Below are 72,089 nucleotides of genomic sequence, written 5' to 3' on the forward strand. Positions count from 1 at the left end.
ACATTGTGGTACAGGTGGTTATGAGACTGTTGATTCTGGTTATGACTATGATGCTGGTAAGTGGTATTCTTTCCGTTTGGAAAGGGTACATCGGGTTAATAACTTGGGTTAATGCTAAAACTTGGCTTTCTACTAGTAAATAATAATCTGACCAACTAAAAGCAACTGCTTGACTTATCCCCACATAAAGCTAGTCCACTACAGCCAAACAGGATACTTGCTGAGTATGTTGATGTGTACTCACCCTTGCTCTACACACCAAACCCCCCCCCCCAGGTTGTCAGCATTGCAACCACTGCTCAGGCGAAGATGAAGCTGTGGAAGGAGACTTCCAGGAGTTCCAAGATTACGACGAGTTCTAGGTGTGGGTTAGCGGCAACCCCCAGTCGGCTGCCTGTGAAGGCCGCGTTATCTACGTTTCTTTTCCGCACTTTGATTTATTGTAAGAACCATATGGACGTCTCAGACGTATGATGTAATCGACTATTTCCCTTATTAATACTATTTTGAGCACTGTGTGATGATGTCCATATTATGTAACTGCTGTGTACGTGAATAACTGATCCTGGCACGTACATGGTTCGCATTCGGTTTGCCTTCTAAAACCGGGTGTGACAATAGCCTCATGTGTTTTGCAAGATAAGAGTTCATTTTCAACAAGAAGATTGTCATGATCAAATTTAATTTGAGTATAGTCTTCCTTGATCTTTACTTGTCTATTTTGCAACTCCCTATTAGCTTCATTTAATTTGTCATATTTTTCCTTAGCATCTTTTAGGGAGTTTGTGAGCTCATTTACAGTTGATGACATAGTTTTATTTTCTTCCTTTATTTCATCACTAGCCTTTATAACTATGTCATACTTGGCATTTAAGGATTCATTTTCATTCTTCAACCTATCACATTTAGCTTTTGACTTTCTAATGATTTGAGTATATTCTTTAAGTAAGTCAGCTAACTCATCATATGAAGGTGAAGCAAATTCTTCATCACTATCACTATCACTAGCATCATCAATATTAATATCATTTTGTACCTTTCGTTCACCCCTAGCCATAAGGCACAGGTGAGAAGTGGATGATGGCGATGGTGGTGGTGAAGAGAAGTCCCCGGCGATGGCCGCAACTTTTTCATCATCCTCTTCTTCACTTGAAGAAGATCCACTTGATGATTCGACGTCGGTGAGCCAGTCGCCAACAATATAAGCCTTTCCATTCTTCTTTTTGTGGAACCTCTTTTGCTTCCCATCCCTTCTTTTGAAGAATTTCTTTTCTTTCTTTTCATCATCGCTGTCATCTTCTTTCTTGCCCTTGAACTTGTTCTTCTTGAGCTTGTTGCATTGATGAGCAAGATGACCAAGCTCACCACAGTTGTAGCAGTCCATCTCAGAAATGGGCTTTCTTTTGTTGGAAAAGAACTTCTTCTTTCTTGAATCAAATTTGATGCCTTCTCTATTTAGCTTCTTCAACATCTTGGTGGTCTTCCTTACCATCAAGGCAATGTTTGCATCAAGGTCATCATCACTTGAGGATTCTTCCTCAACTTGCATTTTCGCTTTTCCCTTTCTTTCATGATTTGCTTTGAGAGCCAAATCCTTTCTTTTGGAGGATGATTCTTCTTTGTTGATGTGCATGTACATCTCATGAGCATTGATCTTTCCCAAAATTTGTGTAGGTGTTGTAACTGAAAGATCCATTTGATGTAGCACAGTGACAATGTGTCCATATTTGTCTATTGGGAGGACACTGAGAATCTTCCTCACAACATCCGGTTGTGAGATTTGAGTAAGCCCCAATCCATTGACTTCCTCTACAAGAATATTGAGTCGTGAGTACATAGCGTTTGCATTTTCATTAGTAAGCATTTCAAAAGAATTTAACTTTCGCATAGCTATGTGATATCTTTCCTCACGTTCACTTCTAGTTCCTTCGTGTAGAGCACAAATATCTATCCACAAATCATGAGCATTTTTATGATTCCGAACTCTATTGAACACATCTTTGCAAAGGCCTCTAAAAAGGGTGTTTTTGGCCTTCGCATTCCATTTCTCATAATTGAACTCATCACCTACAAGATTTGTGGGATCTCTAGGTTGGGGAAACCCTTGTGTGGCGGCTTTATAGACACCAATGTCTATAGCCTCTAAGTATGCTTCCATACGAATTTTCCAATAAGGAAAATCGTCACCATCAAAAACGGGAGGAGGTCCATCCCCACCGGACATCGTAACTCTAGCGGTTAAGCTAATCTATGAGCAACAAGGCTTTGATACCAATTGAAAGGATCACGATGCCCAAGAGGGGGGGTGAATTGGGCTTTTCTAAAAATCAACACTAATTAAAACCTAAGCAAGAGCTAAACAAGAGCCCAACTTCACCCCAACAACTAGCACTAAGAATATAATACTAGAAATGTAACAAAGCTAAGATAATACTTCAAATACTAGCTAAACAAATACACAATGTAAAGTGCTTGAATTAAGTGCGGAATGTAAAGCACAGTTTAGAAGACTCCTCCAATTTTTTCCGAGGTATCGAAGAGTCGGCACTCTCCACTAGTCCTCATTGGAGCACCCGCGCAAGGGTATCGCTCCCCCTTGGTCCTCGCAAGAACCAAGTGCTCACTACGAGATGATCCTTTGCCACTCCGGCGCGGTGGATCCCTCGAGACCGCTTACAAACTTGAGTCGGGTCACCAACAAGATCTTCACGGTGATCACCGAGCTCCCAACTCCACCAAGCCGTCTAGGTGATGCCGATCACCAAGAGTAACAAGCCATAGACTTTCGCTTGACCAAGAGAAGCCTAATGCAAGTGGTGTGTGCTCTAGGTGGCTCTCACTAGCGCTAATGAGGAACAAGCGCGGATTATGATTCTCTAATCTCCTCACTAGGCTTTTGGTGCTTGCAATGCTCTACCAAAGTGCTGGAATAAATGTGGAGTGCAAGACATTGAATATGGTGGGTGGAGGGGGTATAAATAGCCCTCACCCACCAACTAGCCGTTACAGGCAATGTGCTGCGCGATGGCGCACCGGACAGTCCGGTGCGCCACCGGTGCGCCAACGGTCACTTCCAACGGCTAGTTCTGACAGCTAGCCGTTGGACTCATGGCGCACCGGACAGTGAACAGTCCACTGTCCGGTGCACACCGGACAGTCCGGTGCGGTGTCCGGTGTGCCACTAAAATTCATCTCCGAAGACTGCGCTCTCGGGTTTCTGCGACTGGGAAGACTCTGCTGTGGACCAGGCAGGCCCCACCTGGCAGAGGGTGCACCGGACAGTCCGGTGCACACCGGACAGTCCGGTGCCCCAAAGCCAGAAACCCTAAGTCTTGTTTTTCAGCTGATTTTCAAATCGGTTTTCGCTCTAACTTGTGTGTGAGTTCTAGAGTGACACCTAGCACTGTGTATGAGTGTGATTGTGCACCAACACTACACTAGAACTCTCTTGGTCAAACTACTCATCGACAACCCCTCTTTATAGTACGGCTAAAAGAGAATAAAAGACCTAACTAAATCGCGAGTGTCCACATCTCCTTGACACTCGGACTCCGTAGACCTTCACCTTTTGTTCCGTCGTTTTAGCCGTCGCTTCGAATTCTTATCTCCGGGATTGCTTTCTCATTGTATTGCTTTTACCTGTCATGCGACCTAACTTACCATTTGACTCTGCAAAACACACGTTAGTCACATATAATATTACGTTGTCATTAATCACTAAAACCAACCAGGGGCCTAGATGCTTTCAACTAGGAAGAACGGCGTGAAGCCCGTGGCTCGGCTCGGTGTCGTTCTCAGGCTCCAGACCACCGAGGGGAGTTCCTTCATCCATCGCTTGCCGAACTTGTTGAGGTCGTTGTAAATCTGAGGCTTGAGTCCTTGTAGAATCATGCCATTGGCACGCTCTACTTGCCCATTCGTCATGGGATGAGCCACGGCGGCCCAGTCCACCCGGATGTGGTGATCCTCGCAGAAGTCCAGGAACTTTCTGCCGGTGAACTGTGTGCCGTTGTCGGTGATGATGGAGTTCGGGACCCCGAAACGATGGATGATGTTGGTGAAGAACGCCACCGCCTGCTCGGACCTGATGCTGTTCAGGGGTCGGACCTCGATCCACTTGGAAAATTTGTCGATGGCGACCAATAGGTGCGTGTAGCCCCCGGGTGCCTTCTGCAAGGGGCCGACGAGGTCCAGACCCCACATAGCAAAAGGCCATGTGATGGGTATCGTCTGCAGAGCCTGAGCGGGCAGGTGGGTCTGCCTTGCATAGAACTGACACCCTTCGCAGGCGCGAACAATTCTAGTGGCGTCGGCCAGTAGAAACCTTGTCGGAAAGCATTTCCGACAAGGGCTCGAGGTGCTGCATGGTGGCCGCAAGCCCCCGAGTGTATTTCTCGGAGGAGTTCCTGACCTTCGGTGGTGGAGATGCATCGCTGGAGGATGCCTGAAGGGCTGCGGTGGTAGAGCTCCTTCCCTTCTCCCAGCAAGACGAACGACTTGGCGCGCCGCGCCAACCGCCGAGCTTCGGCTCGGTCAAGGGGTAGCTCTCCTCGGTGGAGATATTGCAGGTACGGGGTCTGCCAGTTTTGATCAGGCATGACCCCACTTTGCTCTCCCTCGACACGCAGTGTTTCGCCCTCGGGGGCCGAGGGTGCCTCGGGCCGAACCGAGGGTGCCCCGGGCCGAGCCGAGGGTGTCTCGGACGGTGCCGAGGGTACCTCGGGCTGGGCCGAGGGTGCCTCAGGCTCGGGCGCGTCGTCGATCTTGACGGAGGGTTGATGCAGATCTCAGGAGAAGACGTCCGGGGGAACCGTTGTTCGTCCCGAGGCTATTTTAGCCAGCTCGTCCGCAGTCTCGTTGTAGCGCCGAGCGATGTGGTTGAGCTCGAGCCCATAGAACTTGTCTTCCAGGCGCCGAACCTCATCGCAGTAGGCCTCCATCTTCGGGTCGTGGCAGTGGGAGTTCTTCATGACTTGGTCGATGACGAGTTGCGAGTCACCGCGAGCGTCGAGGCGTCGGACCCCTAGCTCGACGGTGATCCGCAACCCGTTGACCAGAGCCTCGTACTCAGCTACATTGTTGGACGCCGGGAAGTGGAGGCGTAGCACGTAGCGTAGGTGCTTCCCGAGGGGCGAGATAAAGAGTAGGCCTGCGTCGGCTCCTGTCTTCATCAGCGACCCATCGAAGAACATGGTCCAGAGCTCCGGTTGGATCGGAGCTGTTGGTAGCTGGGTGTCGACCCATTCAGCCACGAAGTCCGCCAAGACCTGGGATTTGATGGCCTTCCGAGGGGCGAACGAGATTGTTTCGCCCATGATTTCTACCGCCCACTTTGCAATCCTACCCGAGGCCTCTCGGTAATGGATGATCTCCCCCAGGGGGAAGGATGACACCACAGTCACCGGATGAGACTCGAAGTAGTGTCGCAACTTCCGCCGTGTCAGGATCACCGCGTACAGCAGCTTCTGAACTTGTGGGTAGCGGATTTTGGTTTCGGACAGTACCTCGCTGATGAAGTAGACTGGCCTCTGAACGGGCAATGCATGCCCCTCTTCTTGCCTCTCGACCACAATCGCGGCGCTAACCACCTGAGTGGTCGCGACGACGTAGACCAAGAGGGCTTCTCCGGCAGCTGGGGGCACCAAAATAGGCGCCTTCATGAGGAGCGCCTTCAGGTTCCCGAGGGCTTCCTCGGCCACAGGGGTCCAAGTGAAGCGCTCGGCCTTTCTTAAGAGGCGGTACAGGGGTAGACCTCTTTCGCCGAGGCGTGAGATGAAGCGGCTCAGAGCCGCGAGACATCCCATGACCCTCTGTACGCCTTTCAAGTCCTGGATGGGCCCCATGCTGGTGATGGCTGCGATCTTCTCCGGGTTGGCTTCGATGCCCCGCTCGGAGACGATGAACCCCAAGAGCATGCCTCGGGGCACCCTGAAGACACACTTTTCGGGATTGAGCTTGACACCTTTCGCCTTGAGACATCGGAATGTCACTTCAAGGTCGGAAAGGAGGTCAGAGGCTTTCCTCGTCTTGACTACGATGTCATCGACGTAGGCCTCGACCGTGCGGCCAATGTGCTCGCCGAACACATGGTTCATGCACCGCTGGTACGTCGCGCCCGCATTCCTCAAGCCGAACGGCATGGTGACATAGCAGTTCATGCTGAAGGGCGTGATGAAAGAAGTCGCGAGCTAGTCGGACACTTTCATCCTGATTTGGTGATACCCTGAGTAGGCATCGAGGAAAGACAGGGTTTCGCACCCAGCAGTGGAATCCACGATCTGATCGATGCGAGGCAGAGGGTAGGGAACCTTCGGACATGCTTTGTTCAGACCAGTGTAGTCCACACACATCCGCCATTTCCCCCCTTTCTTTTTCACGAGTACAGGGTTGGCAAGCCATTCGGGATGGAATACCTCTTTGATGAACCCTGCCGCCATTAGCTTGTGGATCTCCTCGCCTATGGCTCTGCGCTTCTCCTCGTCGAATCGGCGCAGAGGCTGCTTGACGGGTCGGGCTCCGGCTCGGATGTCCAGCGAGTGCTAGGCGACATCCCTCGGTATGCCGGGCATGTCCGAGGGACTCCACGCGAAGACGTCGACGTTCGCACGGAGGAAGTCGACGAGCACTGCTTCCTATTTGGGATCGAGCCCGGAGCCGATCCGGACTTGCTTGGAGGCGTCGCTGCTGGGGTCGAGGGGGACGGACTTAACCATCTCCGCTGGCTCGAAGTTGCCGGCATGACGCTTCACGTCTGGCACCTCCTTAGAGAGGCTCTCCAGGTCGGCGATGAGGGCCTCGGACTTGGCGAGGGCCTCGGCGTACTCCACGCACTCCACGTCGCATTCGAACGCGTGTTTGTACGTGGGGCCGATGGTGATGACCCCGTTGGGGCCCGACATCTTGAGCTTGAGGTAGGTGTAGTTGGGGACGACCATGAACTTCGCGTAGCAGGGCCTCCCCAATACCGCGTGGTAGGTTCCTCGGAACCTGACCACCTCGAACGTCAGGGTCTCCCTTCGGAAGTTGGAGGGTGTTCCGAAGCAGACTGGAAGATCGAGTTGTCCGAGGGGCTGGACGCGCTTCCTAGGGATGATCCCATGGAAAGGCGCAGCGCCCGCCCGGACCGAGGACAGATCGATACGCAGAAGCCCGGCGTAGATGATGTTGAGGCTGCTGCCTCCGTCCATGAGGACCTTGGTGAGCCTGACGTCGCCGATGACGGGGTCGACGACGAGCGGGTATTTCCCCGGGCTCGGCACATGGTCGGGGTGGTCGGCCTGGTCGAAGGTGATGGGCTTGTCGGACCAGTCTAGGTAGACTGACGCCGCCACCTTCACCGAACAGACCTCCCGACGCTCTTGCTTGCGGTGCCGAGCCGAGGCGTTCGCCGCTTGCCCGCCGTAGATCATGAAGCAGTCGCGGACCTCGGGGAACTCTCCTGCCTGGTGATCTTCCTTCTTGTCGTCGTCGCGGGCCCTGCCACCCTCCGCGGGTGGCCCGGTCCTGTGGAAGTGGCGCCGAAGCATGACGCACTCCTCAAGGGTGTGCTTGACGGGCCCCTGATGATAGGGGCACGGCTCCTTGAGCATCTTGTCGAAGAGGTTGGGACCTCCTGGGGGTTTTCGAGGGTTCTTGTACTCGACGGCGGCGACAAGGTCCGCGTCGGCGGCGTCGCGTTTCGCTTGCGACTTCTTCTTGCCCTTCTTCTTGGTGCCGCGCTGAGTTGACGCCTCGGGAGCATCTTCCGGTGGGCGGCCTTGGGGCTGCTTGTCCTTCCGGAAGATAGCCTCGACCGCTTCCTGGCCGGAGGCGAACTTGGTGGCGATGTCCATCAGCTCGCTCGCCCTGGTGGGGGTCTTGCGACCCAGCTTGCTCACCAGGTCGCGGCAGGTGGTGCCGGCGAGGAACGCGCCGATGACGTCCGAGTCGGTGATGTTGGGCAGCTCGGTGCGCTGCTTCGAGAATCGCCGGATGTGGTCCCGGAGAGACTCTCCTGGCTGCTGTGGGCAGCTTCAGAGGTCCCAGGAATTCCCGAGGCGCACGTACGTGCCCTGGAAATTGCCGGCGAAAGCTTGGACTAGGTCGTCCCAGTTGGAGATCTGCCCCGGAGGCAGGTGCTCCAACCAGGCGCGAGCGGTGTCGGAGAGGAACAGGGGGAGGTTGCGGATGATGAGGTTGTCATCGTCCGTTCCACCCAGTTGGCAGGCCAGACGGTAGTCCGCGAGCCACAATTCCGGTCTCGTCTCCCCCGAGTACTTTGTGATAGTAGTCGGGGGTCAGAACCGGGTCGGGAACGGCGCCCGTCGTATGGCCCGGCTGAAGGCCTGCGGACCAGGTGGTTCGGGCGAGGGACTCCGATCCTCCCCGCTGTCGTAGCGTCCCCCACGCCTGGGGTGGTAGCCTCGGCGCGCCCTCTCGTCGAGGTGGGCCCGACGATCGCGGTGATGGTGCTCGTTGCCGAGGCGACCCGGGGCCGCAGGCGCCGTGTTGCGCGTGCGCCCGGTGCAGACCGAGGCTTCCCGCATGAATCGGGAAGTCGCGACATGATGTTCCGAGGGGTACCCCTGCCTTCGGGAGGCGGAGCTCTCGGCCCGCCAGACCGTGGCGCCTTCCAAGAGATCCTTGAGCTCTCCCTGGATTCGCCGCCCCTCGGTGGTTGATGGCTCCGGCATCGCGCGGAGGAGCATTGCTGCTGCAGCCAGGTTCTGGCCGACCCCACTGGATGCGGGTGGCGGCCTGACCCTGACATTGTCGGTGATGCGGTGCTGGAAGCCCTGGGGTAGATGACGTATTTCTCCAGCCGGAGGTTGGCCCGCCCATGCCTGCCCGACGTCCCGGCGGATTGGCTCAAGCGCTCCTGCTCCCTCGTCGAGCCTGGCCTACACCCCGCGGATTTGCTCGAGTTGTGGGTCGTGACCCCCCGCCGGAACGGGGACCACGGCTAGCTCCCGCGGGATGTCAACGCGAGGCACCGACCTAAGGAGATCACCGTCCTCCGGCATGCCGAGATGGTTGCCTTCGGAGGGACCCCCTAGATCGACGTGGAAACAATCGCGGCTCGGGCCATAGTCCTCGTCGCCGAGGCTACGGCTACCGTCGGAGCAGTCGGAAAGGCAGTAGTCGCATGCGGTCATGAGGTCCCGCATGGCACCGGGGTTGCCAAGTCCGGAGAAATCCCAATGGAAGCTGGGCTCGTCGTCTTCCTCGGATCCGGAGGGCCCGTAGGTCGAGACATCCGTCAGCCAGTCCCAAGGTGACCGCATGCGAAACCCCAGAGGGTTCAGATTCGCCTCTACGAGAGCGTCCGCCAAAGCGAAGCCGCTAGGCGGGTCGAGGCTAAATCTGAAAGGCGTGGGATGGGAATCGGTCGGTACCTCTTGGTCAACGGGCGGTGATGAGGTCACGTCGGGGGCTGACTACACCGTCGTCTCAGGTACGAGGGCGACACCCAGCAAGCCTTTCGCGAGCGTGCTGGCGTCGACCGTTTGCTCGGGATTGACGTGTCGCGGGGAGACAGCGCTCGTCTTCGTCTCAAGCGCGAGGCCGACGCCCCGCGCGCCCCCCGTTGGAGTGCTGGCGTTGTCGACTCGCTTGTCGGCCAACGAGGCGTCGCCTCCTGCTTGGCCTTGGTTGCCCCGCCTCCTCCTCCTCCGTCGACGAGGAAGAGGACAGGGCGAGCTCGAAGGTTGTTCTTCCACCACGCGGGGAAGGCGTCGTCGATCCCGTCGCCGGCGGGCGGACTGTCGGCCGCCATTGTCGCTGTCGCCCGGCAGTGGGTAGAGTATCATGTCGTAGCTGTCGTCGAGGGACATGAACTCAGGGCTCCCGAAACGGAGCACCGTCCCGGGCCGGAGAGGTTGCTGGAGACTACCCATCTGGAGCTTGACGGGAAGCTGTTCGTCAACACGCAGCAGGCCCCTACCTGGCGTGCCAACTGTCGGCGTTTCGAGACAGGGGGGTCCCTGAGCCGACGAGTGAAGTGTCGCCGCGTGCCCCAGCCCAGATGGGTCGACGCGAGGCCGAGCGCGAAGGGGGGAGAGCGAGGAGGCCGGAGATGGGAGAGAGAGAGGTGGAAATCCCGCCGCCTTCGTGTTCGTCCCGCGCCCAGGTCGGGTGCGCTTGCAGTAGGGGGTTACAAGCGTCCGCACGGGGGAAGGAGCGAGCGGCCTTATGCGAGCGCCCGTCTCGTCCTCGTCCCCGAGCGGCCAACCCTCTCTAAGAGGGCCCTGGCCCTTCCTTTTATAAGCGTAAGGAGAGGGTCCAGGTGTACAATGGGGGCGTGTTAGAAATATGCCCTAGAGATAATCATAGAGATGAGCATATTTCTTTGTATCCATGATATATATATTGCTTAATTGAATATCCATGGAAGGCACCTTGTATTGATTAGCAATTATGTGAATTGTTTGTGAGATTCTTTACTTATATGGTTATTCTAAATGATGTCCCTAGTCAGAGTCGATGACTAGCACATGTATTAGTTGATGACTACATTTCACAAGTCATGAACATGGAGATGTTAAACTAATAATGTGGGCGCATGTATGACATGAGGCTGGACCGACCCAACGTGAGATATTGTAATATAGTTCTCTTCTTGCAACATGAATACTGTATCCTTAGACCTGAGATTGTCGCATGTTCTCAAGATGTGAATTGACTTACTTAGGGACTATCAAACGCTATCCCGTAACTGGGTAGTTATAAAGGTAGTTTTGGGTTTGTCAGGAAGCATGCTATGAGGCATGGTCAGTCAAGATGGAATTTGTCCCTCTCTTTGTGAGAGAGATATCTCTGGGCCCCTCGAGTGATTGGATCAAGAAATGCATGGCCGTGCTAGGGTTAAGAGTTAACCATTGAAAGGATTCCAATTCACAGTATCGAGAAAGAGAGGTCAGCTTAGAGCCAGACCAAATATCGTGAGACAAAGGGAACAACATGTACGTAATGTCGCAATGGTTCGTCTGATATGATCTTTACGTACACATAGGAGTTGACATGTCTTGCTAGAGGCCGCTGTCAATTATTGGGCCAAGTAAGAGTACTCGGCCTATGTCTATTTGTACGTGAACCTATAGGATCACACACTTAAGGGGAAGGAAGCCTAATTCGGATTAGATCCGAAATTAGACTGGGCTTTAGGGTTAATGATGGGCCTCGGCGTCAGAAGCCCACCATAACGCCTATATAATGAGGGGCGGGGGCGCGGTTAAGGATAACCTAATTCGCCACCAGCGGACTAACAGCCGCCGCCCACCTCTCGCCCTCGCCAAGCCGCCGTCGTGAACCTAGCAGTTCGGTACGCGGCGCTTCCTCCCTGTACGTGTGGATACCTCGGAGGTGCTACATCTGGAGCACTTGGACGAACCGTGCGAGGACGTGAAGGACGCCGGCGACTGCACGGCACTGCTCGACGCGTTCGTCTACATCGAGACGTCTTCCGCTGCTCTGCGCGTCTAGTGGTAATTCCATGACCTATAACCGCAGTAGTTCTTGGTATTATGGGGATGAAAATTTTGTTTTGCGCTAGCGTAGCCTCCCCGTAATCCTACAGTGGTATCAGAGCCAGGTTCTGCGTAAGTTTTAGGTCTGGATCTAGGTTCATGTGATGGATCTACTTGATGCACGGTTTGATTAGATCAATTGGTAATAAAGGGTTGAAGTAGATTACATCGGATATGACTGGAGAGATCAGTTCGTCCTTCTCTGTTGTATGCGCGACTTGCCCCTACCGGCTGGAATCACCATCGGGGCTAACTGCGTACACAACCAGCAGATTGACGCAACAGATCGACGTCATGAGTGTAATCTTCTTCGGGTCGAAAGTCTCGGATTTGGGTTGATTTGATCAACCGCATGAGATTTCCAGTGGAATTTCCATACATACGATGCATGGGACCGCCGTGGCTATCTGCTGTAGTGGCGAACGTATAGAAACGTGTTTGTCTAACCTGTTTTTGCAGGACATGTGATCGGTATGGCTATTATGTGTATGTGATGCATGTTAACAAATTATTCATGACCTGCGTGTCGTGACCAGGGCAATACGGCTGGAGCCACATGTATTGTCCAAATTTAATGTAATGACCTGCGTGTCAACATGTGATGATCCAAAGCGTATATGTAATTTGTTTACCAGCATACGTTAGATAGGTCTTGAAGGACTCATCACCTGGAGGATGGCATACCTATATCATGGAGATGGAGATCATCGTGATGGACAGATTATTGGAGATGGAGATCACCATGTGAAAACAAGCCATACCGAATCACAACTGTTGTGTGAATGCCATTCTTATTGTTCTACTTGTTTATATTGCATATAATTCCTTGCGTGCGATGTTATAAGTAGGACGATCCCTCATAAATGTTTAAGCTTTAATGCCTCTCCAAATCTTGCACTATCATAAGTCTTGTACAATTGGTGGTGGGTCTATGAAATTAGGGTGCCACCAGTTTTCCTTGACTAGATAGGTTTGTATCGGATACGAACTGCAGAAAGGGTTGGTTAACTTAAACAAAGTCAGCTTAATGGTTAAGGACTTTGAGGCATAAGGTTGGGAGCCGAGACATAGAGATGTCACCCAACAACAGGAGTCATATATATGATATGATTAGCAAGGAGTTGCTTACCGATCTACCTTGTCTTCTAGCGGTGATGCTAAAGCTCACTAGTAGACTTGTTAGTTGTGGGTTCTGAATCACTAAGTATCAATCGAGGGATATTGATTTTAGTGGGAGTAGATTATTAAATGTTTAATATGATTTACTCTGTCATGGATATTTTTGTCTTAGTATTTTGCATTATTTTGTTGTAGATGGCACCTAGCACACCAACATTTACTTTGCGATCAATTCTTGAAAAGGATAAGTTAAATGGAACAAACTATACGGATTGGATCCGTAACCTGAGAATTGTTCTCAGGGCTGAAAAAAAGGAAGACGTTCTAGACACCCCACTGCCAGAGGATCCTGGTGAAAATGCAACTGCTGCAGCTAAAACCGCTTACAAGAAAGCAATGGATGCTAATCTTGAAGTGAGTTGCCTAATGCTTGCTTGCATGGAGCCTGAGCTCCAGATGCAGTTTGAGACAAACCATGAGGTGTACGATATGATCGTGGCACTCAAGGATATGTTCCAGACTCAGGCTAGGACTGAAAGGTTCAATGTGTCCAAAGCCTTTCTGGAATGCAAGCTAGCAGAAGGCGCAACAGTTGGGCCACATGTAATCAAAATGGTTGGTTACAGTCAGAGGTTGGAGAAGCTAGGCTTCCCAATAAGCCAAGAGTTGGCCACTGACTTCATTTTGGCATCTCTTCCGCCCAGCTATGGAAACTTCATCACGAACTACCATATGCATGGGGCGGAGAGGGGCCTCAATGAACTATGTGGCATGCTGAAAACTGCAAAGGGGGACATAAAGAAAAGTGCTGGCAGCAGCGGCCATGTGATGGCGGTCCAAAACAAACCCAACTTTAAGAAGAAGGGTAAGTCTCAAAAGAAGAAGGGCAAGGGAAAGGATACAGTATCCAAGCCCAATCAAAAGCCCAAGGCTGGACCAGCTGCAGATGCAGAGTGCTTTTATTGCAAAGAACTTGGTCACTGGAAAAGGAATTGCAAGCAGTACTTGGCCTCTATTAAGGATCGCGGCGGTAAGGGTACAGCCACAGCAGGTACACTTGCTATTCACATTACAGAAATTTTTCTTGCTGATTCTTATATTAATTCTTGGGTATTTGATACCGGATCGGTTGCCCATATTTGCAATTCGATGCAGGGAATGATAAGAAGTAGAAGCGTGAAAAGAGGAGAAGTTGATTTCCGGGTAGGCAATAATGCAAGAGTTGCTGCGTTGACCGTCGGGACGATGCAACTCCACCTCCCATCAGGATTTATTTTGGAGTTAAATAATTGTTATCTAGTTCCTAGTATGAGTCGAAACATTATGTCTCCTTCATGTTTGATGAAGGATGGTTATTCATTTGCGAGTGAAAACAATGGTTGTGTGATCTCCAAGAATGGCATGTTTGTGGCTTTTGCATCCATTATGAATGGGTTATTCATTTTAAATCTTGATGATGCACCTATCTGTAATATTAGTGCTAAAAGGCCTCGGCCTAATGATTTAAGTCCTACCTACATGTGGCACTGTCGTTTGGGTCATATAAGTGAGAATCGCATGAAGAAGCTTCATTCTGATGGGCTTTTAACTTCGTTTGATTTTGAATCATACGAGACATGTGAAGCTTGCTTACTTGGTAAGATGACCAAGGCGCCCTTCACGGGTTTACCGGAGAGGACGTTAGATTTATTGGAACTCATACATACTGATGTGTGCGGACCAATGAGTACGACAGCTAGGGGAGGATTCCAATACTTCATAACCTTCACTGATGATTTTAGTAGATATGGGTATGTCTACTTAATGAAACACAAGTCTGAATCCTTAGAAAAGTTCAAAGAGTTTCAGAATGAAGTAGAAAATCAGCGTGGCAAGAAAATTAAAGCACTGCGATCAGATCGTGGTGGTGAATATTTGAGTCATGAGTTTAGCAATCATCTAAAGAGTTGTGGAATTGTTCCACAGCTTACGCCGCCTGGAACGCCTCAGAGGAATGGCGTGTCTGAGCGACGTAATCGGACTTTATTGGATATGGTTCGATCAATGATGAGCCAGTCGGACCTACCTTTGTCGTTTTGGGGATACGCTCTAGAAACAGCAGCTTTCACACTAAATAGGGTACCGTCTAAGTCCGTAGTTAAGACACCATATGAGATGTGGACTGGGAAGACTCCCAGTTTGTCTTTTCTAAAGATTTGGGGTTGTGAGGTTTACGTCAAGCGACTACAGTCGGATAAACTCACTCCAAAATCGGACAAGTGCATGTTCATGGGATATCCAAAGGAAACTTTAGGATATTACTTTTACCACCGGTCAGAGGGCAAAGTGTTTGTCGCCCGGAACGGTGTGTTCTTAGAGAAAGAGTTTCTCAAAAGAGAGAAAAGTAAACAAAAGGTGTATCTTGAAGAAGTCCAGGATGAGCCAGTGGGACAAGATTCAACAAGTGATGCTAATGTAGCAGAACAAGTTGAGACGTCTATGGCAAGAGAATCACCACCACAACCACGAAGGTCAGCAAGGCTTCGCGAGGCACGAGGAGAAGTGCTATTGTTGGGCAATGGGGAAGTGTTGTTGTTAGACAACGACGAACCTGCAACATATTCAGAAGCGATGATGGACCCAGATTCCGAGAAATGGCATGTCGCCATGAGATCCAAGATAGATTCCACGGGAGAAAATCAAGTTTGGAACTTGGTTGACCCGCCTGATGGTGTTAGACCTATAGAATGCAAATGGATCTATAAGAAGAAGAAAGACATGGATGGAAATGTTCACATCTATAAGGCTCGACTTGTTGCAAAGGGTTTTCGACAAGTTCAAGGAGTTGACTATGACGAGACATTCTCGCTAGTAGCGATGCTTAAATCTATTCGGATCATTCTAGCTATTGCCGCATATTTCGATTATGAGATTTGGCAGATGGATGTCAAAACAGCTTTCCTTAATGGAAACCTAGATGAGGACGTGTATATGATACAGCCCGAGGGTTTTGTCGATCCGATCAATGCTGGAAAGATATGCAAACTTCAGAAATCCATTTATGGGTTGAAGCAAGCATCTCGGAGTTGGAACATTCGTTTTGATGAAGTGATCAAAGGGCTTGGTTTTCATCAGAATGAAGAAGAAGCTTGTGTTTACAAGAAGGAAAGTGGGAGCGCTGTTGTATTTCTAATCTTGTATGTGGATGACATATTATTGATTGGGAATGACATTCCTATGCTGGAGTCCGTCAAGGCTTCACTGAAAAAGAGTTTTTCTATGAAGGACTTAGAGGAAGCAGCATATATTTTGGGCATAAGGATCTATAGAGATAGGTCGAAGAGGCTTATAGGATTAAGTCAAGATACGTACATTGACAAGGTTTTGAAACAGTTCAACATGGAACAGTCCAAGAAAGGGTTCATACCTATGTCACATGGTAAACACCTTAGCCAGATGCAATGTCCTGCAACGGCTAATGAGCGGGAGCGCATGAGTAAGGTACCATACGCCTCAGCAATTGGTTCAATCATGTATGCCATGATAAGTACACGCCCAGATGTTTCATACGCTATAAGTGCTACAAGTAGATACCAGGCTGATCCAGGTGAGGATCACTGGACAGCGGTAAAAGGCATTCTTAAGTACTTAAGAAGGACTAAAGATATGTTCCTGGTATATGGGGGTAAGGAGGAGCTCGTTGTAACTGGTTACACCGATGCTAGTTTCCAAACTGACCCAGACGAGTTAAAATCGCAATCAGGTTTTGTGTTCACAATAAATGGTGGTGCTGTTAGTTGGAAGAGTTCCAAACAGGAGACTGTGACTGATTCTACAACAGAAGCCGAGTACATTGCAGCTTCTGAATCTGCGAAGGAAGGTCTTTGGATAAGGAAGTTCCTCATCGAGCTTGGTGTGTTTCCTAATGCATCTAGCCCATTGAACCTCTACTGTGACAACAATGGGGCTATTGCGCAAGCTAAGGAGCCAAGGAACCACCAGAAAAACAAACACGTACTGCGGAAGTTTCACCTCATACGGGAATTCATTAGGCGGGGTGAGATAAAGATATGCAAAATACATACGGATTTGAATGTTGCTGATCCTTTGACAAAACCTCTTCCACAACCTAAGCATGAGGCACACGTGAGATCTATGGGTATTAGATATCTTCTAGATTAACTCTAGTGCAAGTGGGAGACTGTTAGAAATATGCCCTAGAGATAATCATAGAGATGAGCATATTTCTTTGTATCCATGATATATATATTGCTTAATTGAATATCCATGGAAGGCACCTTGTATTGATTAGCAATTATGTGAATTGTTTGTGAGATTCTTTACTTATATGGTTATTCTAAATGATGTCCCTAGTCAGAGTCGATGACTAGCACATGTATTAGTTGATGACTACATTTCACAAGTCATGAACATGGAGATGTTAAACTAATAATGTGGGCGCATGTATGACATGAGGCTGGACCGACCCAACGTGAGATATTGTAATATAGTTCTCTTCTTGCAACATGAATACTGTATCCTTAGACCTGAGATTGTCGCATGTTCTCAAGATGTGAATTGACTTACTTAGGGACTATCAAACGCTATCCCGTAACTGGGTAGTTATAAAGGTAGTTTTGGGTTTGTCAGGAAGCATGCTATGAGGCATGGTCAGTCAAGATGGAATTTGTCCCTCTCTTTGTGAGAGAGATATCTCTGGGCCCCTCGAGTGATTGGATCAAGAAATGCATGGTCGTGCTAGGGTTAAGAGTTAACCATTGAAAGGATTCCAATTCACAGTATCGAGAAAGAGAGGTCAGCTTAGAGCCAGACCAAATATCGTGAGACAAAGGGAACAGCATGTACGTAATGTCGCAATGGTTCGTCTGATATGATCTTTACGTACACATAGGAGTTGACATGTCTTGCTAGAGGCCGCTGTCAATTATTGGGCCAAGTAAGAGTACTCGGCCTATGTCTATTTGTACGTGAACCTATAGGGTCACACACTTAAGGGGAAGGAAGCCTAATTCGGATTAGATCCGAAATTAGACTGGGCTTTAGGGTTAATGATGGGCCTCGGCGTCAGAAGCCCACCATAACGCCTATATAATGAGGGGCGGGGGCGCGGTTAAGGATAACCTAATTCGCCACCAGCGGACTAACAGCCGCCGCCCACCTCTCGCCCTCGCCAAGCCGCCGTCACGAACCTAGCAGTTCGGTACGCGGCGCTTCCTCCCTGTACGTGTGGATACCTCGGAGGTGCTACATCTGGAGCACTTGGACGAACCGTGCGAGGACGTGAAGGACGCCGGCGACTGCACGGCACTGCTCGACGCGTTCGTCTACATCGAGACGTCTTCCGCTGCTCTGCGCGTCTAGTGGTAATTCCATGACCTATAACCGCAGTAGTTCTTGGTATTATGGGGATGAAAATTTTGTTTTGCGCTAGCGTAGCCTCCCCGTAATCCTACAGGGCGTAGCAGAGTGCTACGTGTCTAGCGGAGGAGAGCTAGCGCCCTAAGTACACGCCATCGTGGCGGCCGGAGAGATCTTGGCACCCGGTTTGTGTGATGTCGTGGCCGTCGGAGGAGTGCTGGAGCCTGGCGGAGGGACAGCTGTCGGGGCCATCGAGTCCTTGCTGACGTCCTCTTGCTTTCGTAAGGGGTCCGAGAGCCGCCATCGTCAGGGAACGCGCGGGGCGCCATCATCGCCTATCTGGCGAAGCGAGCCAGATGGGACGCCGATCTTGTTCCCCGTAGCCTGAGTCAGCTTGGAGTAGGGTAATGATGGCGCCTCCTGTTGACGTGGTCGGTCCGCGCCCTAGGTTGGGCGATGTGGAGGCTTCTCCAAGGTCGAGGTCGAGTCCGTCTTCCGTGGCCGAGGCCGAGTCCGAGACTCTGGGTCGGGCGAGGCGGAGGCCGTTGGCTGAGGCCAGGGCGGAATTTGAGTCCCGGGGTCGAGCAAAGCGGAGTTCGTCGTCTTCTGGAGCTGAGCCCAAGTTCGAGCCCTGGGTTGGGCGGAGCGGAGTTCGTCGTCTTCCGGGGCTTTGCCCGAGTCCGAGCCCTGGGTCAGGCGGAGCGGAGTTCGCCGTCTTCCAGGGCTTTGCCCGAGTCCGAGCCCTGGGTCGGGCGGTGCGGAGTTTCCTATGGTGTGCGGCCGGGCCTGACTGCCTATCAGCCTCACTCTGTCAAGTGGCACCGTAGTCGGAGCGGCGCAGGCGGCGCTGTCTTTATGTCAGACCGATCAGTGGAGCGGCAAAGTGACGGCGGTCACTTCGGCTCTGTCAGCTGAGGGGCGCGCGTCAGGATAAAGGTGTCAGGCCACCTTTGCATTAAATGCTCCTGCGATTTGGTCGGGGTTGCTTCTTGGCGAAGACAGGGCCTCAGGCGAGCCGGGAACGTGTTCGCCGCTGGAGGGGGGCTTCGGGCGAGGCGGAGATCCTCCGGGGTCGGCTGCCCTTGTCTGAGGCTAGGCTCGGGCGAGGCGTGACCGAGTCCCTCGAATGGACTGATCCCTGACTTGATTGCACCCATCAGGCCTTTGCAGGTTTGTGCTGATGGGGGTTACCAGCTGAGAATTAGGAGCCTTGAGGGTACCCCTAATTATGGTCCCCGACAGCTTTAGATCTCCATGTCGTCAATGTCGTTGTCCTCATCGTCATCACCATAGAGTTCCTCGTTACCCAGGCCTTCAGCTTGAGCCTACAAAAATTGTGGAGAATTGGAGATCAAATGAATTTAGAAAATAAATATATACAAACCAACTGAGATTAAAAAACGATATAAGATACCTCCTCATTTCCAGAGCTGCATTCCTTGTTGTCTAAAATGAGATCATCAATAATTGATGGTACCTTAATCTTGCAATCTAAAAGTGCACAAATTTAATAATTACTAACACTAACATAACTTGAATTGAAAATTAGTATTAGTAGGCTACAGTAGAGAAAATAACACATCAATTTTACCTCTATTAGATGCAATATACCAGTCCTTGGTACAAACTAGTGCCTCAACAATATCAGGCTCTAGACGACTGCGAACTTTACTAACAATACGCCCACTAGAGCTGAAGGCAGATTCCGAGGCTACAGTAGAGACTTGAATGGCCAATACATCACGAGCAAGGCGTGGCAAAACAGGATATGTCACTTGGTTAGCCTTCCACCATGATAATATGTCAAACTGCAGACCTTTACCACTAGGATCAACCCACCTAATTGGTTTCTGTTTCATGTAAACATCTAATTCACTTACTTCACCCCTACTGGTTGCAGCTTCATCTTCATATAGAAACTCATCAATGTCAGTATTTAGACCAATCGGAATATCTTTATCTTTATCTTTACCTGCAACAAGGTCTGGTTGAGCACAAGAGCCTTGATTTGTAATACTTAAATATTCTTGGAACAATTGGTTCACAACATCCATGAACCGAGTAATCTCTACAGTAGCCATGTCTTTGTAAATCTTCAACATAAAATATTCTACTAGTTTTTTCTTGTATCTAGGATCAAGGAAGCATGCCACAGCAAGAGCTATGTTGGACTTTCTCCAATACTTGTCATATTTCTTTTGCATAGCCTCGGCCATAGAAGCAATAGTAATATCAGCACTTTCACACCATTCTTCAAGTGTTAATTTTATTTCACAGAACTTCCACCAAAACAAGTTAGCTGTTGGATACTGACACCCTGAAAACTAGGCCTGGGCAAAAAGAACCAGAACCGAGGAACCGAACCGAAATAACCGAGAACCGAAACCGAACTAACCGAACCGAAGGAACCGTTATGAAATTCGGTTCTAGTTTTTCGAGAACCGAAATAAATGAGATATTTTCGGTTCTGTACTCCAAAGAACCGAAAGAACCGAAAAGACCAAAAGTATCAGATAAAATTTGTTGCTTGTGTTTGTAACTTCGGATGTTGTTTTATCGACTTATGTTGAACCTCTAATCATCCATGTATTATCTATGAGATTATGGTCATTGTGCACTTGTGGTTGTTTGTGGAGAGATGCTGCTGAAATTTCTCACAAAAGTTGTCGTTATTCAGAATTCTAGAGTGGCTGTTACAGTTCGGTTAGAACCGAAGAACCGAATCGAAGAACCGAATCGAAGAACCGAACTAGTCGGTTATGGTTTCTTTATCTTGCTATTTTGGTTCTAGTTTTTGAAGAACCGAATTTCTACAAGAATCGAGGAACCAAACTGAACCGAACCAAAGAACCGAACGCCCAGTCCTACTGAAAACAACATTGTAGCATCATTGAGCTGCTTCAAGCATTTGCAAAATGATTCTGCCATGTCCCATTCATCATTCAATGGTGCACAATGCCCATATCTATCCTTGTGCAAGTATACTAGCCTTTCAAAAGCACTTCTATAGTAGAGAGCATGGCTCAACATCTCATACATTGAATTCCATCTTGTAGGAACATCCAATGGAAGACCAGATTTATTATTCAAATCAAAAAATTCTGCACATTTCTGAAATTCTTCCCATTGCAGTGTAGAGTTCTTCACAATGACAACGATGGCTCTAATGTTCTTAACCGACGATCCAATAATTGACAAACCATCTTGAGCAACTAGATTTAATATGTGACATAAACATCTTACATGAAAGAAAACACCCCCACATATCAAAGGAGGAGACTTCTGAAGCTTAGCAAGATTATTAAGCTTCTTCACAACTACTCTCACACATTTATCATTGGATGAAGCATTGTCTAAGGTGAGAGCAAATAACTTTTTTTCTAGATTCGAAGACATCACGCCTTTGATAAATTTAGTAGCCAGTAATTCTCCTCTATGGTGTCCTTTAACATGAGGGAGACAAATTATACGTTTTTGCATTTGCCACATATCATCAACCCAATGAATAGTGATGCACATATAACCTTTATTCTGGTTTGATGTCCACATATCCATAGTTGCAGAAAATCGACAAGAAAGAGACTTAAGGTGCTCAAACATTTTTTTCTTTTCATCCAAGTGTATTAGCATTATTTCATTCCTAGTGCTTGTACGACACTTGAATGAAAAGTGTGGACGCAGAGACTTGATGAAATCAACAAAGAATTCATGTTCAACCATCATAAATGGGTACTCATGCATAATCATGGCCTTATAGAACCTTTTTAGGCTAACTTCAAGATCATACTTGAAAGTTTGAACAAGTTTGATCAACAACATTGTCACCTTCACCATTCTGGACTTGTAATTCTTGCTGCCCTTTCTTTATATAATGCTTTAGTTTCAAATGGTTCCAGAAGGCGGTTGTGCCCCTCGAGTATTCACAACAAGTTTTGAACGTGCACTTCTTGCATTTTGCCCAAACTTGTTCCTCCATCTTCCCATCATCTCCCTTCTGCATCACCGTGAACTTGGTGAAGTGGTCCCAAACCTTGGAGGTAGGCTTTTTGTTTGTTTTTTCCTCTTCTCACCACGTCCTAATTTCTTGGTGCCATTGGACTCATCTCGAGCTTCTTCAGTATTAACAACATTTTCGACACTTCCACCTTTTATAACCATAGCACCGACAAGTTGTTGTGTTCTAGGTGCAGACTGATTAGTGCCAATGGGTGATATAGCAGCAGGAGATGCTCCTGTGCTTGCACATACACTCCCACTTCCAGACCTTAGCACTAATGGATTGACAGCCATTGTCAGTTTGACAGCCTCTCAATCTCGGACCAAATAATGAACAAACACTACTCCAAAGTCCAAACAGGCAAACAATGAACGAGCACCAGTCCAGCAAGCAACAGACGTGATCCTAAACTATACATATAAATTTAAATAATGAAGCTTACAAAATACATATACAGATAAGAAATTTACAGATAACATTAGTAAAAATAAATACTAGAAGATTATGGATTACCTTGATTCCTTGAAGCCGGGAAATAGATTGCGTCGGGTTGGGGGAGCTGGGGAATGGGAACTCGCCCGCTGCTCATTGGCGTGCCGCTCCAAACGACCAAACCCTACTGACCTACCTCAGTATAGGCGTACGCGTATGGCGGCGGCGGCGTAGCAGCGAGCGGGTGTAGCAGCGAGCTCTGAGCGAGGGTCACCGAGCGCGGGCGTAGCAGTGAGCGGGACACGGAGCGGCGGCGGCGGCGCCATCGAGCGCGAGCAGGAACAGGCAAACAGGAGCTAGCGCGAGTGCGTGACCTAGGGACCTAGCGCGACCCAGTGGGCAGCAGCGTCTTGACGTATTCGTATTCGATATCCGAAGCAAGTATCCGAATCCATATCCGATATCCAGAAAAAACGTTCGAATATCCGAAAAAAATATCCAAATCATTATTTGCTCTCTTTGGATACGGATACGGACGGGTTTACATCCCTAGCTGGTGGGCACGCGGACGCGGTGGGGTGGGGTGGGGTGGGGTGGTGGGGTGCGTTGCGGTGCGGCTAGACGGGACGGAGCCTTGCCGTTAACTTGAGACGGCGGTTTGATAGGATCCGAGCCGACATGGTGCGTCGGATCGAAACCAGGACCGACCTTGGTGTCTCGTTTTCCAGGTCGAAACGGCTAGCGGTTCCTTTTAAACCGCCGTCAGCGTCTCTCGGCGTCGTGGCGAAGAAACCGGACGACTCGTCGGTCTCTGTGAGCTGTGACGCAAGCTACTGATCACCATCACCTGCTGGCGCGGGGACGGCGGCGACCCGGCCTGCGACGGGCACACGCCCACACGCGGACGCGGAGCTGTTTGCTGCGCCTGCGCGGCAGGACACCGGCGGTTTGGATGCTCCTGCCACCTGCTCGCCGGTAGGCGGGCGGCGCACCGCGCGCGTGTCCCAAAGTCAGCCGCAAAATGAAGAGAAACACGGAGGACGCAACACGTCGTCGACGCGAAGGCTGATCTCGCTAGCACGGAGCACGCCCATCATCATCCGCCTCGATCTGCTAACCCGCGCCATGGCCCCATTTCGCCCGTCCGTCCAATGGGATGGATCTTTTTTTTTTTTTGAACGGACCCCGGACCCGGAGGGAGTCGATCGGAACGAGGTACAGTAACAGGACCACATATGTGTGGTCTCGCAGTTCCGATAAGACCAGACACCGGCCCATCTCGGACCGGACGTGCTCCTCTACGAACTATGGGCGGATTCCCGCTTTCCGGAGGAAGTAAATCCCTCCGTTAAAAAAAAACTGTGCTTGTATTCCTTTGATCACAGGAGTATGGACCCGCTTGTTTCAACTTTAGCTTTTTCAACCGGAACTGAGAATCCATCGAGTCGTCTTAATAGTAGGAATCTATTAATTTTATAGATTTTAAACCTTACATACTTCTTCATTTTTCTTCTTGTATAATCACCATAATACTCATCTAAATTCTCATACCAATTATTAGAAAAAAAGGTAAAACAAACCGGCTCCACAGTGTACACTCTCTCTCTCCCTCTCGAGGAAGCAAGTTAAATGGAATTCACATGCGCCGAGTCAGCCGAACACGATATGATACCTGGTTTGTGTACTCTATATCACCATTCAACGAATCATCATGTCAGTCAGGTCAAGCCTATCCTTTCTCAATGTTTTTGTCCTCTAGCATGAGATGAGACATTAGTGGCTTTGCTACGAATTGGACATAGCGCACTAGCTAAAGATCAAAATAGAAAGAGTTAAAGGAGACTAAAATGGTAAAAAAAAAAAGTAACATTTTAAGTCTTGTTTTCCAAACATATGAGTTTTTTTATTACGTTTTAAAAACTAGTATTATAGTTTTTTTTAAAACCAAGAAGCTAGTCTTCACAACTAAACTTATAAACTATGTGGATTCAGACACCTTTTCCTAGTTTCTTTTTTCTTTCTAAAAGCTGGTTTCTAGAAACCAGTTTTTGAAAAATGTAGGATGGATCCAAACACAGCAAATCTAATTGAAACTTTAGTCGCTCATCGCAACAGGACGAGAGGATTACACATATATATGCCCGCAACGACGGAATCCGCGCAAGTGCTGCATGCGAAATCTTGGAGCTCCCAAGTCAGATGCATGCACGTACGTATATTGTTTTTGTAATCAGAGTCAATTGCTCGGAGTGTAGGACCCTTCCAAGCTTTAAAACAAAACACAGACGGAGTTGAAGAGCAGACTCCTCATGCAATGAACTTATTAGGCAAACTAACCATGAATGAACGCGTGCGCGTACAATAAATAATCTGCACGCCTGCTTCGTTACACAGTCCAGAAGACGACAAGCAAGCCTCTGCACATGAACGGATGAACCTGTCGATGGAGCCTTGCTTTAAATTCGGAACGCGCACGGTGCCGACTGCATGCCCACCACTGCCAGAGAAATTTTTTTTTCTTCCATTTTCCTCGTCATAGGTTTCTGTATTGATTTCGCCTTGCTGGACCGGAACTCGGGCTACAATGAACCAGCGGGATCGATGGACGCTACGTACACGTAGGGATTACGAGAAAGGTTGGTTACACGGAAGAAACACGCGCGGCACTCACACTCAGCAGAGTCCATTGCATCGGAGCAGAGAGAGAGAGAGAGAATGTCAAGTCAAGATCGTTCGTCCCAGCTGATCCATCACCCGACGGAGGACGATCTCGCCGCGGCCGCTCGATCGGCTCCTGCATGCAGGCGGGCAGTTTCTTCACCAAACCAAACGCAGCACGTCGACCGCGCCAGCCAGCGGCTCCAAAACCGCATTGGAGTTGGGACTTGGGAGACCCATCATAGGTTTCCAGCTTTCCTCTGTCAGTTGCCAGTTTGCCACGCCATCTCGGCCGGACAGTTTCCCTCTCCGTGCTCTGCTCGCAGTCGCGCGCGAACGTCTCTGACCAGGAATCCCGTCCCAAACAGAGAAACCGAGCATGCATGCATCAGAGACCAGGGAGATTAATTGCGTGTGGCTACTACTGCGTACTCGCGTGCTACACGGCACAGACTAGCTACAGCCTCGCCACATGAACAGCTACCGTTTGTGACTCATGACTAACACTAGGAGCATCCTCGTCTCTTTTATCGAAAGCGAGCCTTACTTTGAGTTTTAGCACCCGTTATTTCTTAGACTGTCTCCAGCAACGTCCTTTATATACATCCTCTATATCCGTCCTTTACAGTCTTCTCTAAAAGATTCTACCCCCTATATCTATTTTCTCTCCAACAACGTCATCTAAATCACGTCCCCTATATGTAAATACCTATATTAAAGACATTTTTATTTTCAAATTTTTGTACATACGTGTTTGTCATACTCTCAAATGTATTGTACATATTTTAGTTTTACTAAAACGGTTGTTTAAAGTATTCAAATAGATAGAGAACCGTTTAGAGGAACTCTATACATAGAGGATCCAGCAGCGTCCTCTAAATTTAGAGGACCGTTTAGAGGACGTTGTTGGAGAGGTAGAGGACGTCCTCATCCTCTAAATTTAGGGTACAGGAGCATTTAGAGCTCCTTGTTGGAGCTAGTCTTAGCCACGAGTAACATCTGCTATTTCTTACGATGAATGCCCCCGCGCACATCCCTTAATCAATCGCCATTCTCACACTTCCAGAAATTAAATACTTTTTTTTAACTTCAATTAGATGTATATAAAAATTATTGGTATTCACGATGCACATTAAGTGTTATTAGATTATCTTAATAGCTTCTAAATAGATTTTTTATAACAGATTTATTTATAGATACAAGCGTTGCTGATAGCTTTTATGCCTTTAATAATAATTATTTTTTAAAAAAATAACGTGTCCACGAGACCACAATCTAAATCGATACTACTTCTTTTTTATATGGAGGGAGTAATGTTATAACAACGTGTTTGACCAAGCTCCCAAATTATTTAGGAGGAATTTCGCCAATAAGACATTTACTGTTCTATGGTGTAGCAATTTTGACTGGACTACAAGGCTGATAAAAAACAGTTTCTCTTGATTGATTATTCTGATTCCGTTGAACAACACTTTTGATTGGACTAAAAGAAGAATAAAAATAAATAGTTTGTCTTGATATATTTCCGACACCGTCACTTTTTATGTGATCTTAATTTTAGGATCTGTTTTTTTTTGTGAAAGAATGACTTTCCTAACAAAATCAACTTTCCAAGGAAATTTAGTACATTTTAGAAAAGGGAATAACTTGATTATTCCAGCCTCTGCATGACAATATGCATATAGCTGTTCAATACATCAAAAATACTGGGCATATAGCTGTCCAATACATCAAAAATACTGGGTTCAAACAGGAACAAAACTATACTCGAAACATAGATGCCACCACAACATTACAGATTACAAGCACAATCGATTACTAAAGTTCCAACCATTTTTAGCAAAGATTTGCATCATTGCAACTTCAAGCAGCCTGCATCCCTGCTTTACTTGTAATTTTTCTTCTTCCTTTAGCAGCAGCATCCATTGTCTCATCCAGTATGTACCCCTGAAAAGTACCTGCATAGGAGTAGGAACTTGTGCATTGTTAAAAAGCACATCATTTCGATAAAGCCATATCACCCAACATATAGCACTCGCTCCAAACCAAATTTTGTTGCTAAGTTTCATATCAACCCCATAAAGCCATTGTGTAAATAAATGATCAATGCTCCTAGGAGGTGAAATGTTAAACGCAACTTGAATACAACGCCAAACACATTTAGCAATATGGCAGTCGAAAAACAGATGTTGAATAGATTCATTTAACGTACATGCTACACATCGAAGGCAGCCTTTCCATTGTTTCTTCACTAAATTATCAGTTGTTAGAACTAAATTATTTATAAGGTACCACATAAAGATTTTAATCTTGAGAGGAATTTTGATTTTCCAAATGGGATAATTTTTTGGAACCACATGTGGCCTAACAAGAGTCCTATACATAGAACACACTGTGAACTTCCCATGCTGATGTAAGGACCAAATAAAAATATCCCTTTGATCGTTTAGTTGATGTAAGGAAATTTAGTACATGCTTTGTTTTTTTTATATAGCAGCACACGATGCTTTGGTTGGAATGCTTTAAAAACAAGTGTACCATGCAAGCCAACCTCGGTGTCCAAATACTTGGTACTTCGATAATTTATTACAAGCGTAGTGTTTTAGTCCTGTTTAAATGAATTTTATAATCACACTTTAGTTTTTTTATCATCTAAAAGCATATCACCATGGTAATCATGCTTTGATCTGAACTCTCACGTGTTTTACGGGGGGTCAGGGTTCCTTTCGTCTGACCTTTTGCTTCGGTAAACGAGGAGCCATTGTTGGAGGCAAAAGTTAAATTATTTACCAGGGTGGGTTAAAGAAAGCGAGCCGGGGCCGCAGCGGCAGCAGCAGTGCATCAGGCTGGTGCCAATGCAGGCTATAGTGAGGGCGCCCAGCAGGAGGCGAGAGCGGGGCTGGAGGCGGGCGAGAGCGACCCGGCGGGCGCTACTGCTACCGCCCGGCGATAGGCAGGCGAGAGTGGGGCGACGCGTTGGCGATGGCGTCTTCGCGGGCGAGAGCGAGGGGCGACAGTGAGTGGCGGCTTCTGATTGGTCCACGTGTGCTATAGCCTGAGGCTGTAGCCTGCTGCAGCCTGTGCACTGGAGCAGCAGGGGCGAGAGTGGAGGCGAGAGCTGACGTGGCAGGGGCGAGAGAGAGGCTGTGCACTGGACTCAGCCTCACACGCGAGGCGGAAGGGGAGGCGAGTGGCGCGGGCCCCACTGCAGCTACTATCTCCTTTGGCGTCGCTGTCCAGTAGTGCGTCAGCGGCTCAGCGCAGCGTCGCTTCCAATTATAAGTAGCGTGGCCAGCTACCATCTCCCCAACCTCGCCTCCCCCCACTCCTTCCCTCCCTCCCTCGCTCACCCAGTGGGGCAGCCAAAGCCGAGCCGCAACCGCAAAGATCTTGCGCGGCCTCCTTTCCCCAGCTCGTCACTGTGCCGCTCGTGCCATCCACCCTCGGTTCACCCAACCAACAATCCATCCGCCACCACACCCCGCTGCGGCGATGTGCGGCGGCGCCATCCTCTCGGGTTTCATCCCGCCGTCCGGGGTGCCGGCGGCGGCAGCGGCGGCCAAGAAGAAACAGCAGCGGCGTGCGACGGCGGACCTGCTGTGGCCGGGGCCCGGCAAGAAGGGAGCGCCCCGGGAGGAGGACTTCGAGGCCGACTTCCGCGAGTTCGAGCGCGGCCTCGGAGAGGATGACGACGTGGACGGGGCCGGCGACGAGGTCCAGGAGCTTCCTCTGCCGGAGCCGGCGAGGCTCGCCTTCGCCGCCGCGGTTGGGGCGCCGCGCACTGCAGTTGGTGAGCACCGAGCCATGGTTTTTTTTTTATCTTCTATTCTTTTGGTTAGACCTTAGCCATGGAATGGGCAAGGCTGTTCAGAGTGGGAGCTGATGGCGCTGCCTTGGTATTTTGTATGCAACCCGATAGCTTTCGTATTCCAAATGTTTCGTTGAGATGCACGCACACGCACTGACAGACAGTCCTTATTCTATTCTAGACGGCGTGATGACTCCAAAGGATGGTGAAGGAGACATGCCTACTACCGCTACCAACTCAGCAGCAAATAAGCGCAGGCGGAAGAACCAGTACAGGGGAATCCGGCGGCGGCCCTGGGGCAAGTGGGCGGCCGAGATCAGAGACCCCAGCAAGGGCGTGCGCGTCTGGCTCGGCACATACAGCACCGCCGAGGAGGCGGCCAGGGCGTACGACGCCGAGGCTCGCAGGATACGCGGGAAGAAAGCCAAGGTCAATTTCCGGGACGAAGCGGCGGCAGCAGCAGGTGCTCAGAAGGCACCAGCCGCAACTACTCCAACTGCTTGTGGCAACGCAGCGAGGCTAGGTCCTCCACCTCCACCGCCGAAGTTCCGTGCTGACGAGGTTTTCGGGAACATGAACGGTGGCACTGGCAGCAACGATCTGTTCGCGATTATGTTCGCGTTCAGTGACAGTAGTAGTAAGGTCGTTCGTGTGGAGCCAGGTGAGGGCGCCGCCGGTTTCCTCCCCGCAGATCTGTTGCCCGGCAGTAAGAGGTCTGCGGCTAACATGCTGCTGCTCTCCGACCAGAGCAGCGACTCGTATGGCTCTTGTGACTTGGGGTGGGAGTGGGACTGGGACGATGACACCATGACCTCAGACTACGCCTCAGTCTTTGCTCCAGCTGCTCCCAGTAACGTTGTGCCAGCATGGTACACGCAAGGTGGACCGGTGTCGAAGAGAACGAGGAGCAGCTACGGCTACGGTGCGGCCATGCCGGGCGGCTTTGACCCTGAGACGAACTACCAGTACCAGCCGTTGCCTTATGTCGTCGAGAGCAGCCCGTCAGACGGCGCGTCGACGGACGACATGGACTGCCTTCAAATGATGCGGGCTGGTGATGTTCCACAGGATGGGGCGAGCAGTGGTGGTGGTGGCGGCGACGGCGGCGATATCTGGAGCCTTGACGAGCTGCTCATGGCCGCTGGCGCTTACTGAGAAAAGCTATGTGCATCGCATTCGCATGTGCTAGACGGCTACTTGCTGTGCCGTGAATGGAGTGTTTCTCAGCTTCGTTTTGCTTTTAATTTTTTGTTATGCCAGGTCTCCTGCTTGTGCTTGTGGTGATGATGCAGGAGAGCCATGGTGGGTACTATGCTTTTGCTGCCAGTGGAACTGTAAGACAATGTTTATATAGTATCTATACTATGTTGGTGCGTCGATGGTTCATGGTTGGTTGGAAGCGAGTTTGAGACTGATTCAGTAATTTACCTTGTCTACATATATGCCTGATCAACTCGATTGCGCGTACTGCGATACTGCATGTTACTAATGTGTATGTGGTGTGCCTGTACTATAGACTGCAGGTCTTTGTCTGGAAGCACTCGATCTCGCTTTCTACGCAACATTTCTTTTCTGTTTCTTGGGGGAATGGTAGGTGCCAGCCAAGGCCGATGGTCTGTGTCACCAGAAATCGAGAAAGATCTAGATGACCTAAACAAGGTTGCTGTTTGCCGATGTGCATGTGCTGGCTTGTTTGTCTAGCTTTAAAAGAAATTCAGGAAGCGGAACCTTGGCACAAGAAATTTGATTGAGTGGAGTGATGGATGGATGGATGAGGCGGTTGAGACGACAAAACGTCGCGCGCAATGTATGTGGCCATCGTCCCATCGAGCACTTGGCGAGTTGGCGCGCGCGGAAAAGGACCGCACGACGCTCCTCCATTCTTCGGTTGGCTCATTACCTGATTGCCAAAAGGTTCAATGAACTGAGCACATCCCCGTCAGATATCACCGATGGGGTACGGTGGGCCTCTTTTTGCCAGGATACAAACAAAACAAACTAGTACGTGTTTCCTTGAACGAATGATGATGCGCCCCCTAGTACGTATCCCCCCGGTGGCACACCGGCAGTGCCCAGCAATGCATCTTGCAGCTGTGAGTAAGCCATTGTTGAGACTTCTTTTTTTTAATCTAATGATTATCTAGTTATTTATTAGTTAGCTAATTTAACTAGTAATTTTTAGCCAACTAAGGAGATGTTTAAATGCACTATAGCTAATAGTTAGTTGGTTAAAAAATTGATAGCGGAATTTAGCTAGCTAACAAATAAGTAGCTAACTATTAACTAATTTACTAAAAATCGCTAATAGTTGACTATTAGCTAGGATGTTTGGATGTCTCCAGCTAATTTTACTCACTAACTATTACACCCCATTAGTTTCACAACTGTAAGATTTAACCATTGTCTAAAACAGAAAAGCCGTCCCCAAGAAAATAGACTAGCTTCCGCAACAGACCAGGTAAATTAATTTTCATTTGACTATATTTAAAAGTGTCACACCATACTACTTTCCGTCGTCAAATATCTGATCGTGACTCCAGCTTTCTCGTTCCTCTGCCTGGAACCTACATCTACAATTCTACATTAACCCGGCCGGGCGGGCAGCGCTCGAGGGGTCGCCGCACGCGCGCGCACAGTGAGCCATTCTATTTTCAGTGGCTCGGGTGGGCCGGCAGCTGGGCTGAACCAGGCCAGCTCGGCGGAGAGGGGGAGGATGCGAGAGGCCGCGTGGATGGACCGGCTAAAGAAGGAACCGACGTTTCTTTGTTTTTTTATTTAATTTAAAACCCCTTTTCTCACCCCTTGACTTTTACCAAAAGGAAATTAAGCAAGAAGAATGTTCTCAAACACAAACTTTAATAGAAAAGCACCATCATGTATGCAACATATCAATCATACTCTATGGTCTATTTTAGTAAGGTAATTAATAAATCATATAAATATCATGTGGCATGAATACCAAGGCAAGTAATCTTTATAAATCTGCATTTCAACTTAATTTTTTTATGCAGAACGAATTAGGATGTTACATCTTGTTCTTGTCGTATTTGGCGCATTGGTTCATAACGCACGATTGTAATGACAATGGGGTACCCTAAGTCTATGTTACCAACAATAGCCCCCAATGCCTTGATGGCAAGCCAATTGATCGAGTCGTCCCCTTTGTGTCACCTCTTCATGGGTCTTTGGGTGTATCCCTTTGGGCTACCCATTGATAGTAAATCCTCCAGTGTTTCCCCTTAGTTGAGCTATGTACTAGAGGTACTTGGTAATTTTCCATCGAGTTCTCTTATCAATTTCTTTGGATATGGGCAAAATATTTGGTGTATCAAATATTGGACATTAATAAGTCATGTTTTTATAAGGATGAAATTGGCATGAGAATTCAAGGCACCTTGTCTTTCCTAATTCATTTGTTACATCCATGATGCACGTAGTCCACTCTATGAATCAATCACAAATCTTGATTGTTGGCTTCCATTTGGGCCTCTTCAAGGGGGGCTATTTATAACAAGATGTGGATGGCCCATCGGGTTCACACACTCTTCGTCCTTGAAAACACTAGATTAGAAAGTAATCTGTCCATTCTCAAGGGATTCTTGATCCTCCATCATTGCCAGCAACGCTAGAAGAAGGCCTTCAAGATCAACTTCTACAGGCATCTGGACACAATGTTTGGTGTTCATACTAGATGCTAGTGGAAGTTTTGCAAATATATGGAGTAATGCCACCATTGGTGACCTTGGGGTGGAGGTAGTCATTGCACTTTGCAATTAATGTCCCTTAGTTTCATCCATGGCATGACACGATGGGGCCAAATGACAATATTACCATCAAAGCACCTACAGTGGCCCTTAGCGAGTGGAGGACCATCTTAGCATGGTCTGAGATGACCACACCAAATTGTTCCCGCCATGGCTACTGGTGGTTGTATCAATTTGAAGAATTGGGACACTAGACGATCCTTTATTCTTTAGAGTGGTCAATGAGCAGGTAGATCTCTTCATTGTTTTTTGTATCCCTCTTCTATATGGGGATGCTAGTGGAAGTTTAACAAGAATGGTCTTGCTTTGGCTCTCCTTTCTACAGTAGTCGATGATTGCAGGCGTGGCGCTTCAAACTCCATCACATCCCATTTCGATAAAGATGTTAGTGGAAGTTTTGTGACATTGGACCTTATTTTGTCTTTCTAGATCAGCGACCTAGTCCTTGCAAGGTGTCGGTCGAGTGCTGATTTGGATACACAAACTCTTCTCTAGTTTCTTTTGCATAGGCGTATTTGTAAATGCAATCAAGCTCTAATTATGTGTTTTGCACATATAACCAAATACATGTCATATACAAGTGGAAATGTTATTTGTACAAAATTTGATACTACCTTACTTATTTCCTTACAAAAGTAATGTTTTGTTGATAGTTTTGACTATATGAAATTGTTTGTGAGTTATGTGTTACGGAAAAAGTTATAAATAATTTATTTAAAATAACTCTGAAGCCTACCCTTTGAAAATGGGCGTAAAAATGCCTCTCCATTTCTACCATTTGAAAAATCAGAAAGTCAAAATTCAAAAGAAGGGTCCAAGTTGCTGCAAAAAAATGTACTAGTTCTTTCAAGTAATTTTCAGAAAACATGCATTTTGATTTCGACTGAACGAAGAAGTTCCCAGTTTGAAACAAAAGTTACATTAGTCAATACTAGACCGGGGGGGGGGTATCAGAGTTGAGTAGGCACATGCGTAGCTGTCCGTCGAAGTGATGCTCCATCTTCTCCTTCAAGGATCTCAGATTCACACAAAATTTTGACGAAACGAATAAAGGCAACGGAAGTATTTGCACGAGGCTTGCGGCCATGGAGAACTACATAGGGAGACACACTTGATTTCCCTTGGCTCGGCGTGCAAACGAGAACATATAAATGCATCTCGCATTCTTGCATTGCTCGTCTGAACCAATGAACCATGCCTCCTCGATCTAGCCGGTGAATGTTGCAGCAGCTACCAATGGATGATCGTGGTGGCGCTAGCAGCAGCGGGAGCAGCAGATGGCGTGGGTGTCGCGACAAGGAGAGCAGCTATGGCCACCACCACCACTGGCCTCCTCCGCACTCAGCTAGATGCCTCTGCCTCTGCCTGCTGCTCTCGCTCACCCTCCTGCTCGCCGCCGCCGCCGCGCTGCTGGCCGTCTTCGTCACGAGGCTGAAGAAGCCGGCCTTCTACCTGCAGTCCATCCAGATGGACAGGTCCTTCAGCCTGCTGACGTGGTCGTCGAACCCGAACCGCAGCGCGGACGACGGGACGGCGGCGCCGTGCGCGGTGGCGTCGCTGGTGTTCGCGGCGCAGAACCTGAACGGGGTCGGGATACGGTACGGGGCGACGGTGCTGGACGTGGCGTACGCGAACGAGTCGGTGGGCGCCCTGGACGTGCCGGCGCTCTACCAGCCCCCGCGGAGCGCCAACGTGACGGTGCTCGTGCACGCCGTCCTCGCGCAGCGGAACGTCACCCGGCTCCTCGTGGGCGAGCTGTCGGCGCAGAGGAGGTACATGGAGGTCAGGGTCGCCGGCCGCGTCGACGCCCGGACGCACATCATGAACGTCCCTCTTCCCAAAGTTCAGGTACTGGACGTACGCACACTGCACACTCATTCTCTTCTACGGTTCTACGTAGCAATCTCATTTTTTCAAATAAAGCAACGGTCATGTACTGCTTACTACTAGTACATCTGAAGTTCTTTATTTGTTTTCTGAAATTTGGGCCCCTTCTTTTTTTATTTTGTAGTTTTCGCTGGATTGTAGATTTGGAGCTAACTACACCGAAATTGTGCTACGGGAGGGAATCGAGTCCGTGATGACACGCAAGGTATTTCTTGCCCGGCCCGCAGCATACAATGTTTTGTGGCACTGTTCAGACGCGCATGCTTGTGTCACACGACTGATCTAGAAATATTTATTTCATTGCTTGTGCAGGCTCTCGTCGTACCTTCGCTGCCTCACCTCTCGCAGAAGTGCTCTATCAAGATTAGCTTGAGGCCGCGACGAGCAAAGGGAACAAGTCTTGACGATTTATTAGGCTGCTGATATTAAAGATTCACAGATTATTTTTTTACTTAGGGCTAGGGTGGTAGGGGAGAAGAATTCTTTTCAGTGTCTCAAGATGTAAATACACATGATCTGGTCAACTTTGCAACTGTTCATTTCCATCGTTACATTGTTAATGTCGTTTTAGCTTCAAGCACTAAACAAGCCTGAAGTTTATTACTCGAGTTTTCATTAGTAAAAAAGTTTGAAGCTATAGAAAATAGCAACAAGATTTATGGCATAATACAATTATGATCATTAGCACATCCTAAGATATATATTTTATAATATATTGATTTAGTGTCATGAATATTTGTGTTTTTAATAATACTTAAAAATTTCGACCGATGACAATTCTAACAATTGAATCATTCGTTTAGGTTCACTCTTTGAACAATACAATATGCAGTGTACAATAGTGTTTTGTACGACCATATATATGCACAGTGCATTCGCACGAGGTAAAGAAAAGCACACACCAGAATAAAATAACGAACAGTGCGAGCATTGCAGTATTCAACGGATTGTTTTTCTCCGAGGACCGGAACAACGAACAACCGAAACAATAGTCGATCTAATCGATAAACATGGCAGAGAAATTGTGAACACCGGAAGGTTTAAGAGAAGAGAGGAGTTTTATGTATACAACGGAAGATCCAGTGCATACACCCGAACTATGCATTGGATCATCATCCGCACGTAATCCATATTATATTTAGATTCTTCCTATACGTCGTCAAGAAAAAAAACTTAACCAAACAGGCTCTATCTCCGTATCTCGGACCTCGTCGTCAGCCTCCTGCCTTTCATAGCGTTGCAGTTTTGCTCTCGTTCTTCTGCCTGTATACAGGGGCGATGAAGCTACATTTTACTGAGTGGTTGCAAATGCATCCCCAAAAATGTAAAATCTATAGAGTTAGATAAAGTTTCACATTATATGCACCCATCTAGCAAATCTTTATGCACCTACAAAGACAATTGCACTCTACTTAAATTTTCTCTAGCTTCGCCACAACTTGTATAGCATTAATGTTAGTCCAATTGCATGACTGTACAACTGAATTTACTGAGGTTTACAAGGAAACGTGCAAGGCTATGGAAGTTATGCCTTCCGTGTCAGCGTAATCTTGTATGACCTTTGTTCGTACTTCATAATGCTAATCTGAGTTCTGATTCGACGGGCAACTGTATATTCTGTAATATTGCCAAGAAATATGAACGAGGAGATATCAGTTAGGGCTAATTTAGCAATCTTATTTTTCCAATGTATTTTCATTTTTTAAGAAAAATAAACTAATTTCTCTTAAAAAAATGAGAATCCCTTGAAAAAATGGAGTTACCAAACTAGCCCTTAACATAAGAATTTGAAGAAAACTACTCGCTTCGTTCCAAATTAAAATTTGTTTGATCTTTTTACTAGATCCATACAATAATTAATATATGTGTTCTATATATATGTCTAGTTTTATAATCATCCATATAAATATGGACATAAATATCTAGAGCTAAAACGACTACTATTTTATAACGGAGGGAGTATTACATTAATTGTATAGCCACCTAATTCCTTCAAAATTTTGCTGGCATTATACTAATTAATAACTGCCTGGTTTGGATTTGAGAGCTGCTCTTCAAATGTTGAGTGACATCGATTTTCGGCCTTTTAGGTTCATGGGACTAAACTAAAGTGACTAAAATGAATGACTAAAATTTGGTCACCACTGTTTAGAGCAAGTGACTAAATTAAAGTGACCAGTTATTAATTAAATCAATTGAATGCCACCTCTACACGTGAGTGGGGGATTCGCTGCTCCTATACGCGTGATGAGTGGAGGACCACTGCTATAGGCGACGAGTGGGTGTAGGGAACTGCTATAAAATATGTGTTTTTGTCAATTTTAGCCCCTCTTTAGAAGCTAAAGGATCAAAAATATTTTAGTCACTTTTAGTTCTTTTAGTCAATTTTAGCCCCTCTTTAGTCACCTCTACACATATATTAAATTGACAAAAATTTACTCACTTTGTTTGTTTTAGCCGCCATTCGCGTCAATGGCATGCAGCCGCGCGGCCAAAAAGGTCTCAGGCGTGATGGGACGGTCACAGGCTCAGAAGTCAAGTCAGAGTGCAGAAACTGGCTTCCCCTGTCCACGGCAGAAACGTCCGGCCACGCCGCGGGCCTCGTGGCATCTTCAGCTAGCTAGTGTTCGACTGTTTGTTTCAGCCTTTCAGCTATGCCTGCCCGACTCACCTCACGCCTCTACCACGGCGAACCCCCTGCGCGGCCGACGCCCACTGGCCACTAGCGGTCATCAAGTTCCTCGGCGGCGCTTTCATCGGCGCCGTGCTCGAGGTCACCTACGGGTAAGTTTGTTAGCGCGTGGGTTCCATTCCATTCCATTCCATGATTCTATCCGTTCCCCGATGTTAGCGGCGCCGTCGGGCCGATGCCGTCGGCGATCGCCGGTGGCGTGGGGAGGAAGTAGAAAGAGAGAGGTCTTCGCGTCTCTGCTGGCATTCCTCTTCGCACGTCTCCTTGCTCGCCGTAGCCGGTTTCTTGTCGCCCTCTGGTGTATCAGCGCTGACACGAGGTCCGAACTTTTTGTATTTTGTCCCATTCTCGAAAAAAATTTACGTTTAGACCTTAAAAAATTTTAATGTCACTTTTGGACCCTTTACTCGGCGTCATAGCCTATGGGGCCGAGATAACACATCTCGGCGCCATAGGCTATGGCGCCGAGATAACACATCTCGGCGCCATAGGCTATGGCGCCGAGATAACACATCTCGGCGCCATAGGCTATGGCGCCGAGGTACGTGTTGCGCTGGCACAACCTAGCCGACGTAACGCCGACGTGCCACCGAGCTCGGCGCCAAGATCTATGGCGCCGAGCTCAAATATGTAACAACAAAACTCATCTAGCTCAGTTGGTAGAGTGCAAGTCTTTTAATCTTGAGGTTGTGGGTTCGAGTCTCATGGTGGGCGTTCAATAGTATTTTTTGTCTTTGTCACAAATTTGTTTTTTTGTTGTCCATATTTTTTGTTTATGTTACTGATTTGTCCGTCCAGATTTATTTCTCATCTAGATTTTTTTTGTTTTTGTGACTGGTTTGTTTATTCATCTAGATATTTTTTGTTTTTGTTTATTCAAACTCCGTAACGCAAGGACCATATACATAAATAACCCACCCTATGGAAGTACGAAGTACTTTATAAAATCATCCGGTCGTTGTACTTTACCACACATGTGTATTGAATATCACTCGCAAAAGCAAAAAAATCTAGATGATAAATAATTTTTGACGGACAAATCAGCGGCATAAACGAAAAAATATCGACAACAAAAAAATCAGTGCAAAGACAAAAAGTATTGAATGCCCACGGTGGGGCTCGAACCCAAAACCTCAAGGTTATAAGCCTTGCACTCTACCAATTGAGCTAGACGAGCTTTGCAGTTATATATCCGAGCTCGGCGCCATAGATCTTGGCGCCGAGCTCGGTGGCACGTCAGCGCCACGTCGTCGGGGTGGGACAGCGCAGCACGTACCTCGGCGCCATAGCCTATGGCGCCGAGATGTGTTACCTCGGCGCCATAAGCTATGGCGCCGAGCAAAGAGTCAAAAAATGACATTAAATTTTTTTAAGGTCCAAACATGATTTTTTTTTCTAAGAAAAGGACAAAATACAAAAAATTCGGACACGAGGTCGGCCACAGTGGGACGCAAAGACGTGTTCGTTCGGTTTGGTTCGACCCGCACTGGTGCGCTTGGCTAATCGCGCGGTTGGTTGCTCGCAGCTACCTGCTGGAGCTCCTGTCGCGGGAGGGCTTTCTGGTCGTGTGCCCGCCGTACAAGTGTACAACGTCACCTTCGACCACGAGGACGCTGCCCGGGAGGTCTTCCAGAGCTTCCATGCCTCCTACTCCTCGCGTCGTGGTTCCCGAGGGCCGGTCTCAGCGCCCTGAACATCGCGGATCTCCTGCTCTACTCTGTTGGCCACAGGTGATTTCAGCGAGTACTGTTGAATGCCACTTGTTCGATGATTTGACTAGTAGGAAGCCTCGAGCTCTGGTTTGTTGATGTCCTGTGTTCTGTTCATTTAATTGTTCGGTTGTGATGGTTTGCTGCAAGCTGCTAGTGGAATGCTACTTCTCAGAAAGGACACCAGAGGTGGGCGAAATCTAATTATTTTTTTTTAAAAAAAGCTTTGTGTCCCTTAAAATTATAATCTGATATAATTATTCTGACCGCCATGTGGTTTTGACCTTATTTCTTTGTTGGGTTCTCCTCATTTTAGGCCAACGCCATTGTTTCATTCAACAATAGGCCGGCTTCGGAGAGCAGAAGCCAGTGCCGAGAAACCTGCGCCCTTACTTTGAACAGGTATTTAGTCTAGGCTTCATGACCTTCGGTTAATGGGTGTGCCTGTTTCTGTTTCAAATTGATGTTTTCCTAATTCCCTGCATAAGAGTAGAAGATGCAGATGCTGACTAACAAGCGTAGAGTAAACTTATGAATGGATCAGTAGAGGAATTAATACTGAATTCCTGATTAACTTTGACTAGGAGAAAACCTGGACCTAACATTAGTTTGCAGGGAGCCAGGGATACAAGTTGCTGGTTCAACTCTTTTGGCTAGTTAGTAATACCTGAAAAGTAAGGAAACTGAGTATCTAAAATTTAATGCCCTTCTTTTTCCCTCAAACGTGTAGGAGGGCATCACATATTCACATCATTGCATTACGAAGAGGAAGAGAGAGAGGTCCAAACAAAAACGAACCAACAAAAACACGTGGTATGCCATAAGAAAATTTTCAGAAACAATTTATTATAATCTATAATAATTTAGTATACAAATCTGAATATAAAGATAAAAATAGCATATGAAACTATAGTTTTAACATTTAAGTCTATAATGCATATATTATAATGCAAATTAATATGAAATGGTCCAAACATCAAACACAAAATATACTAATGAACTTCATATTTACATAATTAAAATATTCAATCACTGTATTTTATAAGTAAATTGATAGAGCACAATATCAAAATCATTTCACTACTAATGAACTTTAGATTTACATAAATTGTGCTTGTGGGATGGTACAAGGCGGTGGTCTGTGGCCTGTGGGACGGTGGGCGAGCGAGAGCAGGAGCCGAAACGACATGCATGGATGCGTGTTGCCTGTTTCTTTTTTGTTTTGGTGTTGTTCCTTGCTCCAAGCATGCAAGTACACATAAATTGCTGTTGGGCGCGTTGGATTGGTGGTCCGGTGGGCCGGCCCATAGGGTATGCCGTGGCCCACCCGGACCACCCTGCAACTACGCCACTGGTGGCACTCATCCAAACCACACAAGAAAACAGCCATACAAACACTACAAGTTTTTAGATGCACCACAGTAGCATTGTAGTCAACCCAACAACATAGCTCATTGAGACCCTAAACCACCGAAAGAGCCCATGCGCCCCTACATCTCTCGATAGCTGAAATTTCTCTACAGTCGTTCGGGAGGCCCCCCATGGGCTACTCGACCTTCTGAGCGGCATCGAGCCAAGGTGTGTGACAAACCAGGGCGTTGAAATGCTCCTGGTAGTCCTGTACCATGGAGATGAAAGGGAGTCACACCAATTCGGAGAGGTGGTTAATACGTATGGCCAATATGAAACACAGGTTGTAAAGCTCCTTGAAGCGCTTCTAGGAATGCATGCCCTCATCCTGTTGGAGGGCACAGTACCACTTATGTGTTGCGTCGCGTAGATAGTACAATGTGAGCCAAACACGGTTAGATGCAAGCGTGTGTTGCCCCTAAAAAAGTTGCTCGCAATGGGTGAGCCAGTTTAGGGGATGCTCTAAGCTATCATAAGAGGTGAATTCGAGCTTGTTGAATCAAGAAATGCTGAACCCGGTGGCCGCATGGAGGGCTGGTGCTGGTGGTGGCGGTGGCGCCAAAGCAGGGAACTGCGGGAACACTAGGGAATAGGGATGATGGCGCCGAGAAGTTGGCCAGCAGTGACGGTGATGGTGGGAAACTGATGAGGTGTATGAAAATTCTGTTTTTTTTTGGGATGCTACTGATGATACAGACATAGTTGAAGACATCCTGAGGCCCCGTGTTGACTCAATCCGTGGACAAATAAAGAAGGTTATACTGTCAGGAACACATCTAACCCCATGTATATAGGTGACGTGCCATACCTTTCATTCACGCATTGTATGGACCAAATGGGTACTTCAAGGAATTCTGAGACATACTTGCAAAAGTGCATCACCTTAGTCTCTAGTCTCTACTTGTTGATAACACTAGAATGGGGTAAGCAAGCTGGTGTTACTGAAAGGGAAATGTGCCCTTGGGCCATTTCTAAGTATTTTGGTGATTGAGTGCAAACACAAGTGCTTAAATGTGAAAATATGCCCATGGATGAACAAAGTGCAAATCACAAGTAAAGGTATGTTTCTAAGCCTTAGTACATTGGTTTTGTGTACTAATATCTTGTCTAAGTGTTAGAAACAGGAAGAAGATGAAAAGAAAAGAAGTGGAGAGTGGCTGTGTACAGCCAAAGGCTGCTTCGGGCTGGGGCACCGGACTGTCCGGTGTGCACCGGACAGTGTCCGGTGCGCCAGACCAGCGCGGCGCAAACCAGCCGCTCTCGGGTTTTTCTCCGGCGACTTCGGCTAAAATTCACCGGACTGTCCGGTGTGCACCGGACTGTCCGGTGAGCCAACGGTCAGCCGGGCCAACGGTCGGCCGCGCGATCGGCGCGCGACACGTGGCCGAGTCAACGGTCGGGAAGGGGCACCGGACTGTCCGGTGTGCACCGGACATGTCCGGTGCGCCAACGGTGCGCAGATCTGCATCAGACAGCAACGGTCGGATGCACTGTTTATGGAAACAAATCGGGCACCGGACAGTGTCCGGTGTGCACCGGACTGTCCGGTGCGCCACGAGACAGAAGGCAAAGATGGCCTTCCAGATTTATTCCCAACGGCTCCTAGCTGCCTTGGGGCTATAAAAGGGACCCCTTGGCGCATGGAGGAGAACACCAAGCATTCCTACAACCTTTCTAAGCACCAAGACATCGATCTCACGCATTCGTTTCATTGTGATAGCATATAGAGCTCCTGTGGAGTTGTGAACTCTTTGAGTTGTGTTGCGAGCTCTTGTTGCTGCTTGTGTGCGTGTTGTTACTCTGATTTTGAGTCTTGTGTGCGTTGCTAGTTCCCTCCTTACTTCGTATTTCTTTGTGAATCTCAAGTGTAAGGGCGAGAGGCTCCAAAGTTGTGGAGATTCCTCGCAAACGGGATATTGAGAAGAAAAGCATAACACTGTGGTATTCAAGTTGATCATTGGATCACTTGAGAGGAGTTGAGTGCAACTCTCGTCCGTTGGGACGCCACAACGTGGAGTAGGCAAGTTTTGTACTTGGCCGAACCACGGGATAAATCACTGTGTCTTCTCTGTGTTGAACCTCTTGTGATTATCATCTTGTGCAAGATCTTCGCTCTAGCCACTTGGCCTCAACTGTGCTAACGCTTAACAAAGTTTTTGTGGCTGTAAGTTTGAATTTTACAGGATCACCTATTCACCCCCCCTCTAGGTGCTCTCAATTGGTATCAAAGCCGTTCTCTTCAAGAAAGGGACTAATTGCCCGAAGAGATGGATCCTAAGGGAAAGGGGATGGTGGTCGACAACAACGAGAAGGAGTCCATCTTCAACGAACCGAAGAATGACAAGTCTACCGACTTGGGTTCAAGCCACAAGCGAAAAGATGGGAAGAAGAAGAAGACAAGGCGCATCAAGGAGATCGTCTACTACGACAGCGACGAATCCTCTTCTTCCCAAAAGGACGACGACCACAACGACTACGAGAAAAGGAAACCGGTTAATTCGAACTTTTCTTTTGACTACTCTCGTATTCCGCAAAGTTCAAATTCGCATTTGCTCCCCATTCCACTTGGCAAGCCCCCTCACTTTGATGGAGAGGACTACGGATTTTGGAGCCACAAAATGCGTACTCACTTGTTCTCTCTCCATCCTAGCATATGGGAGATTGTAGAGAGTGGAATGCAATTTGATAGCTCGGATAGCCCTATGTTTATTAATGAACAAATTCATAAAAATGCACAAGCTACTACTGTTCTCTTAGCATCTCTGTGCAGGGAAGAGTACAATAAGGTGAGCGGCTTGGACAATGCCAAGCAGATATGGGACACCCTCAAGATCTCTCACGAGGGCAACGACGTCACCATGCTCACCAAAATGGAATTGGTGGAAGGCGAACTTGGGAGATTCGCTATGATAAGGGGGGAGGAGCCAACCCAGACATACAACCGGCTCAAGACCCTTGTCAACAAGATAAGGAGCTACGGAAGCACGCGATGGACAGATCACGACGTCGTCCGACTAATGCTAAGGTCCTTTACCGTTCTTGATCCTCATCTCGTAAACAATATTCGTGAGAATCCCAGGTACACGAAGATGACGCCCGAGGAGGTACTTGGAAAATTCGTGAGCGGGCGGATGATGATCAAGGAGGCAAGATACGTCGACGACGCGTTGAACGGTCCACTCCACGAGCCTCAACCCATTGCTCTAAAGGCAACAAGGAACAAGGAGTCGCTACCTAGCAAGGTGGCGCAAGTTGAGGCGGCTGGGCTCAATGATGAAGAGATGGCTCTCATCATCAAGAGATTCAAGACGGTGCTGAAGGGTCACAAGGGGCAGCCAAGCAAGAACAAGACAAAGGGGAAACGCTCATGCTTCAAGTGCGGTAAGATTGGTCATTTTATCGCTAACTGCCCCGATAACGATAGTGACCAGGAACAGGGAAACAAGAGGGAAAAGAAGAAGAATTACAAGAAGGCCAAGGGCGAGGCGCATCTAGGCAAGGAGTGGGATTCGGATTGCTCCTCCTCCGACTCCGATAATGAGGGACTCGCTGCCACTGCCTTCAACAAATCGGCCCTCTTCCCCAACGAGCATCACACTTGCCTCATGGCAAGGGAAAAGAAGGTAATCACTCGTAATGCGAATACTTATGATTCTTCTAGTGATGATGAATCTAGTGAGGATGAAATTGATTACTCTAGTTTATTCAAGGGATTGGATAGAACTAAGATAGCTAAGATTAATGAGTTGATTGATGCCTTAAATGAAAAGGATAGAATCTTAGAGAAACAGGAAGACCTTTTATATGAAGAACATGATAAATTTGTTAGTGCACAAAATTCACTTGCTCTAGAAGTTAAAAGAAATGGAATACTTTCTTGTGAACTTTCTACTTGTAATGAAACCATTTCTTCTTTAAAAGGTGAAATTAATGCTTTAACTGCTAAACTAGAAGTAGCAAGTAACTCTTGTGTTGAAAACATTACAATTTGCACTAGGTGTAAGGATTTTGATGTTAATGCTTGTAGTGAACACTTAGTTTCAATTTCAAAACTAAATGATGAAGTGGCTAGTCTTAATGCTCAACTTAAGACTAGCAAAAGTGATTTTGAAAAACTAAAATTTGCTAGGGATGCCTACACGGTTGGTAGACACCCCTCAATTAAGGATGGGCTTGGCTTCAAGAGGGAATCCAATAACTTAACAAGCCATAAGGCTCCCATTCCCGCCAAGGAGAAAGGGAAGGCCCCTATGGCTAGTAGTGCAAAAAGGAACCATGCCTTTATGTACCATGATAGGAGACATGCTAGAAATGCTTGTAATGATTTTGACTCATATGTTTATGATTCTCATGCCATGTTTGCTCCTAGTTCTTCATATGTGGATGATATAAATGTTACTAGGAGAAATGTTGTTCCTAAAAGAAATGTTGCTCATGTCCCTAGAAAAGTTGTGAACAAAACTTCCACCATTTATTATGCATGCAATGCTCCCTTTGCTATTTGTAGAAAGGGTAAAAAGGTAATTGCTAGGAAGTTAGGGGCAAGATGCAAGGGAGATAAAACTTGCATTTGGGTCCCTAAGGATATATGTGCTAACCTTGTAGGACCCAACATGAGTTGGGTACCTAAAACCCAAGCCTAAATTTGCCTTGCAGGTTTATGCATCCGGGGGTTCAAGCTGGATTATTGACAGCGGATGCACAAACCATATGACGGGGGAGAAGAAGATGTTCACCTCCTACGTCAAGAATAAGGATTCCCAAGATTCAATCATATTCGGTGATGGGAATCAAGGCAAGGTAAAAGGGTTAGGTAAAATTGCAATTTCTAATGAGCACTCAATTTCTAATGTGTTTTTAGTTGAGTCTTTGGGGTATAATTTGCTATCTGTTAGTCAATTATGCAACATAGGGTATAACTGTCTATTTACAAATGTAGATGTGTCTGTCTTTAGAAGAAGTGATGGTTCACTAGCTTTTAAGGGTGTATTAGACGGCAAACTTTACTTAGTTGATTTTGCAAAAGAAGAGGCCGGTCTAGATGCATGTTTAATAGCTAAGACTAGCATGGGCTGGCTGTGGCATCGCCGCTTAGCACATGTGGGAATGAAGAACCTTCACAAGCTTCTAAAGGGAGAACACGTGATAGGTTTGACTAACGTGCAATTCGAAAAAGATAGACCTTGTGCAGCTTGTCAAGCAGGTAAACAAGTGGGAGGAGCACATCACAGCAAGAATGTGATGACCACTTCAAGGCCCCTGGAACTGCTGCATATGGATCTCTTCGGACCCGTCGCCTATCTGAGTATAGGAGGAAGTAAGTATGGTCTAGTTATTGTTGATGACTTTTCCCGCTTCACTTGGGTGTTCTTTTTGCAGGATAAGTCTGAAACCCAAGGGACCCTCAAGCGCTTCCTCAGGAGAGCTCAAAATGAGTTTGAGCTCAAGGTGAAGAAGATAAGGAGCGACAACGGGTCCGAGTTCAAGAACCTTCAAGTGGAGGAGTTCCTTGAAGAGGAAGGGATCAAGCACGAGTTCTCCGCTCCCTACACACCACAGCAAAATGGTGTGGTAGAGAGGAAGAACAGGACGCTCATCGACATGGCGAGGACGATGCTAGGAGAGTTCAAGACCCCCGAGTGCTTTTGGACGGAAGCCGTGAACACGGCTTGCCACGCCATCAACAGGGTCTACCTTCATCGCCTCCTCAAGAAGACGTCGTATGAGCTGCTAACCGGTAACAAACCCAATGTATCTTACTTTCGTGTATTTGGGAGCAAGTGCTACATTCTAGTGAAGAAGGGTAGAAATTCTAAATTTGCTCCCAAAGCTGTAGAAGGGTTTTTGTTAGGTTATGACTCAAATACAAAGGCGTATAGAGTCTTCAACAAGTCATCGGGCTTGGTTGAAGTCTCTAGCGACGTTGTATTTGATGAGACTAATGGCTCTCCAAGAGAGCAAGTTGTTGATCTTGATGATGTAGATGAAGAAGATGTTCCAACGGCCGCTATGCGCACCATGGCGATTGGTGATGTGCGACCACAGGAACACTTGGAGCAAGATCAACCTTCTTCCTCAACTATGGTGCATCCCCCAACACAAGACGATGAACAGGTTCATCAACAGGAGGCGTGCGATCAAGGGGGAGCACAAGATGATCATGTGATGGAGGAAGAAGCGCAACCGGCACCTCCAACCCAAGTTCGAGCGATGATTCAAAGGGATCATCCCGTCGACCAAATTTTGGGTGACATCAGCAAGGGAGTAACAACTCGATCTCGATTAGTTAATTTTTGTGAGCATTACTCCTTTGTCTCTTCTATTGAGCCTTTCAGGGTAGAGGAGGCCTTGCTAGATCCGGACTGGGTGTTGGCCATGCAGGAGGAGCTCAACAACTTCAAGAGGAATGAAGTTTGGACACTGGTGCCTCGTCCGAAGCAAAATGTTGTGGGAACCAAGTGGGTGTTTCGCAACAAACAAGACGAGCACGGGGTGGTGACGAGAAACAAGGCTCGACTTGTGGCAAAAGGTTATGCCCAAGTCGCAGGTTTGGATTTTGAGGAGACTTTTGCTCCTGTGGCTAGGCTAGAGTCTATTCGTATCTTGCTAGCATATGCCGCTCACCATTCTTTCAGGTTGTTCCAAATGGATGTGAAGAGCGCTTTCCTCAACGGGCCAATCAAGGAGGAGGTGTACGTGGAGCAACCCCCTGGCTTCGAGGATGAACGGTACCCCGACCATGTGTGTAAGCTCTCTAAGGCGCTCTATGGACTTAAGCAAGCCCCAAGAGCATGGTATGAATGCCTTAGAGACTTTCTAATTGTTAATGCTTTCAAGGTTGGGAAAGCCGATCCAACTCTTTTTACAAAAACATGTGATGGTGATTTGTTTGTGTGCCAAATTTATGTTGATGACATAATATTTGGTTCTACTAACCAAAAGTCTTGTGAAGAGTTTAGCAGGGTGATGACGCAGAAATTCGAGATGTCGATGATGGGCGAGTTGAACTACTTCCTTGGGTTCCAAGTGAAGCAACTCAAGGACGGCACCTTCATCTCCCAAACGAAGTACACGCAAGATCTGTTGAAGCGGTTTGGGATGAAGGACGCCAAGCCCGCAAAGACTCCAATGGGAACTGACGGACACACCGACCTCAACAAAGGAGGTAAGTCCGTTGATCAAAAAGCATACCGGTCAATGATAGGTTCATTACTTTACTTATGTGCTAGTAGACCGGATATTATGCTTAGCGTATGCATGTGTGCTAGATTTCAATCCGATCCTAAGGAGTGTCACTTAGTGGCGGTGAAGCGAATTCTGAGATATTTAGTTGCTACGCCTTGCTTCGGGCTCTGGTATCCAAAGGGGTCTACCTTTGACTTAGTTGGATACTCAGATTCCGACTATGCTGGATGCAAGGTCGATAGGAAGAGTACATCGGGGACGTGCCAATTCTTAGGAAGGTCCCTGGTGTCATGGAATTCTAAGAAACAAACCTCCGTTGCCCTATCCATCGCTGAGGCCGAGTACGTTGCCGCAGGACAGTGTTGCGCGCAACTACTTTGGATGAGGCAAACCCTCCGGGACTTTGGCAACAATCTGAGCAAAGTCCCACTCCTATGTGACAATGAGAGTGCTATCCGCATGGCGGAAAATCCTGTTGAGCACAGCCGCACAAAGCACATAGACATCCGGCATCACTTTTTGAGAGACCACCAGCAAAAGGGGGATATCGAAGTGTTTCATGTTAGCACCGAGAACCAGCTAGCCGATATCTTTACCAAGCCTCTAGATGAGAAGACCTTTTGCAGGCTGCGTAGTGAGCTAAATGTCTTAGATTCGCGGAACTTGGATTGAATTATAGCATACATGTGTTTATGTTTTTGCTCATGTTCATTCTGCATTTTGTTGCTTATTGTGGTACTCAAGTTGTACAAACACTCCCTGGACCTCACAAGTCCGTTGCAAAGTGATGCACATGTTTAGGGGGAGATGTGTTACAACTTGACCCTTTGAGACTAACCATATGCTTGAGTTTGCTTGATTTAGTCTCGAAGGAGAATTGAAAGGGAAAAGGTGGACTTGGACCACGAAAGACTTCCACTGCACTCCGATGAGAGGGTAACTTATTCCAAGTTCATCTCATGAACTCTTATTGTCACTAGCTCTTAATTGAAGATTTTGGTGAGGCAATGGGGTTCAAGGGCCAAGATTGATCCCGTTTTGGTGCTTGATGCCAAAGGGGGAGAAAATAAAGGCCAAAGCAATAAATGGATCAGCTACCACTTGAGAGATTTTGAAAATAGTAGAATAGAGTATTTGGTTTGTTCAAAACTCTTGCATTGTCTCTTTCGTCAAAAGTTGGCTTCTTGTGGGGAGAAGTATTGATAATGGGAAAAGGGGGAGTTTTTGAAATCTTTGATCAATCTCTTTTGGAATGACTCTCTTTATGCTTCAACTTGTGTGTTTGACTTAGTGATAGAGATTTGAGGTTGATTTCAAAAACAAACCAAGTGGTGGCAAAAGATGATCCATATATGCCAAATTTGAATAAAACTCAAAGTCAGTTTTTTGAAGTAATTTTGCACTTGTTCTAGTTGCTTTATGTTGTGTTGGCATAAATCACCAAAAAGGGGGAGATTGAAAGGGAAATGTGCCCTTGGGCCATTTCTAAGTATTTTGGTGATTGAGTGCAAACACAAGTGCTTAAATGTGAAAATATGCCCATGGATGAACAAAGTGCAAATCACAAGTAAAGGTATGTTTCTAAGCCTTAGTACATTGGTTTTGTGTACTAATATCTTGTCTAAGTGTTAGAAACAGGAAGAAGATGAAAAGAAAAGAAGTGGAGAGTGGCTGTGTACAGCCAAAGGCTGCTTCGGGCTGGGGCACCGGACTGTCCGGTGTGCACCGGACAGTGTCCGGTGCGCCAGACCAGCGCGGCGCAAACCAGCCGCTCTCGGGTTTTTCTCCGGCGACTTCGGCTAAAATTCACCGGACTGTCCGGTGTGCACCGGACTGTCCGGTGAGCCAACGGTCAGCCGGGCCAACGGTCGGCCGCGCGATCGGCGCGCGACACGTGGCCGAGTCAACGGTCGGGAAGGGGCACCGGACTGTCCGGTGTGCACCGGACATGTCCGGTGCGCCAACGGTGCGCAGATCTGCATCAGACAGCAACGGTCGGATGCACTGTTTATGGAAACAAATCGGGCACCGGACAGTGTCCGGTGTGCACCGGACTGTCCGGTGCGCCACGAGACAGAAGGCAAAGATGGCCTTCCAGATTTATTCCCAACGGCTCCTAGCTGCCTTGGGGCTATAAAAGGGACCCCTTGGCGCATGGAGGAGAACACCAAGCATTCCTACAACCTTTCTAAGCACCAAGACATCGATCTCACGCATTCGTTTCATTGTGATAGCATATAGAGCTCCTGTGGAGTTGTGAACTCTTTGAGTTGTGTTGCGAGCTCTTGTTGCTGCTTGTGTGCGTGTTGTTACTCTGATTTTGAGTCTTGTGTGCGTTGCTAGTTCCCTCCTTACTTCGTATTTCTTTGTGAATCTCAAGTGTAAGGGCGAGAGGCTCCAAAGTTGTGGAGATTCCTCGCAAACGGGATATTGAGAAGAAAAGCATAACACTGTGGTATTCAAGTTGATCATTGGATCACTTGAGAGGAGTTGAGTGCAACTCTCGTCCGTTGGGACGCCACAACGTGGAGTAGGCAAGTTTTGTACTTGGCCGAACCACGGGATAAATCACTGTGTCTTCTCTGTGTTGAACCTCTTGTGATTATCATCTTGTGCAAGATCTTCGCTCTAGCCACTTGGCCTCAACTGTGCTAACGCTTAACAAAGTTTTTGTGGCTGTAAGTTTGAATTTTACAGGATCACCTATTCACCCCCCCCTCTAGGTGCTCTCAGTTACCTTTTGGGTTCCACCACCATTTACCATGCTTGAAATAACTGTTTCGCACTAAGGAGATTTTGGCGTTCTTATCTTATTTACCATTTCTGAAGATTGCTGCTATTCATGTTTTTCAGCTTTGTCATCATGCACTCACCTTTGCTGTGTTAGTTACAGGATGCCAAATGGCAAGTTAGTTGAGAATACACTACAGCGGATGCCACTGCACAAGGGTTGAAATCATTGGCTCTCAGTGAAACAAGAGTTCTCTCGAGAACTAATGCTGATCGGTTTACACCCCTCCAAATTTCGAGTTAATACATCTGTTGAAGTTCGGATTTCTTCTTACAAGGGTATGTACGTACTTCTAGCTATTGCAAGAGTTCGAGTTAGAAATTGTTGGTCCGGTTTACAGTGACAAAATCCCAAAGTTTTGCTAATTGAGTACATCTGGCACAAACCAATCGCATCACTCAACCAGTAGTTGTATCCTGAACTGACGCAGGCCACGATTGTAACGAGATGTGAGGATACAATGTATGGTAGGTACGCACAGAGAAGAGCAGTGCATTTAGACTGTGCTGAGTTGGTCATGCTCACCCATGCACAGGGCCCTAGCTAGCCGTACCACAAATATCTGATCAAGATTGGTGGTTTGGGGGCCTACTTGGATATATTGTAGTTGCAGGCTATATACAAAGCATCGAACCCAAATTCCAAGAAGCGTGATCCTGTCTGAGGTATACGGTGCCAGCAAGGCCAAATGCTCCTGCTGCGCTCAGTCAGACTGCTCCCAATGGCCGGGGCTGGCGAAAATAAAGGCGTGTGATAGGAAAATCTGGAGATGTGTGTATATACATTTGGACGGTTTGAGGTATTCCATTGCTGCTATAGATGGCAGTTGTTTCTGTACTGTGTGCGTGTCTGTTGCGAGAAGGCCTCTAGCTAGATATGCTGCTGCCTGCTGACCTGGGAACTGATTGGTTTCGCTGACGCTTCCTGTTCTTGCAAGAATGTGCAAGTAGAACAGAACAACCCGAACGCTCCAGGAATTATACACGAGGTAGAAGAGAGAGAACACCTGCTTGGGATTTTCTTTCAACAGCACCACTCCATCCAGTTAGGGGGTGTTTGAGAGTGAAGTTTTTTCACAGTTTTGAAAAAATACTGCAGTATTCTCAAATACTGCAGTATTATATACAGAATGGTGTTTGGCAAGCTAACTAAAATCTCTGTTTTCAAAACTGAAGTATTGCAAATACTATAGTTGTTTTAAGGCATTCTAAACTTAGCTCTGAACCTCAGTTTTCAAAACTGCGGTATTGTAAACTGCGGTATTGTCATGACTAAAGTATACTGTAGTATTTCAAAAACTGTGGTTTTCAAAAACTTTGTTCCCAAACAGGGTCTTAGATGTAAGGTCTGCAAATGGGACCACCGCGTGTTTAAGTCGTAAGCCGACCAAATCTGCAGGGAAATCCGGCCAGTTCAGGATATGCCCTGGGATTGATTGATTGGTACCCAGGCCCCGATCCCCTATCAGATAGTCAGAATACAACGCTTATTTCTTTTGCGAAATCGTTAGCAGCAATGTCGTCGACCACTCCCTGCATGTCGCCATATGCGGCCGACGCACGGAGGAGACGGCCGCCTGCCGGGTGGCGATATGATTTTCCGTGCCGGATCTCAGCAGCTGCAGCAGCTAGCCGACAGGTGAGTAGTAATAAATGAGCAACGCAAACAGGCATGGAGCAGACTGATCAATGATCATGACGAGACACGCTGGTGATTTCGCGCCGTCGGGTCATCCTACGTGGATGACGTGACATATGCATAATGCAGGCCTGCTTAATTCCCTCGGACGGCGGCCATATACGCAACAGTTGGTAGCTATAGCATGCAATGCATGCAGGCCGTTGCATTTGTTGAAGTATACTCAGTGGCAAATGAAAATTAAGAGAGACAAAATGGCAGAGACAAGTAACTGTCATCTTTATTGCAAAGATCCTTGTTTATATACAAGTAGATACAGTGTCTCCCAAGGGGTGTGCCCCTTGGGAATAACTGTCAGGGGTTGATCATATATTATACAAATATTTTGTAACACTCCCCCTTATCAATCCAAGTCCATTTGATCGTCTGCAAGATGTCTTTCAATGTTTCATCTCCTCAAAAAAACCCTGTGGGAAAAATAAGGAGTGCACAATACTTTTGGATCATGAGTAAAACTCACATTGAACTCCAAAAGAAAAATATGCTTGTAATCATCATTCGTAAAAACCCCCTTGGGGAAAAATCAATGATGAAGCATATAGCTTAGTTGATATTACCTCATTAAAAAACTTTGGATGAGAAAACCTCAACAAGGCAAAACTCATACAAAGAAAAGAGTGTAATATGATGGTACAAAACATGTCAAATATCATGGAGAATTACCCCCCTGATCCTTGCAAGCACTTAAGTCTTCCCATACCAATCACCTCAACACATTTCTGAAAACGTTGAGTATGGTAGAGATTTTGTGAATATATCAGCAATATTATCACAAGACTTTGTTTGCAAGATGGATAATACAATTTAGGAGCAATATGCTTATTAATGTTGCTCCTGATATAACATGTTTCCATCTGAACAACACAAGCTCAATTATCCTTATAGATAATTATCGGTGGTTCAATTGAACCATGGTATGCCATTGTTCTCCCATGGACCTCTAGCCCAAAGAACAATAATATGTCTATAATCATCATCTCAAAAACCCCCGTGGGGAAAATAAATGATGAGGCATATAACTCAGGCTAATATTTCTCCAAGATAATCTTGCTAGAAAATCTGAGAAATCAACATATCAGCTGAGTCTCCTTAAAAACCCAACGGGGAAAATAAGGAGAGTAGTCATACTCTATTGTTGATCCATTTGAACTCTAGGGACATAAACTCATATCCTAGTTCAAATACAACAATAACTATGTCATAATGTATCATCCTTGAAAACCTCTACGGGAAAAATAGATGATACGACATAGACCTTGTGTTGATGTTGTCTCGTTAAAAACTTTGAATGAGAAAACCCAAACAGGGGGAAAACTCATGCAAAGAAAAGAGTACAACATGATGCAGAAACAAGTTCTTCAGATCAAGAGGAAACTCCCCCTGATCTTTACAAATCACTAAGTCATCCCATACCTACTCTCAAACACATCTAAAATGTGGAGTAAGTAGAGACTTAGTTTGTAACTTGTTTTTCATCTAAACAACACAAAGTAATATTATCTCCATAGATAATAAGGTCAATGATATAAAATCATGACCACCACATACCTTCAGTATGTAGTATATCATTCTGTACAATCCCACGAAGTGTGCTACAGAATGATTAGTGTAAGTGACCACTAATCTCTGTTGATAGACATTTATCAAACAGTAGGTCCAACTCACCAGAAGTATGTCATTGATCTTGTACCTGGGGATCTTCTATAGATATCCAAGATCAGTATATCCAAACATAAGGAGAGCATGAGTACACTTGGAGATCATAACTCGATCTCATGTGCTGTTAGCTAGCAAATCATTGCAAAGCAATATCCGGCCGAATGCTCTTGCAAAATACAATAGCACATCTCATGATCGGAAAGAATCAAATAGCAATGATTCTTTCATATTGAATTTATTTAATATATGTTGGATATAGACAACTTTGTATCTAAGATACTCAAGATAGTTTACTTTGAATTGAAAACCTCTTTCAATTCATATCCTCTATCTCGAACTCCGTCGATAAGTAATCTATGTTTAGAAATATGTTGCACATATTTACTCTAAACATACCATTTTTCGTGTATCCTTTCGGAAGGAAGGATTCACTAGGTCAAATGTACCATATTTGACCGGGATGCTCTAAGTCACAAAGACTTACCAAGCATTGCAAATTTGTGATTGGTGATTATGTGTTTGGAATCATTCAAGACTCCACAAATACCATAATCCAGTGACCACTTATGCACATGTTGTCACTACATCTATCAATTGCATAGATAAATGATTTACTGCCCATATTATTGTATCGGAATTTTACTACTCACAGTAGAGGAGAACTTATAGCATTAAAATAATGCTTGGGTTTGCGTATAAACCCAGTTGCTACTAGCCATGCTTTCTCACCACCTCATTGTTTCCAAGTCCATGAAAACAAACTTGTATCCACAGTAAGATACCTTGAAGTGAAAATAAGTTAACACTTCTTTCCGGTGAGCAAGGCTATCTCTGCAACATTGTATCACTCAACAAGATCCAATTTGAGCATACTCGTGCTCTGCTATGGCCATAGTCTTTTGGATCACTTGGAGCGCATATACAATTGTTGAGATGTATGTGTCGACACTTGTAGCTTTTAAATAACACAATTCTCCAGTTGACATGAAGTTATTTTCTTATGTACCCTTATGATTCGTCGTGAAATCCCAAAACGAGAATCAAGGGCTTCCGGTAACCTAGCCTCATCAGTGCGCACTGAGCTAGGTTGTGAATGTCTTCCATTCACAGGATAATCAATATCCTTTAGGTGTCCACCAACACTAGGTTGGTTACCAACGAATAAATGGTCTGCATTTACTATCTCAGAAGGTCTAGCCTTCAGCTGCTTGCAAGCATCTTAATCCCAATTTGTGACCATACTTCTCCCCCTCTTATTTACAACAACGTTGCAATAGGGAGTTAAGTGGGTTTCCATGTAACCACTCTTTCTGGCACTTCCACATAGGATTAATTTGAGTGACACCTCATAGTAAATGCACATGGCAGTTAATTTGCAACTTCTTGCAAATCATTTGAACCCAAAGGTTCAGTTTTAGTACGTGATCCTGAGCCTGAATGCTTAATGCATTCATTATAATTTCCTGGCATTCATTTTGGTACTCGAAATCTCCCCCTAATGTCTGGAAAAGCTCATGATTCAAGCAAGCGTACGAGCCGTAAATAGATTTTCATGAAGAGATTCTAAAACTTAATGATCGACGGAGAATAAATTCTCACATAAATACCCAGTTTTCTGTGTGCCCATATATGTACGCTACGGTGGTGAGATTGGGAACATACCCAATGTACGCATGGGAAATCTTTCATGGATTTCCACGTACTAAAAAGCATAGGGGAACTTGTACATGCAGTACATGCAGTTAATCACAAGTCAGGAGCGTGCAAAGCTTCCTGACTCCAACCATAACCAGTTGGAAATGACAATACTTACTGATGGTCATTAATGATCTGAAATTTTCGAATCTATCACAGATTCATCATATCCTTTATGGATATCATTCTGAATACCAAGACAAACAATCATCATTGTAAGCACATTTGGTAAATTCAGTAGTGTGGAGGCTAATGTGCTCAAGCTTGAGACATTGTTACTTAATGGTCATGTGTTGTCCTAAGGACACACTTCAGGTCATCATATAGATGCACCAAATAACCATATAAAGCCTTCAATGCCTATACCATCTATGTAATGGACCACACTCGTTCCTTTGAAACAATTCAAAGAACTTAACCAATTCATATCAGATTTTAAGATAAGAGGGACTTAAAATCTCAATCCCAATGATACTCATCAAGTATCCATCGTACGGGAAAAATGACCAATAGAATTGTCCATAACTTTTCATTTCATCCCAACAATGGAATGACCAATTCAGTCTTACCTAGCATGGTAAGTATTATCACCTGAAAAGTTATAACAAGTGCAACACATTGTACGAGAGGATGTATGTAGAATACAATCCATAAGAAATGTTTCCGAGAAACACATGCAATATTGATCACTATCACTTTGTGTTTCCACATGATAGAAATTTTATGGATATCTCTATAATTTGGTAAGATAAAATAGGATATATCAACACATCCTTGATACTTCCAATACCAAAGGGGATATGATAATAACATATCATGATATCACACGAAGCGATTGTCAAAATATTCTTTCCTCTTTCCATAGGAATATGAGAATATTTTGTTTCCCCACATATAGAGTTTGTGGTTCAATTCTCCACATTGCATGTTTCTTCCTCAATTGGAAGAATCCCCGTACAAGTTTGCACAACTCAAATCAATGAGTCTTCAACTCCCTTGATGAGTTAGATCAACTCTAATCGATGAGTTTGTTCAACTCAAATCACATGAGTGATCAACTCCAATTGATGAGTTTGTTTAACTCAAATTCATATGAGTTTTTACACTCAAATCACATGAGTGTGTTCAACTCACATCGCATGAGTTGAACCTATTACAACATCAATTATGAGATTATACCAAATCTCATGCATCATTTAAATAGTACTCAAAAGCAAATCATCTAACAAAGTGGTCTTCTCTTAGAAAAAGAAGTGTTGTTACATGATTAGTCCAAATCATGATTTACACAACTAACCACTGTCATCATGTCAGATGGAAGATTGAAGTACACTTCATATCTTAGCTTTCATGAGTAGTATGCATCTATTGTGATTTCATATACAAGATTAGATGCCTGGGCATACAACACTATATCACATATAGTGTAATGACAAAAGAGTTTGTCATACTCATTGTCCTTCTCTTTTTAATGTGCTTATATATTTGCTTTAAGCAAAATATATGAATACAAAGTGTTAGGCTACAACATAATGTAGACACATACTCATAAGTCCACAAGTCTTATGATTTTCTTTGCTATTCATTTTGGGCTTGCACATCAAGCCACAAAACCACATTAGTTATTTTCATAAGAACCATAAGAGAATGAGAGCATCACACTTCCTCCAAAGTGAAGAAGTGAATCCCCATATTATGCAAAAATGATCTTTATATCCAATGAACATTGAGGATAATTAAGCCTAGTAGGCGAGTTCATCAAACTTTATTAAATAATTATCCTCCAAATGGCTTAACCATTTTTTGATGTTGTAATATGTCGCAAAATATATCATATCATTATATGTTGGAGAACTCTAGGTATCACATAAAGTGTACCAAAAGATTTTTGAAAATTGGTGTACACAACGTAGATAATCTCCATGTAATGAAACAATGGAGTAGATCTCTCAGTAGTGGGCAAAACTTTTGCTGCCTGAAAGCATGGTCTCTGGGCTGATATATTCAAGGAACATACCGCAACCAATGCTTAGGACTCCACTACCCTGTGCTTGACCAAAATTTCAAAAATAAAATGGTAATCACCATAAAGGTGAATTACCAACATCACATCTCCAACATATCTACTTGGGAAAACACATATAGGTAATCATCATCGATATATGATGTAGACCTCTTATTGATGGGCAAATAACCTTTTGCTGTCTAAAAGCTTGGTCTCAGGGCAAATAAATTCCAAGAACTTATTGCAGTCAAAGCCTAGATCTCCATCATGTGTTGAATAATCCCAAGTTCAAGATATGTGTCATATTTTGCAATAATTCATCGTTTAATTAAGTAGAACTTAATTAAAAAGAATTCTTTTAGCAGTCACCATGACTGCAGCGTCCAGCCTGGCTCCATAGCCCGCGACGCCTGCTTGGTCCGTGATCTTTTTGGGTAGCACGTATAGGTAATCATCTCGAAAGATGTAGACCTCATAGTGATAGGCATTTCAAATGTGGCCTAAAGCACGGTCTCTGGGCTACTAAACTCTGTAAAGAATTTAGTGCAGCCAGTGCTTAGGACTCCATCACCCTATGCTTTTCCCAAAAAAATACAACCTTATTTTGCATGAGGACCATTAGTTTCGACTTAATTATGTGCTATGTTTTCCATGCAAACATAAAAGAATGCAAAAACAAAAGCAAGTCGAAAATATGTGAATTATAAATGTAAATAAAAATATAATTCACTAACAAGTCTGTATTTTTTTATATATTAAAAACAGACAAATATGTACAATTACATATAACATCAGCAGTCTAAATATTCAAATTTAGACGCACAAACACATATCAAGACAGGATTATGAACAAAACACAGAGTCTTATACAAAATCTGCAGAAAATAAAATAAAATAAAAATGTTCAAGTAGCCCATTCTGGCCAAAAATGGCCCATCGTGTGGAGGCCCATGATGGATGGCCTAGTACACGATCTAAAATGGAGGCCGGTCATTGCTAAACCGTTTCCTCTCCATGCGCTGGTAGCGCCGCCGCCTATGATTTTTTTTGGTCATGGCGGCTCCGCTGAATCTTCTGGCAAGGGCGCGGGCGGCCGGTCAGGCGCATCCCCAGCGCGGGCTCGGTCCTGGCGGGCATGCTGCTCCAGCCAGCCTCGTCGTGGGTGCGCAACCCCGACGCGCGTGGGCTCGGCTCCAGCATCCCCAGTCGGCGGCGTGGAGGCCAGGCGCGGGCACCACGACGAGCGTCACGCGGGCGCTCGGCCTCCAGCGCGGGACCGCGGCCCGGCAGACGAGCGGGCCCCCGGCGCGGCACCGGATGGGCATGGGCGCGCGGCCGCCCCCGGCTTGGTGTGTCTCAGGCGCGGGAGCACCGGTCACGGACGACCACGACGGATCGGGCGTGCGGCTCCTCTAGCGCGGTCCGACGCAGGCGGACCTCAGTCGGTGCGGGTGCGCGCCGGCCCCAGTTTAGCGGGCACACGGCCACGACGGCGTGGGCGTGCCGCTCCTCCGTCGTAAGGGCGCGGCCACCAGCGCGGCACGGCTCAGGCGTGGAGCGCGGCCCCTGCTAGGCACAGCCTCGCCGCGGGTAGCCCCTGCGCAGGTGCGCAGGCCTGTAATGGCTCTGGCGGGCACGAACGTGGCGTCCCCGCCTCGCAAGCGAGCAGCCCCCGCAAAACCCCGGTGGCCCTAGTCCGGCTACGGCGGCGCGGCGGCGCGAGTGCAGCCCCAACGGCGTGCAGGGCGTGACCGTCCCGGCGCGAGTAGGCGAGGCCCCTAGCGCTACGGCGCGGGTGCGAGGCCCCCTGCGCAACTGCGCGTGCGCAGCCACGGCGCGGGACCGCGGCCCGGCAGCACGATCCAGGGCGCACACAGCACGGCGATGGCACATGCCACCGGTGAAGGTCAATGCCATGTTCACGAAAGAGATAAGAACAGTGGTGTGAAGGAAACGATATTTGCATATTACCGTTATTCTTTCTTGTGCGTTCCATTCCCTTCACGAACAACAATTCCATCTCAAAAACAGCGTGCTGATAACGTGTTGAAGTATACTCAGTGGCAAATGAGAATTAAGAGAGACAAAATGGCAGAGACAAGTAACTGTCATCTTTATTGCAAAGATCCTTGTTTATATACAAGTAGATACAGTGTCTCCCAAGGGGTGTGCCCCTTGGGAATAACTGTCAGGGGTTGATCATATATTATACAAATATTTTGTAACAGCATTATATAGCACGCGTGCTGCCGTTCGACAACTAAACGTTGACCACCACGCACCGCTCGTGGTCGTGGCGTAACGCTAATAACCGACGCCGGCGGCCGGTGTACGTACGTGCCTGTTGCTGCATGTTCTTCTGTCGAGCGACTCCGACGCAAGGTCATTCATGGCGACGGCGACTAAACGACGCTTGCCCTGTCCGATTTAATCTACACTAGGGCTAGTTCTTGGAAGCCAGAAAAATTTGAATAAGGATGTATCTATTTATAGTGTGGTATCAATTACGGTTGAACTTAAACAAACATGATTTAACGTTATCGGTTACCCATTACGCTATCAATTACGTTGCCAATATGTGAACCAAACGACACCTAAGGTAAAAATAAGGATGAACAAAATAGGTTACGCAATCATAAACAATATAACGAATAGCGCTGCGCCACCCCTCTCTCTATATATAATAAAGCTGTACGTTCTTTTGTTTTATCCTTGTTTGGATCATTGGCATTATTATAGTTATAGGACGTATATGCTACCGCGCGCACGTTGGTTCAGCAGTCAGCTACAGCTACAGCTACTGATCGGATAACCGCGCCTCTCTAGCTAGCTAGGGCGCGGCGGTGCACGTAGGCCCCTATTATATTATATTACACCTGCCCGTATGATTCAATCAGATCCAGTTATAACTTATATATCAGCTCCGTAGCTACAGAAACACTACTACACACGCGCGAGTACATTATTTTGGCCACCCCCAACAAGTCCAGAACGTAGGCACCGTGCGCCGCCGATGGATCTGCGCGCGCGTTGGGGGCCCGTCGCAATTTCCGAGGACGACGATGCAATTGAAGGAGAAAGGGAGATGGTGGTAAAAAAACATACTCCGTAGACGACGTACGTACGTAGGCATGAGTGAGCAGATCGATGCAAGGCTCTCGAGGTTAATTCACTTCACCCCGGTCAGTTGTGCTAGCTATCGCCAATGATGATTATTCCTCGCCTGATGATCTCAGTCACAACGTACTGCAGCAAAGCAGTGGGCAGCAGTGGCGCCACCGCCAGTGTAGTACCGCGCGCGCTGGCACATGCTCGACTGCCTGTCTCGTGTGTCGCACTGCAGCAGCACGTGCGCGTACGCCAGTTAGCACATGCATGCATGCAGATGCAGCCGCGCGCACAGGCATACATTTCCTCAAATATATACTACTATACAGCCAGCTAGGTCGAGCCACGTCCGCACGTCACACGTCATATAGTATATATAGACGCAGCATGCATGCATGCATGCAGTGCCATCGCGGGCGGGCGGGATCTGCACTGCAGGTGCAGGATACTAAACGACATCCCGCTTGCTGCGGCGGCGGTCCCAATTCATATCATATCATATCATATCATATGCAAGTGACAAGTGTTAGCTGCAGCACTGGCGATCACCCGCATGTACAATAATATTGTACAGAATGCATGCATCTATCTCAACCCAGCCGTATTTTTGTCATGGTACTGTGTACACGTACGCATATGCATCCAGTATTCCGCCAGTAGCCGGAAGGCAACTAAGGTCCAAATCCGAAGCGCCACGTACTGCACGTACGCCTTATCGAGATGATGTGCTGGGCATGGATCGAGTTGATTATTACGTACTCTGAGATTAGTCGTTGATGCTCACTTTGACCGCCAATAATTGCCCGTACGTGCATGCATGCATGTGTCGTCCTCCGCCGCGCCGGACCGGCCGACCTGCTCCAATCCAAGCAACAAACGGCCGGCGCCCCGACCGATCGCGCGCGCGCGGCGTGTTGTCGTGTGCACGTGCTGCAGTGGCCGCGGGGGCTAGCTGCCTAGCTGCTGTGCGCTCGTGTGCCTGATCCCATGTCCGATCCGATCCTTGCATATGCATGCTGCGTCCAGCGCGCTGCACGCGGCGGGGCATGCACCCGGCCCCTACCGCGGCCACCGCGCCTAATACGTACGACGGCGTAGAGACGACACGGCCGTACTGGACACACTCTGGCCAGAGTCACTACCGGAATTCGGCTCTTTGCCGAGTGCCGGCGGCTTTGCCGAGTGCTTTTTATCGGACACTGTAGCACATTTAATGTCCTCTGCAGACGACCGTTGGCGCAAAGTAGTCGTTGCTCCGCTGGCACACCGGACAGTCCGGTGCTACACCTGACAGTCCGGTGAATTATAGCGGAGTGGCTCCCAGAATTCCCGAAGGTGAGTAGTTCGAAGTTGAGTTCCATGGTGCACCGGACACTGTCCGGTGCGCCAGACCAGGGCACACTTCGGTTGTCTTTTGCTCTTTTTATTTGAACCTCTTCTTTGTCTTTTTATTGGTTTATTGTGAACCTTTGGCACCTTTAGAACTCATAATCTAGAGCAAACTAGTTAGTTCAATTATTTGTGTTGGGCAATTCAACCACCAAAATCAATTAGGAAGAGGTGTAAGCCTATTTCTCTTACAATCTCCCCCTTTTTGGTGATTGATGCGAACACAAACCAAAGCAAGTATAAAAGTGCAGAATTGAACTAGTTTGCATAATGTAAGTGCAAAGGTTGCTTGGAATGAAACCAATAATCATTTATACTAGATATGCATGGACGACTTTCTTCTTATTTAAAATTTTGGACCACGCTTGCACCACATGTTTTGTTTTGCAAATGTTTTGGAAATTCTTTTCAAAGTCTTTTGCAAAGTAGTCAAAGGTAAATGAATAAGATTTTGAGAAGCATTTTCAAGATTTGAAGTTTTCTCCCCCTGTTTCAAATGCTTTTCCTTTGACTAAACAAAACCCCCCCTTAATGAAATCCTCCTCTTAGTGTTCAAGAGGGTTTTAGATATTAATTTTGAAGAGGCTATACCAATTTGAAATTATATCAATAAGTAAGATACCAATTGAAAAACATACCAAAATCTTTTCTTAATCCATATATGAAAGACTACATTTTTTTGAAATTGGTGGTGGTGCGGTCCTTTTGCTTTGGGCTAATACTTTCTCCCCCTTTGGCATGAATCGCCAAAAACGGATACTTGTGAGTGAAATATAAGCCCTTTTAACTACTTTCTCCCCCTATGGTAAACAATATATGAGTGAAGATTATACCAAATTGGAGAGTGGTGTGGAGCGACGACGAAAGATGAATAATTGATGGAGTGGAAGCCTTGTCTTCGCCGAAGACTCCATTTTCCTTTCAATCTATGACTTAGCTTGAAATACACTTGAAAACCACATTAGTCATAGCAAAGAAAGAGATGATCAAAGGTATATATATGAGCTATGTGTGCAAAACATCAATCAAAATTCCTAGAATCAAGAATATTTAGCTCATGCCTGAGTTTGGTAAATGTTTGCTCATCTAATGGCTTGGTAAAGATATCGGCTCATTGTTCTTTGGTGTTAATATATGCAATCTCGATATCTCCCTTTTGTTGGTGATCCCTTAAAAAGTGATACCGAACGGCTATGTGTTTAGTGCGGCTATGCTCAACGGGATTATCCGCCATGCGGATTGCACTCTCATTATCACATAGAAGAGGAACTTTGGTTAATTTGTAACCATAGTCCCTGAGGGTTTGCCTCATCCAAAGCAATTGCACGCAACAATGGCCTGCGGCAATATACTCGGCTTCGGCGGTAGAAAGAGCTACAGAATTTTGCTACTTTGAAGCCCAAGACACCAGAGATCTTCCCAAGAACTGACAAGTCCCTGATGTGCTCTTTCTATTAATTTTACACCCTGCCCAATCAGCATCAGAATATCCATTTAAAACAAATGTGGATCCCCTGGGGTACCAAAGGCCAAACTTAGGAGTATAAACTAAATATCTCAAGATTCGTTTCACGACCCTAAGGTGAACTTCCTTAGCATCGGCTTGGAATCTTGCACACATGCATACGGAAAGCATAATATCCGGTCGAGATGCACATAAATATAGCAAAGATCCTATCATCGACCGGTATACCTTTTGATCTACGGATTTACCTCCCGTGTCGAGGTCGAGATGCCCATTAGTTCCCATGGGTGTCTTGATGGGCTTGGCATCCTTCATCCCAAACTTGGTAAGAATGTCTTGAATGTACTTTGTTTGGCTAATGAAGGTGCCATCTTGGAGTTGCTTTACTTGAAATCCTAAGAAATACTTTAACTCCCCCATCATAGACATCTCGAATTTTTGAGTCATGATCCTACTAAACTCTTCACATGTAGATTCGTTAGTAGACCCAAATATGATATCATCAACATAAATTTGGCATACAAACAAATCATTTGCAAGTGTTTTAGTAAAGAGAGTAGGATCGGCTTTTCCGACTTTGAAGCCATTAGCAATAAGAAAATCTCTTAGGCATTCATACCATGCTCTTGGGGCTTGCTTGAGCCCATAAAGCGCCTTAGAGAGTTTATAAACATGGTTAGGGTACTCACTATCTTCAAAGCCGAGAGGTTGCTCAACATAGACCTCTTCCTTGATTGGTCCATTGAGGAAAGCACTTTTCACGTCCATTTGGTAAAGCTTAAAGCCATGGTAAGTAGCATAGGCAAGTAATATACGAATTGACTCAAGCCTAGCTACGGGTGCATATGTTTCATCGAAATCCAGACCTTCGACTTGTGAATACCCCTTGGCCACAATTCGGGCTTTGTTTCTTGTCACCACACCATGCTCATCTTGCTTGTTGCGGAAGACCCACTTGGTTCCTACAACATTTTGGTTAGGACGTGGAACTAAATGCCATACCTCATTCCTCGTGAAGTTGTTGAGCTCCTCTTGCATCGCCAGCACCCAATCCGAATCTTGAAGTGCTTCCTCTACCCTGTGTGGCTCAATAGAGGAAACAAAAGAGTAATGTTCATAAAAATGAGCAACACGAGATCGAGTGGTTACACCCTTATGAATGTCGCCGAGGATGGTGTTCACGGGGTGATCTCATTGGATTGCTTGGTGGACTCTTGGGTGTGGCGGTCTTGGACCCTCATCATCTTCCTTGTCTTGATCATTAGCATCTCCCCCTTGATCATTGTCCTCCTCTTGAGGTGGCTCCTCTTGATCTTCTTCATCATCATCTTGAGCTTGATCCTTATCTTGAGTTGGTGGAGATGCTTGCATTGAGGAAGATGGTTGATCTTGTGCTTGTGGAGGCTCTTCGGATTCTTTAGGACACACATCCCCAATGGACATGTTCCTTAGCGCGACGCACAGAGCCTCTTCATCATCTAGCTCATTAAGATCAACTTGCTCTACTTGAGAGCCGTTAGTCTCATCAAACACAATGTCACAAGAAACTTCAACTAGTCCAGTGGACTTGTTAAAGACTCTATATGCCCTTGTGTTTGAATCATATCCTAGTAAAAAGCCTTCTACAGCTTTAGGAGCAAATTTAGATTTTCTACCTCTTTCAACAAGAATAAAACATTTGCTACCAAAGACTCTAAAATATGAAACATTGGGCTTTTTACCGGTTAGGAGTTCATACGATGTCTTCTTGAGGATTCAGTGAAGATATAACCGGTTGATGGCGTAGCAAGCGATGTTAACCGCCTCAGCCCAAAACCGATCCGAAGTCTTGTACTCATCAAGCATGGTCCTTGCCATATCCAATAGAGTTCTATTTTTCCTCTCCACTACACCATTTTGTTGTGGCGTGTAGGGAGAAGAGAACTCATGCTTGATGCCCTCCTCCTCAAGAAAGCCTTCGATATGTGAGTTCTTGAACTCCGTCCCGTTGTCGCTTCTAATCTTTTTGATCATTAAGCCGAACTCATTTTGAGCCTGTCTCAAGAAACCCTTTAAAGTCTCTTGGGTTTGAGATTTTTCCTGAAAAAAGAACACCCAAGTGAAGCGAGAATAATCATCCACAATTACAAGACAATACTTACTCCCGCCGATGCTTATGTAAGCTATCGGGCCAAATAGATCCATGTGGAGTAGCTCAAGCGGCCTATCGGTCGTCATGATGTTCTTGTGTGGATGATGAATACCAACTTGCTTCCCTGCTTGACATGCGCTACAAACCCTGTCTTTCTCAAAATGAACATTGGTTAGTCCCAAAATGTGCTCTCCCTTTAGAAGCTTATGAAGATTCTTCATCCCAACATGAGCTAGTCGGCGGTGCCAGAGCCAACCCATGTTATTCTTAGCAATTAAGCAAGTGTCGAGTTCAGCTCTATCAAAATCTACTAAGTATAGATGACCCTCTAACACTCCCTTAAATACTACTGAATCATCACTTCTTCTAAAGACAGTAACACCTATATCCGTAAAAAGACAGTTGTAGCCCATTTTGCATAATTGAGAAACAGAAAGCAAATTGTAATCTAAGGAATCTACAAGAAAAACATTGGAAATAGAATGGTCAGGTGATATAGCAATTTTACCCAATCATTTGACCAAACCTTGATTTCCATCCCCGAATGTGATTGCTCTTTGGGGATCTTGGTTTTTCTCATAGGAGGAGAACATCTTCTTCTCCCCTGTCATGTGGTTTGTGCACCCGCTATCGATGATCCAACTTGAGCCACCGGATGCATAAACCTACAAAACAATTTTAGGCCTTGTTCTTAGGTACCCAAACGGTCTTGGGTCCTTTGACATTAGAAACAAGCACCTTGGGTACCCAAACACAAGTCTTTGACCCCTTGTGTTTGCCCCTAACATATTTGGCAACTACTTTGCCTGATTTGTTAGTTAGCACATAAGATGCATCAAAAGTCTTAAATGAAATGTTAGGCTCATTTGATGCAATAGGAGTTCTCTTCTTAGGCAATTTAGCACGGATTGATTGCCTAGAACTAGATGCCTCACTCTTATACATAAAAGCATGATTGGATCCAGAGTGAGACTTCCTAGAGTGAATTTTCCTAATTTTGTGCTATATGATCATTTTGTTGTTTAATCATAGCAATGTGATCATGAATAGCATCAATGTTAACATCTCTACATCTAGTGCAAATTATAACATGTTCAACGGTAGATGTAGAGGGTTTGCAAGAATTTAGTTCAACAATCTTAGCATGTAAAATGTCATTCTCATCTCTAAGATTGGAAATGGAAATATTGCAAACATCTAATTCCTTAGCCTTAGCAATTAATTTTTCATTCTCATTTTTAAGACTAGCGAGAGAGGCATTCAATTTTTCAATCTTAGCAATTGAACTAGCATTATCATTTCTAAGATTGTCAATTGAATCATCACAAACATTTGATTTCTCAACCTTAGCAATTAATTTGGCATTTTCATTTCTAAGGTTGGAAATAATATCATGGCAAGTGCTTAGCTCACTAGTTAATTTTTCACATTTTTCTATCTCTAGAGCATAAGCATTTTTAACCTTAACATGCTTTTTATTTTCTTTAATTAGAAAGTCCTATTGGGTGTCCAAGAGTTCATCCTTCTCATGAATAGCACTAATTAACTCATTTAATTTATTCTTTTGTTGCATGTTTAGGTTGGCAAAAAGCATTAATAAATCATCCTCATCATCACTAGAGCTAGCCTCATCACTAGATGTTGCATACTTAGTGGAGTATTTAGATTTTACCTTCTTCTTCTTGCCGTCCTTTGCCATGAGGCACTTGTGGCCGACGTTGGGGAAGAGAAGGCCCTTTGTGACGGCGATGTTTGCGGCGTCCTCGTCGGAAGAGGAGTCGGTGGAGCTCTCGTCGGAGTCCCACTCCCGGCAAACATGGGCATCACTGCCCTTCTTCTTGTAGTACCTCTTCTTTTCTCTTCTCTTTCCCTTTTTATCGTCGCCCCTATCACTATCACTTGATAATGGACATTTTGCAATAAAATGACCGGGCTTACCACACTTGTAGCAAACTTTCTTGGAGCGGGGCTTGTAGTCCTTCCCACTCCTTTGCTTGAGGATTTGGCTAAAACTCTTGATGATGAGCGCCATCTCCTCGTTGTCGAGCTTGGAGGTGTCGATGGGGACTCTACTCGGTGTAGAGTCTTCTTTCTTCTCCTCCGTTGCCTTGAATGCCACGGGTTGCACATCGGGTGTGGAGGAGGCGCCTTGCTCGATGATTTTCTTGGAGCCTTTGATCATCAATTCAAAGCTCACAAATTTTCCTATCACTTCCTCGGGAGACATTAGCTTGTATCTAGGATCACCACGAATTAATTGAACTTGAGTGGGATTAAGAAATACAAGTGATCTTAGAATAACCTTGACCATCTCATGGTCATCCCATTTGGTGCTCCCGAGGTTGCGCACTTGGTTCACCAAGGTCTTGAGCCGGTTGTACATCACTTGTGGCTCCTCCCCTTGGTGAAGCATGAACCGACCGAGCTCCCCCTTGATCGTCTCCCTCTTGGTGATCTTGGTCACCTCGTCTCCTTCGTGCACGGTCTTGAGCACGTCCCAAATCTCCTTTGCGCTCTTCAACCCTTGCACCTTATTATACTCCTCTCGACTTAGAGAGGCGAGGAGTATAGTAGTGGCTTGGGAGTTGAAGTGTTGGATTTGTTCGACCTCCTCCGAATCATAATCCTTGTCCCCTTCCTTTGGTACCTGCGCTCCATACTCAACAATATCCCATATACTTTTGTGGAGTGAGGTTAGGTGATGCCTCATTTTATCACTCCACATAGAATAATCTTCACTATCAAACATAGGTGGTTTTCCTAATGGGACAGAAAGTAATGGAGTGTGTTTTGAAATGCGAGGATAGTGAATGGGCATCTTACTATACTTCTTGCGCTCATGGCGCTTAGAAGTGGTGGATGCCAATTCCGAGCCAGAGGTAGAGGGTGACGAAGAGTCGGTCTCGTAGTAGACCACCTTCTTCATTTTCTTCTTCTTGTCACCTTTCCGTTGGGACTTGATGGAGGAAGAGGATTCCTCTTTGTGCTTGTGGGCGGACTCCCTTGAGTGCGTTCTCCCCGAGCTTGCGGACTTGTCGCCGGTCCCGATCTCCCTCTTGGCGGATGCTCCCGACATCACTTCGAGCGGTTAGGCTCTAATGAAGCACCGGGCTTCGATACCAATTGAAAGTCGCCTAGAGGGGGGGGGGGTGAATAGGGCGAATCTGAAATTTACAAACTTAAGCACACACTACAAGCCGGGTTAGCGTTAGAATTAAATGCGAGTCCGAAAGAGAGGGCGAAAACAAATCACAAGCGAATAAGAGCGGATGACACGGTGATTTGTTTTACCGAGGTTCGGTTTTTGCAAACCTACTCCCTATTGAGGTGGTCACAAAGACCGGGTCTCTTTCAACCCTTTCCCTCTCTCAAACGGTCACTTAGACCGAGTGAGCTTCTCTTCTCAATCAAACGGGACACTAAGTCCCCACAAGGACCACCACACAATTGGTGTCTCTTGCCTTGGTTACAATTGAGTTGAACACAAGAAAGAAGAAAGAAGAAAAGCAATACAAACACAAGAGCTCAAATGAACACAAGTCTCTCTCTCTCACTAGTCACTATTTGATTGGAATGATCTTTGGACTTGGGAGAGGATTTGATCTCTTTGATTGTGTCTTGTATTGAATGCTATAGCTCTTGTAAGGTGTTTGAAGGCTGAAAACTTGGATGCAATGAATGGTGGGTGGTTGGGGGTATTTATAGCCCCAACCACCAAACTAGCCGTTTGGTGGAGGCTGCTGTCGCATGGCGCACCGGACACTGTCCGGTGCGCCAACCACGTCACCCGACCGTTAGGGTTCGACCGTTGGAGCTTCTGTCTTCTGGGCCACCGGACAGGTCCTGTAGACTGTCCGGTGCGCCTTCTGGCGCGTGCGCTGACTTCTGCGCGCATTGTAGCACATTTAATGTCCTCTACAGACGACCGTTGGTGCGAAGTAGCCGTTGCTCCGCTGGCACACCGGACAGTCCGGTGCTACACCGGACAATCTGGTGAATTATAGCGAAGCGGCTCCCAGAATTCCCGAAGGTGAGTAGTTCAGAGTTGAGTTCCCTGGTGCACCGGACACTGTCCGGTGGTGCACCGGACACTATCCGGTGGCACACCGGACAGTCCGGTGCGCCAGACCAGGGCACACTTCGGTTGTCTTTTGCTCTTTTTATTTGAACCCTTTCTTTGTCTTTTTATTGGTTTATTGTAAACCTTTGGCACCTGTAGAACTCATAATCTAGAGCAAACTAGTTAGGTCAATTATTTGTGTTGGGCAATTCAACCACCAAAATCAATTAGGAAGAGGTGTAAGCCTATTTCCCTTTCAACATGCCTCTCACTCCTAGAGTGAAACGTTTGTTTCTCTCGAGGAAGACCGCTATGCACATGAGGTGGCATAAAGATTGTACGGACATACAAGATGGGTTAATGGTGCACCCGTCAGATGGTGATGCATGGAAGGCTCTTGAAAAATTTGATCCAGATTTTGCCAGCGATGCAAGAAACGTTCGTATCGGTTTAGCAACTGATGGTTTCACGCTGTTCAATATGACCGCTGCGTCGTATTCATGTTGGCCTATCATTGCCATACCGTACAACCTTCCACCTGCTCTTTGCATGAAATATGAGTTTATGTTCCTATGTCTCGTTATACCTGGGCCTGAGCATCCTGGCGTACGCCTCAATGTGATGCTTCAACCACTGATTGAAGAGTTAAAGAGCTATGGCAAAGTGTGGAAGCCTATGACTGCTTCAAGAAGCAGAAATTCAATCTTCATGTTGCATATCTGTTCTCGGTTCATGATTTTATGGCATATGGTATTTTCTCTAGATGGAGCGTGCATGGTAGATTGACGTGTCCTTATTGTGTTAAAGATACAGATTGTTTTCGTCTTAGTGCTGGTGGCAAGATATGTTACTTTGATTGCCATAGATGTTTTCTACCCTTCAATCACCTCTTCAGAAGGTAGAGAAAGGAATTTAGGAAGGGCACCATCGTCATGAGGGGACCGCCCAAGCGATGTAGTGGGACAGAAATTACAGAAGAGCATATGAAACTTGTCCTAGACGAGAGTGGGAAAAGGTATCAAGGTTTTGGTGAGGAGCATAACTGGACTCACATGTGTGGCTTGTGGGAGCTTCCTTATGCTAAGTCATTGATTTTGATGCACAACATCGACGTCATGCATCAAGAGAGTAACTTTTGCCAAGCCCTCATAAATACATGCATGGATTTCCCTGATAAAACGAAAGACAATGACAAGGCATGCATGGACTTAGCAGTGATATGTGATCGTCCAACCCAAGTGATTAGAGAAAACGGAGACAAACCAAAAGCTGACTATTGTCTGAAACCTAAGCAACGGAAAGAAGTGATGAAGTGGATGAAGGATATTAAATTCCCCGATGGTTATGTTGCTAGTTTTAGAAGATCTGTGAACTTGAAGACAATGAAGATGAATGAACTGAAGAACAATGACTTCCACATAATTATGGAAAGGCTCATGCCTATAATGTTTCGTGGGTACATTTCCGAAACTGTGTGGAAAACGTTAGCTGAAGTTAGCTATTTCTACAGACAGTTGTGTGCTAAAGAAATCAGAAGTGATGTGATGGAATAGCTGGAGAAAGAGGCACCAGTGCTTTTGTGCAAATTGGGAAAAATATTTCCACCGGGTTTCTTCAATCCTATGCAGCATCTCTTTATACATCTTCCATATGAGGCTAAGGTCGGTGGTCCTGTTCAGTACAGGTGGATGTTTCATATAGAAAGAGCATTAAAGAAGCTTAGAGCCAGGGGTGGATCTAGGATTTTAGGACGATGGTGTCACCATCTATAATTGCAATTCTTTTTTGACAAATTAATAGCAATGGGAACTCGGAACATACCTGAAAGATGAAATTACCATGACTCAAAAGCTCCAGCTTTCAAGAAAACATCAAAATTAGGATATAAAAGCAACCTGAAAGATGAAATCAACATGTTATAAAACTATATTTAAATATAGATAGCATGATATAATTTAGTTTTTTCTTCACATGGGAACTGGGAACATACCTATCATAATCTCATAAAAACATTCTACGATTGCGATCATTCATCTTATGAAGTCGATCTATCAAAATATTATTTGAGATTGTAGCTAGAAAGGTTGGCTCGACAACGCAAATGATGCAATCATTCATAAAATTGTTACCAATACGATTACGAAGTATTGTCTTCACAATTTTCATTGCTGAAAAACACCTCTCCACGGATGCAGTGGCAACTGGCAGAACAAGAACTAACTTTAAAAGTCGATAGACCAAACCGAAAGCAAGGTGCTTCTTTGTATCAACCATCAGTTTAGCAAGTTCGGTTAAGGTTTTCAGGTTGGAAAATATGTCATCAGCTTGTACATTATCAATGTAGATCTCAAGATCATGAGCAAGATCTTTTAGTTCTTCTGAAGTAAAGTCATCTGGATAAAGCTTAGCTAATTCCACTAGGCTCTCCAACTTAAAATCACCATAAGAATTCCTGGGACTAAAAGAAGCCATGTAAGTAATAAGATTGGAATTTGTTTCACTGAAACGATCATTAAACTCAATAAGTAGCAAATCAATAACAGGGTTCAAACAGTCCCATCTATA

The 72,089-nt window shown here is 46.3% G+C and overlaps 2 protein-coding genes, 1 long non-coding RNA gene and 1 other non-coding gene across 4 annotated transcripts; 2 read left to right on the forward strand and 2 right to left on the reverse strand.

Annotated features, from left to right (window-relative positions):
- Nucleotides 1–21,489: 21,489 nt before the first annotated feature.
- Nucleotides 21,490–22,806, reverse strand: LOC109944587 (uncharacterized). The gene is made up of 2 exons (XR_002267682.2): nucleotides 22,492–22,806; nucleotides 21,490–22,388 (listed from the first exon to the last, which is right to left on the reverse strand). It is a non-coding gene; the product is annotated as an uncharacterized lncRNA (long non-coding RNA).
- Nucleotides 22,807–28,376: 5,570 nt separating this feature from the next.
- Nucleotides 28,377–30,262, forward strand: LOC100283060 (uncharacterized). Its single transcript, NM_001155962.1, has 2 exons — nucleotides 28,377–28,858; nucleotides 29,058–30,262. The coding sequence occupies exons 1-2, from the start codon at nucleotides 28,561–28,563 to the stop codon at nucleotides 30,029–30,031; spliced, it is 1,272 nt and encodes a 423-aa protein (NP_001149434.1). The 5' UTR covers nucleotides 28,377–28,560; the 3' UTR covers nucleotides 30,032–30,262.
- A 3,485-nt stretch (nucleotides 30,263–33,747) lies between these two features.
- Nucleotides 33,748–35,130, forward strand: LOC103647452 (uncharacterized). The gene is made up of 3 exons (XM_008671990.4): nucleotides 33,748–34,488; nucleotides 34,652–34,732; nucleotides 34,840–35,130. Exons 1-3 carry the CDS (start codon nucleotides 33,859–33,861, stop codon nucleotides 34,948–34,950), a joined length of 822 nt encoding a protein of 273 aa, XP_008670212.1. The 5' UTR covers nucleotides 33,748–33,858; the 3' UTR covers nucleotides 34,951–35,130.
- Nucleotides 35,131–38,323: 3,193 nt separating this feature from the next.
- TRNAI-UAU (transfer RNA isoleucine (anticodon UAU)) lies at nucleotides 38,324–38,396 on the reverse strand. Its single transcript has one exon. It is a non-coding gene; the product is annotated as a tRNA-Ile (tRNA).
- Between the last annotated feature and the right edge of the window lie 33,693 nt (nucleotides 38,397–72,089).

Source organism: Zea mays, chromosome 2, assembly GCF_902167145.1.
Source record: "Zea mays cultivar B73 chromosome 2, Zm-B73-REFERENCE-NAM-5.0, whole genome shotgun sequence".
NCBI classification, from domain to species: domain Eukaryota; kingdom Viridiplantae; phylum Streptophyta; class Magnoliopsida; order Poales; family Poaceae; genus Zea; species Zea mays.

Bases quoted from the DNA above. Each gene is read 5' to 3' on its own strand.
- LOC100283060 (NM_001155962.1), top strand. From the start codon at position 28,561: ATGTGCGGCGGCGCCATCCTCTCGGGTTTCATCCCGCCGTCCGGGGTG. The intron at 28,859-29,057 runs GTGAGCACCGAG...ATTCTATTCTAG, and splicing joins GGCGCCGCGCACTGCAGTTG to ACGGCGTGATGACTCCAAAG.
- LOC103647452 (XM_008671990.4), top strand. From the start codon at position 33,859: ATGTTGCAGCAGCTACCAATGGATGATCGTGGTGGCGCTAGCAGCAGC. The intron at 34,489-34,651 runs GTACTGGACGTA...TTTATTTTGTAG, and splicing joins TCCCTCTTCCCAAAGTTCAG to TTTTCGCTGGATTGTAGATT. The intron at 34,733-34,839 runs GTATTTCTTGCC...TTGCTTGTGCAG, and splicing joins AGTCCGTGATGACACGCAAG to GCTCTCGTCGTACCTTCGCT.